We start from the raw sequence: 68745 nt of genomic DNA on the forward strand, positions 1-68745 counted from the left end.
CTTAAATACACTCCTAGACACATGACAATTGTGATGAATCACACAAACAAGCCTGCACTTGGAGGAAACTCTTAATAGACTGAAGGGTGTTTGTACCATGTAAAAAATATCTTATATTTAACGTGAAAATCCCAGTTGTGCTAAAATGAAATGTCTTATATATGACCTTTAAAACATATCAATGTGGTCAAAGCAGCTTTTAGATATGTTTCTGTCCGACAACTCTGCCACTGAGCTCATTGGAATTTCCGAGTCTTTAATCGTGCATCCTTGTTTGTATTAATGGTCGTACGTGACGGAAAATTCCCCATTTTCTAAGCATAACGTGTCACTAAATTCTCCAGAAATGAGAGAAGTCCGCCCTTCCTGCCTTTGCTCGTTCTGCTTTTTCAAGGATGTATCGCAACTAAAATTCACGCCTCTGATCATCATCCATTGTGATGTCACAAAGGGCTGGTGAAGACCCTCATTCAGCCATCAGTTCCGACTTCCGTAAACCCCAAAAAGTAAAAGAAAAGAAGAGTATTTCTGTGATGAGGGAAAAACAGTCAACATGAGATTTCTCTGAACTCTGTGTCCTGTGCTGTCTTTTGGCTGACAGCTGAACTGTAGATCACAGAGATAATCTTCAAATGAAGACGACTTATCGGTAATCGCATTTAATCCCCTCCTCAGTAAAATAACCCTGGGAGTGCACACATGTGTGTCAATGTTTCAACCGCGAGTGCACGTGCTCGTTAAAGAGCGGTCCATATTTTGCATGGTGAAAACTTTCTTCTTCTTTTTTTTTCTTTCTATTGCATGCATGCGTGCATGCATGCGTCTGTTTTTTTGCAAGGGGGAATCGGTGCATTTGTGCATTCCTGGACCTCCGCAGCCATGAATAATAAGCTTTTCTCTGACGTGCCCCACGGATGAACTTAACAATCAGCATCGTTTGACTGCTTTGCTCTTGACGCGGCTGCCAGTCAGCGTCAATGATTGGATGAAACCAGAGCTCTTGCCCTCGGAGCGTTTCTATCTCTCTCACTCCCTCCCTCTGGATGCTGCTCAACCCTGGACAGGTAAATCTGTTTCACATGACTTTGTAAATCCAACACTTTCTGCAAAGATTTTTGTTATCTATCTATCCATCTATCTATCTATCTATCTAAATATATATTACCTGTCCAATTAAAAGCATTTTCATACATGCATCATAACTGCTCCAGCCTTTTTATCCAAAAAGGGAGCCGATTGGTTTATGGAATCTGTGGAAAATGAAGACCAATCAAAACGGGGCTTTACAGCTGTAGGTTGGCGAGATGGATGCGTGGGTTTCCAGAGTGGAAATCTGAGTCCAGGTGCTGTGACCTAAATGACCTGATAGATATCGTAACTGAAGAGCCTTTGAAGATACATGAGGTCATATTTCGTTACGCCGGCGGACAATTAGCAGGTTTTTTTTTTAAAAGCTCATTTTACAGGAGCTGCGGCTTCTCGATCGCGATTGTCCTGTAAATGTCCGGCGTCTGCTCATCGAGCAGCTCTCTGTTCGGCAGGACCTTATAATCTGAACCCAGGGAGATTCCCTCAGATTACCCTTTTTCAGTGTTTTGATACTCCCCAACCGGCAATTGGCAAATGGAAAATGACAGCCGGTTGCTGCCAAGCTCCAAAAGGTTAAAGGTCAAGGCTCGGCGCTCCCTGTGATGGTGTTTTGAGAGAAGACGAGTAGTCAAATGGTGACGACTCTTCTCTCCGTCTCTGTTTGTCTCCCGTCTCACTTTCAGCCGGCTGCTCTTTAATTTGCCTCTGCTGCTGCTCTTCTCCGTCTCCTCCTTCGGGCTTCATCTCAGGTCTTCTGTGTTTTCCTTCCCTGTTCCTCCGATCCTACAGAGGATCGACTTACTATCGCACGGGAGCCGACAAACTCACACACTGCAAATATGTGCAGCAGTTTAAACCAGTGGTTCTCAACTGGTGGAGTCTCAGACACACATTTTTCATTTTATCATATAGTCGAGGCCCAAATTTGTTCCACAGAAATATATTTTCTACCATTTCTGTCATGTCTAGTAAAAAAAAAAATCTAAAAAAAATTCATTAAATTATTTGAATTGGTTTACTTGATTAAATTGTGTGTCCTGCAAAATAAAGGCCCGATATTTTCCCTACAAATATATATTTTTTAACCCCTCCAACACACACACACACACACACACGAAGTGGTGACCCAATCAAAACAGCTCTGATAGTTCAAACCATTTGTTTGGATCATCCTTTTCCCACATGCACTTTCTTACTTCTTTTTCTTTTGATCTGTCTGCCTGTACAGATATCCAATTATAGGGGGAACCGCTGAGGCAAAGACGATGGGAGAACACAGGGCAGCTCGAGCCCCAAAAAAACCCCAGAGAGGAGCGTGATAAGCAGCCTCGTACAAGCTCTGATATTATCACATTCATGCCTCATTCACAACAGCAAACTGGATCCAGAAAAGGCCCCGGCTGCTGCCGAGGGTCACCTCTGGGCCTCGCCAGCCAATGAAAGCGCAGGGTTATGGGAAGCTGCAGCGTTTGGCTCTGCCGGATAGCAACTTCACTGACAGGTTCTCCTTGGAAAGGCGTTTTGTACAAATGACCGACCGCCGATACCACAGCAAAGAGCGGCGCTCGGCGACTGCGCCGTCCATCCCGGGCCAAGGACGTGCATGGCAAGAACATCATGGCCAGTGATCTGAGGCCGGAGAGAGGAGTGGAAGTCTGTGGCCTCTTTTTTCTTCTACTTCTTCTTCTTCTTCTTCTGCTCCTTCTGGATTTCACGTCGGGGAGGATGTGTGTGTCTTTGTGTGTGTGTGTGTGAGAGAGAAGTGAGTTTTGTGCCGCTGTTACAGTCAGTTGAATTGGTTTGATTACATTTTGTGATAGCAATCAGCTCCATTCGGCCGGCTGCTTTTGTCCTGTTTGATGTTGAGCATCCAGACGGAGGAGCAGCAGCGGCGGCAGCAGCAGCAGCGGCAGCGGCAGCAGCAGCAGCAGCAGCAACACAACACACGTGTTGCAAAACAGTCTGACACAGAGGAATCTGAGACGGCACCCTGGTCCAGTTGGTTCAGGTGTGGGGTGAAAAAAATAAAAGCTGCTAGCTGAGATCCACACACACACACACACACACACACACACACACACACACACACACACACACACACACACTGTTGTCTCCGTGGTCTCTCAGATAATTGGGGCAGGGCTGAGATGATTGGTTATTGCTGGAGTCTGTTGGTCTTAATGTCTCTCACTTTTTGGTGGCATGTGGTTTTCTTTGTAAGTAAACACCATTTGGAAATACTCTATCACCCTTAACGGTGTGTGTGTGTGTGTGTGTATGTGTGTGTGTGTGTGTGTGTGTGTGTGTGTGGCAGGGTGGTACCGCTCACGCATGCACACATGCGAGTGTTTGGATGCCGTGGAAACGGCTGATGTTTGCTCCTGATAGTCAGTCTCTCTCTCTCTCTCTCTCTCTCTCTCTCTCTCTCTCTCTCTCTCTCTCTCTCTCTCCCTCTCTCTGTCTGTCTTTAATTGCAGGGAAAATGGTTTTCAGATGTGACTGTGCGACTGATCACTTTGGGCCCCCGCTCGGCCCCAGTCGTGTCCTCCCCGACCACATCAAGGTGGAGGTCGGGGGTCTGATGTGGGTCGATAGCAGCCCGGGGTTGGAGGCCCTCGGTGGGGTTGAGGCGCTCCTCTCGGACGCCCTCGCCGTCACCATGGCCGTGTGATCTGCCTCCCAGGATTGTCTCTGTTGTCTGCAGATATAACTCTATTATAATTGGGCGCCGGTGACGTGGCTGTAGTTCAATGAGCTTCTCAGATTTAATTTTATAACATACTTTGATTTTAATATGGCATATAAATGATTTGAAGTCTCATTGACCTTTTTATTTTATACTTTTAACTCAGGGTCTCTTGCAGGGCAGAGTGGCTGAGAAGGGGGAAAAAATTTAGCAGGCTATATTTTCCCATACAAGTGCACATAAGTATTGGGAAATCCTCATTAAAAAAAAATCTGGACTTATATCCCATGTTGTGAAAAACCAATCAACAGTTCCCCTCCGAATAAAAACTATATGCGTGTATAATCAAACTAATGAACGCGGCTCCCCACATATTCCCAGCACCTGTGGAAGAGATGCTGTGGGCGTAGCGAAAGCCGCAGTCCAGTAATAGAGCCGCTGGGTTGCCTCGGTTTGCTTTCCTTGGATGACTCCTCAGCCCTGGGTGAGGACGCTGGCAATCCACATGGGAGAATGAAGGACTCCGTGTCATGTGTTCCAGGACTTGTGAGGGGGGGAAAGAGAGAGGGAGAGAGGGAGAAAAAAAGGGCAGCGATAGAGAGGACGTTTGGGGTGCAATGCCGCCCCCTGCTGTTGGGAAAGAGTACTGCATGGAATGGAAGCGAAAACCAAATCATGGGTGATTTGTGTCCACAGGGTGTGTGGGCTCATCAGGCCTCTTCCATGATCACGTGGTCACTTTGATTGCAGGGTTGGATGGACTGGGGCACCTTGAGGCCGACTGGATCCCGTGAGCAGTGAGCGCCTCTTGAGATCCGGCCTCTTGAGTCGTGCTGGAGGGACAAGCGAGCTCATCCTCATCCTCAAGGACTCTCTTGGCAGAGGACGTGCGGCGTCAGGTGACACCCGCACACTTATTACAATCACCAAGGAGAGCATTTTGACCGTTTGATGAGCCGCACTATCGTTTTTCATCGCAACCGTCAGAGGATTTCGTCTTGTGACTGAAGAGAGTCTGTGTGTGTGTGTGTCTGTTTATCTCTACATTTTTCCCTCTGATGTGTACATTGGATGGAGAGACAAAAGAGGGGTGAGGGAGGGAGGGAGGGGAAATGAGATTGCGAGCGGTTGATAGAAAAGAATCAGCCAGCTGGCCTGCAGCCTCAGAACCAGAACCCTGCCCCCTGATCTCTGGCTCGGAGAAAACACAACAGCCGGAGGCTGCGGGGAGGCCGAGGAGGCTCTTGTTTGCGTTGAGGCTCGCGGGGAAGCCGTGTGTGGCTGCACTCGGAGTGGATGTTATCGCAGGAGCTCTGCCTCCGTCCCCGTTTAGCATTCCACCGAGGCGCTAATGGTTTTCCAGCTCAAGCAGCAAACTAGAACGACAACCATCGATCGGACAGCGGGGCAGCGCCCTGCGGTTTTACTCGCTGTTGCCTCTAGAGGAGCGATGTGGTAGTTATTAGACTGACGGAGCGCTTAAGCCCGTGACTTCAAACATTCTCCGTATTAATTTCATCCGTTGCCGTTCTCACATTTTGCGCCTGCGTGCGGAAAACAGCTCCCCTCCGTCTGTATTCTGTGCAGACGTTTGAGGAAAGCAGGAGAGATTACGCGTCCTCTGCCCCGTGGGTAGGCTAAACCCAAAGACAAAAAAACATCTTGAAACATCTGCTACCCATATTTGGTGGACCTTCCAAGAGCAGCAATCCGAGGTCACTCTATAAGGTCATCATCGCTTCAATCTCTGTCTCCCTGCAAGCCTCTCTATCTCCCTCTCTCTCCCTCTCTCTCTCCCTCTCTGGCAGACTCTCCGTCGTCCTCCTGCTGCCTTTCAGTAGCTCCCAGTGAGCATCAAAGCCTCGACACTCTGGTCCCACGGAGCAGGAATCTCCCCACTGTGCAAACAGCGCCGCACTCCTCCCCGACCGCGGAGCAGATTCAAACTTGCGTGTGAACCTTTGCATCTTCGCTGGCCCCCATTAGAAGCAGAGGGAAATGAGGTGTGTGTGTGCCGAGAGGGGTTTTTCCTGCTTGGGGATCTATTGGTGGAAAGAAGCGTCGAGGAGGCAGTGATCAGCGACGGATCATGAGATAAATGGGACAAGACAGGAAGCAGAGGAGGGGAACTGCAAGTCTGACCAGTCACAGGAAGCCCTGTAAGACACACATTATAATCATTTTTAAAATCTTTTGTGTGTCTGTCTAATCACTGGCAGACCTGTGAACACAATCTGTTCAACATAATTTGACCGGTTCATAATGTTTTCATTTGAACTGAATTCTCACATCTGGAACTTTGCTCACTCATTTTCTTTGCTCAGTGTGAGTGGCTGCAGCGCCTTGCAGCATGAATCCACTCACTGTAGGGCTTCTTCTGGCCAGACAAGAGCGCTGCATAGTGGTTAACACCGGTACTGCTCAATGCTTCCACCCACACGTCTCACCGCCATAGACCCTGAGCCTGTCTTAAAAAGACTTAAACCCTGAATGAAATTCTCTGAGTCTGTTGACACTTTTAAAATATGTCCAGAATTTTGAATGAATTGAGTCATGAAACCTGAAGAGTTGACATATGACTCCAATTGTAGTACTGTCAGGTCATTGCAATTTTTTCTCCAGGATGAGAAGTAAAAATTATTTTATTTTTTTTAAATTAGGTTTGCAACAGTACAGCTGTACAGAAAAATATGATTTTTTTTTTTTGCATCCAAGTGTTTATCTTCCATGTGTGTCATCCTTGCTTGCCTTTGTCAGATAAGAGCATCAAAGCTCATCATCATCATCATCATCATCATCATCACCACCCCTTGTTCTTATTATAGCAGTGAACTGCAACAGTCGAGGTCAGAACTGCGGTCTGCGTCCACGTGTAGAGAAGAACTGGCAACCACTCGTTACGTGTGTGTGTGCGTGTGTGTGTGTGTGTGTGTGTGTGTGGGTGCGCGCGTGTCTGTTTGCAAGGGAGATCACAGCCTTTGATCACTGGCTGTGTTTGATTGCATTAATGCTGCATTTAATCCTTGTTTTGATATCTCTCTGTCTCTCTTTTGTCTTTTGTTACATAATTCAACAGGAAGCAGCAGGTGGAGCTTTAACACCGGATGCTGCTTTCATGTCGTTACATGTGTTGAGACACATGTAACGCGTGTGTGTGTGTGTGCGCGCGCGCGTGTGTGTGCCCCGCCTATTATGCTGCATCTGATAGTCGCACTAAACCTGAATATTGAATTGGTTGGAGTTTGTTGCAATGTTAACCCAAAGGTTTCTTTTTGAGTAGGAAAAAAATAGTAACTTAGTTAAAGCAAAAAAACAAACAAATAATCTAAATGGGGAAAAAGCCAAATTAATAATAAGATCTAATGTCATTTTGATCTTCCTCTGTTTAATGATGCTTTAACATACCTCGCTGTTGAACCCCCCCCCCCACACCACCACCACCACCCCTACCCCCCACATTAAAGTTCCTAAAAAGATAAAGCTTAAAATTCCAGCTTTTGTATTTGAAAATTTCAGTCCAATCACATTGAATGATTGTTGTGGAATTTGTAAGAGGTGAAGCCGAATCTTCCAAACTTGCCATCGCTCGACCTGTTTGTTTCTGACCAACATCCAGCAGCAATAATGCCCTCCCCCACCCTCTCCCCTGCAGGTCGCAGGATGGGAAAATATGTGAATATCTCATCAGTGAAGCGAGCAGCTGCAGACGAGGAGGAGAAGCAACCCTTTCACATGTCACAGTGACCCACCTGCTTGTCTGTCCCTCTGTCTCTCTGTCTGTCTGTCTGTGTGCGTCTGGATGATCCCACCTGCTTCTGGGCAGATTGGACTCTGTCCTCACCTGCCTGTGTCAGCCGCGCTAATCCACCTCTGCCACTCTGACAGACACGGCTGCGATAAGGCACGACACCCTATCCCTCGCTGTTTGATCCACACACACACACACACACACACACACACACAGACAGACTGATGTCTTCAAAAAGATGGATGCAGACTGTTTTTAAAAAGTTAGTTAGTTTTAGTTTTAATCCTGCTGGAGCTCCATGTTGTGGCTCTCTGGTTTAATAGTCACACACGGTGGCACAGTGCTATGACACAATTGGATTTTTCCACTTGGGGGAGTAAACACAGGGGTGGTGCTATCAGGCACTATTGCTAAGGGCCTAAACCTGAAAATGCCCCTCCACCGCCTTAGAAATAAATATTTTGTTCAAAGTAGATTCTGGCTAATTATGCTATGACACTTTATATATATTTTTTTAATGCATTGTGATTGTGCTCGATTCATTTTTGCGATTTATTTTGTAAGGCAACGTGCAACAAACGATTTAAATACTCGAAATGTCTGCGGTATGTTGATGTTGAGTGGTGTCCAGCGCCACCTGTCTCCCTGCTGACTCCCTCCGGCTCTCTGGCAGACCTGGGCCCAGCTGTCAGTACGGACAATATTAGACTGAGGTCTGGGAGAGCTTCACTCCTCTTCTCGTCTGTCACCCTGCAGTGATATCTGTCTCCCCACAGTTTCACCCGAGCTAATTAAATGTTAGGATGAGAGAGGACGCGTGCTGAAAGACGGCGACCATCACCAGCTTGTTTTTGATGACAAAAAAAAAAAAAAAAAAAAAAATCATATATATGTGACCGATGTGGGATACATGTGTGAGAGCGATGTGACCGCCCTCCACTGGACGACTTGGAAATCAGTTTGCAAAAGTCGTGATCAGATGTTGCATTTAAAAAAATAAAAATAAAAAAAATACTCGTTGTCTTCCTTTTCAGTAAGAACAGAATTGTGTTTAGTTTTAACACTGAATAATATACAATTCTAATTATGTTGCTAAACGAATAATAGAATAGAAAAGAACAATATTGTTTTTAAAATTTACCAAAATGCGTGTAAAAAAAACAAACAAGAGTTGGAAAGCCTGCTGTTACGCTTAAGTGCCACTGGGGGGCAACCTGAACACTTCTAATAGAATGAAAGTTCGAAACATTTTCTGTCCCCACCAACCCTTTAACTTCCTGTCTGCCCTGATTTGTGGGCTACCACCAGCAATACTAGCTAAAAGTTGGTGGCTGACTATCAGCTTACCTGGAGGTAATTTGAGATGGTTCCAGTTGATGTAACTATGGTTTATTTCATGACTTGATTATGATTCATTACTTGCTAAATTATATGACACACAACAAAGGAGCAGTCTAAGTCAGGAAATCTGCCATTACTTTGCCTTGATATCAAAGCACCTATCAGTCAGCCTGCAGTCTGGTTGCAATGCAGCGAAGTCTGGTGCTTAATGTCTAATACAGAGAGATTATCCTCCCACCACATCCTGTTCAATTTGTGATTAAAGAGTCTCTTTTGATCCTTGCCAGGTATTAGGTGTTGAATCAACAGTTCAGCCTCATTTTCACTCTAGTTTGCAACGTTTGGTACATCATTGAGTTTTGTCTCAGTATGAATCTAACATTAAGGTGTGTGTGTGTGTGTGTGTGTGTGTGTGTGTGTGTGTGTGTATTTAAAACAGGGCTGCAGTTATTTATTTCACAGTCTTATGCAGTTCCTTTGAATAGCCAAAGCCATTTCCAAGACTTGACTGTCTTTGAGAGCTATTTGTGCCTGTTTCCATTCTTGGCCCTTGTCATGTAACCCACTGGAGATGAGCCCGGTCTGACGCCTTAATTGGATCACTTATGCACTTCCCTGAGACACGCATTGCATTGTGACCTACTGTGTGAGATCACAGACGTAAAGGCAAGTTTCTTGAATGGCTCCATTCATAAACAGGGCAACTGAAAAGTGCTGTTGCATGAAATCTGCATCCACTCCCCAGTGTATTGGGATTGCATAAACAACTATTTTTAGTGACATTATTTTTAATTTGATAAAATATGAGCGGCAACGACCCAGCAGCCATCCTGCCCTCTGAGGCCACCTTTTGGTCTTGTCCTTTGGCAAACATGGAGGAGGTCCAACAAAGCATCATTTTCAGCAGGAGGCGACGTACCTTAACGCTTCTCCCCTTGTCGCACTCAAACTGTAAAATCAGATCCCATGTAGCTGTTTTTTTTTATATATATTTTTCCATTGAGTTCATGAACCAAGACTCATCAGTCTATGATCTTCTGCTCTATGTATATCACAGTTTGTGTCTAATTTGTTTTGGGCAACATGATTCAACATGATTGTATTGTTGAAACATTTCTATTGCTTTCTATTCTATTCTATTACACATGTCATAACCTTTTGATGGGTGGGAAAGATGATTGCCGGTGATTTCATTGTGATTGTTGTGATTGTGAGACTGTGTTGTTTTATGAGACGTTGCTCAGCAATCAGTGCAGAGCTGCACAGACCTAAAATTGCACCACACAAAAATTGCCTCCCACCCACCAACGCCAACGACACTTATCGGAGTGATTGGGTCATTGATCGCCTCTCTGATTGGCTGCCTGGCCTGTCGGTCACGACGTGCTACGGCTGCTCCGTTCATTCCCACGACTGACGCATGCGGGGCGACTTAATCTGCGCTTCGGCTGCAGCCACAGGATTGTGTCGCAGCGTCTCCCTGCTGAGGCGCCGAACGCTGCTCGACCCACCGGCTGGAATACAGACAGCAGCTCTCCTCCTCCCTGAAGCGAACCCCGCGGAGTCATTTAACGCGTCAATGGGGCTCCAATCGTCGTCGTGACTGCTTCCCCCACCGCCTCTTCATCACGCACTGCACCGACCGCGTCCACGTTTGCAGCATCCTCAGCACCGCGGCTCCTCTCCTGCGCAGACATGGGCACCGTCCTCTCCATATCGCCGGCGTCTAAGAAGGCATCCATCATGGACGCGGAGGCGGCGGTGGACGCCGCCAAGACGGACAAGAGCCTGAAGAAGCACTCCATGTTCGTGTCGCTGTCGTGGAAGAAGCTGGTGGCCAGCTCGGCCAAGAAGAGCGCCAAGAAAGTCACGCCGAACGTGCTGGCGGTGCCGTCCGGCCAGGTGGCGCAGCTCAACAGCGAGAACATCAGGAAGACGCACCAGACGGAGGAGAGGAAGCCCAAAGTGCCCATCCCGGTGCCGGTGCCCACGGTGCCCGGTACGCACAACGGCGAGCCGGCCGGCCAGAAGGCGCGGCTCGGCTCGGTCCAGAAGCAGCCGAGCAGCCTGTCCCTGGTGTCCCCCAGGCGGATCGTCATCCAGGCTTCCACCGGGGAGCTGCTGCGCTGCCTGGGTGACTTCATGTGCCGCAGGTGCTTCAAGCTGAAGGAGCTCAACAGCGGCGAGGTGATCCTGTGGTTCCGCAACATCGACCGGACGCTGTTGCTGCAGGGCTGGCAGGACCAGGGCTTCATCACGCCGGCCAACGTGGTCTTCGTCTACCTGCTGTGCCAGGACACGGTGGCGGAGAGCATCGACAGCGTGGCCGAGCTGCAGGGCACCTTCCAGACGTGTCTCTACCTCTCCTACAGCTACATGGGCAACGAGATCTCCTACCCGCTCAAGCCCTTCATGATCGACGCCAACAAGGACGTTTTCTGGGAGACGTCGCTGCGGATCATCAATAGGATGAGTGACAAAATGCTGCAGCTCAACGCGGACCCGCACTTCTTCACCGAGGTCTTCCAGGAGCTGAAAAACCAGCGGGACAGCGCCGAATCGAACCTGGACCGCTGAGATTTGACCGGGCAGCGTTGCTTCAACTTTTAATTTTTAAAGAGAGAAAAAATAATAATGAAGGAGGCAATGTTGAGCAAAGTCACACGCGGGGGTGATTGTGGACGTTGAGGGACACATCCCACGTCTGGGGCTGAATATCTCCCCAATGATGTTACCAGTTTAGGCTCCAGCGTAGTAGAAGAATTCATGAAAAAAAGAATATGCATGTCAAAGGTTTATTGTCCCCTTTTGTCTTGTCCCCCCAACCTCCTTTGTGGCACGAGGACAGCGAGGACAAGCTGCGTGGTACAAATCATGTTTGTTCTAACGGCACAACCAAACCGCTGCAGCGATGTATTTATTTCTATTTAAGAAGAAAACAATGCAGGCTTGTGCGTTCAGTCTTTTTCCTTTTCTCATTTCAACCACGACTCCAACCATCGATGACTCAAACGTTGTTTTTCAGCCTTCGTCCATTCTCCATTAGCCCACTGGCTCTAATTGAGGGCGATGACGTGGCCAGAAATAGGTATCCTGCGGAGGAGTGGAGAGGTGGAGCTGTCCGAGGTGCTGACCTGAGCCTCCATCTCTGCTCCTGTTCCCTGGATCCCAGCTATTTCCAGCCCCCTCCCCGCCTCCAGCAGGGCCATGGGAGGCTTAAGGGGAGCGCAGTCGGCCTAGAATATACCTGCGAGGCTTAAGCCTCGTAAGTAGAGGTGGACAGCGTATCGCCGCTTTAAACCCCTGCTCCGTTAAGCTGCCCGAGACGTGCAACAGATAGGGTGAGAGGCGTGTTTGTTTCCCTCAGAGGGGAAGGTAGATGTGGGGGGTGGGGGTGGGGGGTGTTTCCTATCTGTAGATTGCTGGGATGCTGCGGGAAAAGACATCTCTGCAAATATGATCCGTCCTCTTTTTGCGTACATGTGTGTGTGTGTTTGTGTTAAAGCACTGATTCTCATCACATGAGCCACTTTTCATTTCCATTGCTTTTTATTTATTTTGATTTTGTTTGCATTTGTTCCTTCCAGCCTGATTGCATGTAGGGACAAAGGTGTGAGCTGGCTCGAGATGAGAATCAGGGCACGGGGCCAAGGGAGAGTCGATCCGCCTATAGAATGTATAGACTGCACTAAGTGAGCCCAATGCAGCAGGAGCAACAACACGATTGCTTTCTGAGCGACTGCATCGGCCGACGTTAACGACAGACTGAATGGAATGTATAAAGAGATTGTTTATAAAGCTTTTATGTGCCAACTATTCTGTACTATTGGCCTACAAAAAAATGAAAAGATTCTGCGGTTTACATGTACATATCCTGCATTTGGAATTTGCTCTTTTGTGTGTCTCTGCCTGTTTTTGGAGGCGGCGAGCTGAGAAACAGAAAACAAGGGTAAACGTCTTAAATCGTGCTCTGTAAATGTTGCCGAGGTTAAATACGCTTTCAGAGCCTTCGACGCCTGGACGTCGGCTCCTTCAACGTATACGTTTTTCTCCAAACCGAAAGGGATGGAAGCTATAACTGTTTGCACGAGGCGTCGCAGTTTTTATAAGCTCAAAGTGATTAGAACACACCAGCCAGCAGCTCTTCTTTTCTTTTCTTTTCTTTTCTTTTCTTTTCTTTTCTTTTCTTCTCTTCTGTTCTTTTCTTTGCTCGGTGTTACGCTCCTCGGCAAAGTGAATTTGTGACGTTGCGTTGTCAAGCCGTCGGGTGGAATGTTGCGCTGCTATTTTGCACAGCTGAGAACAAATCTTGATGTTTTGCACAGTGGTATAACATGGCAGTCACGTACCAGTGTTTACTTTTAGCCACTGGACTGTTGGTCATTTACATTTGTGGGGGAGAAAAAAAAAATGGGAGAAGCAAAGGTCTCCCTCTCCGGTGATGCTGTATGATTTAGACCTTTTGTACAGTTCAATTTCTCCTGTACGTCTGCTATGGAAAGTGATATTTAGATGTGTGTTGTCAGTGGTGCCGTGCCACAGCTGCATACACTCTCTCGACATAGTAGTAGTTGTTTATGGTGATGAAATAAATCCAAATTTGTGTAGAATCCCTTTGCTCTTGTCTCTTTTCTTCTTCTCCTCTTCCCATGCAGCACTTGATCTCGAGCCAAACCTAAGTAATAACCGTCCTCATATGCAAGCGTGCGTGGCTTGCTTGTGCAAATCTTGCGGTTGTGCCGAAGCGGTAATTAACTTGGACAGCCTCTTATCTACTCACACCGCTCACTAAGCCTTTGATTTGTATGGGAACCCTTGGGACATGGTTACGCAACAGAAATAAATCCATAACAAATATGCTTACTGGAACGATGCGGCCCGTTGACACGGGGCTCATGAGAGTTCATTGGTGAGCGTGACACCCGATTTTATTCTCAGCAGACTAAACTTTGACTTTTTTTCTTTCTTTTTTTGTGGTCTGTCAACTGAAACATACAGCCTCTGGGGAAACAAAGGGCTCCTCTGACCCAACAGACACCTCAAAGAATATTTTTCTAGTGCCTCTGATAAACTTTTTGTGGCACGCTGAGGTGCGGCACAGCAAAGTGGCACATACACAGGATATTTCAGGCACCCTGTCTGCGTGTCCTGGGTGTTTTAATCAGGGCTGCGTCGTGAAACTGGAGCACCGCAAAGCAAAGGGCAACGTCAACAGTGAAGGAAATGAAGGCAAATTTTACGTCGTCGTCTGTTGACAGTAGAACGACATCACTGGTAAAAATTCTTTGTACAAAATATTTTTTTTTTTTCCATATTCATGGTAGGAACGTGAGGTTCCATATAAGTTTTTTTTTTTTTTGTGAGCGAGGGACGCAGTGATAATGTGCAGCCTGTGAGAGAGGAGCTGCATTGATAAGGGTTTTCCTCTTTCGCTTTTTCTTTTTTTTATGAATAAGCCACATGAGCTGGAGGCTCGCTTCATGTGATTGGCTAGAATCTGCTGCAGTCTCAGAACTGTCTGTGGCACCCCGTGTGTTTGTGTGTGCACTGGTGCACGCGCGGGTGTGTGCATGTGCGCACTTGTGTGTGTGTGTGTGCGTGTGTGTGTGTGTGTGTGTGTGTGTGTGTGTGTCTTATGGGGATATTCGATGCCTATTTTCGGAAGAAAGGATGAAGAAGCACACAAAAAAGCCTGACAGAAAGGGAACAGTGCAGAGGAAGTGGGGAAGAGGCAGAGAATGAAAAAAAGGTTTTGGGGGAGTGGCTGGTCTCCCTCCTTCAAACGCTGCCTCACGTCAGCCTGGTGGGAATAGCATCAAGGACAAAAGCCGCTTTCTATATTTTGTCTCACTAATGTGGGGACAATCAAAACGATGCACTCATCTATTTGAATTTCCATTGCCTCTTTATCATAAGAGGCCATAATTTGCCTGAATTTGCGGGCAGAAAATCAGCTTGTCAAGTAGGCACCTAGGAAACAAAGGGGGCAACAGATGTCTGGAGGTCTTTCCGCCTTTCCCTCAGAGTTTGCACAGGTTGACTTTGACGTGGCAGAATCCTGCAGCAGCGTTATGTAACGGCCTGCCAGTGTATTGCTGCGAGACGTCTCTGTGTTATTAAGATTCAGCTCGGGTCTCCTAGCATTTCTGTCTACCAGCCCCGGCTCTCAGCATTCTTCTCTGCTGTGTCTCTATAGTAACGGGGGAAGGTAAGTGAATGAGAGCCGCACAAAGTGAGCTGTGCGTGGGCCGGACTGCTGCACAACAACCACGTTGGAGCGCGCCGCTGTGTGCATTAGACAACACTCTGCGCCTTCCGAGGGGTCTGTTTGTGCAGCACGTCCCCACTCCGTCCGGATGCGCAATCTTTTTTTGTGAGACGTCTGCTTTTGTTCTGCGTGGTGCTTTTTCTTTTTTTGTTGTCGTATTTCTGATCTTACCAGCGGTTATGAAACAGAGATGAAGCAAAACATTTTGTTCTGTTCAATTCCGAAAAAACAGAACTTCAATCAACACAAGAACTAAGAACTAAGTCAAATGTTGCCATACCAAAACAACAACTATAAAGCAACTTTAAAACAAGAACACAATCTGCTGGTGATGACATGCTAATGCTGTGTGTGAATTTCATCCAATATCAAGGTAGTTGCTTTTTTAAATAGAACATAGCCAGTGTTCCCATTTGTGTACAAAAACATTCAAGAGCGTGGCTATGGTCAGACCCTAACCCTGCCCTCTTTGTACATTGACTGTTGTTTACTGTTACGTAACTCTGTAAAATAATTCACCTAAAATGTCCTCCTGTCAAAATGTGTCACAAGACACTTTGGGTTTTGCTGGTAAAAGCCGCTGCGCTCTCATCTTTCACATTAAATCCTGCTTGTCATCCGTCAAAGAGGCTCTCCCAATTGATTTTCCACCCTAAACATATCACATTAATCAGAAAATCAAAAAAGAGAGAAAAGAGGCAAATAAATGGCTGACTGGAAAGACATCAGGAGTTCTCTTCTTTCCAAATGAAACATATGGCCACCGCTCAGATTTCATCTCATCTTGTGCACGATGCTGGATTTCATGTCCTCCTCTGACACGTTCTTCAGCACCGAAATGCAGTAAGCTGCATAAATTAATCTAGCCACATTAAATCCCTCGGCCAATCAAAGGGGGAATGAAGAAAGACTCAATTCTCTGATGACATCCTGCTCATGATACCAGAGTTTCTTATTACATAATACTCTGCAACTTCCCGAAGAAACTTTTGCTCGGTATGCAATTTCTCCCTCTTTGTGAGATGTCAGATGTCTTATGAAAGACTCCCAGCACGTCTTGCTGCAGGACTGACACAGTGTCCGTGTCTGTTGTGGAGGTAATAATTGTCAAAGTTCATACATGCGTCGTCTCCAGTGTCTCCCCCAAAGAAGGATTCTCCCCCGAGCACTTCACCTGAATGGAAAAAAGACAAATGTAGACCAAGGGAGTAAACACACCATGGGGGCTTATGTCTATTTTGCAGTCCTGTGGCTACATAACCAACCTGTTTAATCTCTTTAACTAGATTACTCCAGCCAGGAGCTGCATTAAGAGCCACTTGGTCATTAACACACGACAGTGGAGCTCGACACAGCTGAGAAGAAATATGTATTTAAATATATATGCATATGTACATATATATATATAATACATATATATATATATATAGGGAGATAGATAGATAGATAGATAGATAGATAGATAGATAGATGGATGGATAGATAGATAGATAGATAGATAGATAGATAGATAGATGGATGGATAGATGAGTGAGTCATCGTGAGTCATCGCCGTGTCTTGTTGCAAACCATGTTACACAATAGAACTACGTGCATTCTGTGTTTATTTGACACTTTTTTATATGTTTGAATCTCACTTGTTACACAATATGCAAAGAAGGCCGTGCTAATTCCTTCGTTCACCAGACACCTACACGCCCGCTGATTGTTGGTTTCTCACCCTTTTGTTTTCCCACCACGCCACAGGAATTTGCATGATTATTCATCCATTTGGTTATGTAACATCCCAAATCCCAGCATGGATTCTAATTTCGGCACCATTTTCTAAATTGACACATGAACACGACAGCAGCGAGGCGTTAGCTGATCATTTTTGTTTTTTTGTTTGTTTTTTTATCTGAGACTCTTGAAAACAAAACATCAAACACACTTTCATATGAACATCATGAAGCAGGTGCATCCTTAAAACTGTGCCACAGGGCTCAGTTTTAGGACCCTTGTTATTTTCAATGTGTATTACAAAACAACAAAAACAAGCTTTCTTTTAAATCACATGTTGCATATCTCCCAAAGAAGCTGAGGTCTCTTTCAGGATTCATTTGTAGAAATAAATCTTGTTCTGGTTGATTTTATGCATTCTGAATGGACATGTGCCCTGTGAAAATGTATTTTTGTGTTTTTGTTTTTATATCATTGTACATTCTGTGATGACTGTTGTAATAGGGGAATCATTGGAAAAGAGAGCTCGCCATCAAATGGTCCTACCTGAATAAAGGGACAAAACAATTTCTCCAAATCAACGTCCACACAGCCGAGCCTGTCGTACCGACAGAAGACAAGCACAAGTCTTGACATCGACTTGTCGTTCACCAACACATTCCACTTGTACCTCTCTCCTCTGCTACCTTTTGCCGCGCCTGCCCCTCCTCCCGCTCATTCACAAGTCTATTTCAGTGCCCCGTAGGTGTGCCGTTTTAATTTAGATGAGTCTTCATTACCACGCTCTCCAGCTGGAGGAATGACTCACTGGCTGCATCGAGTCCCAGAGCACACGGGAGCTCACTCCGCTGCCTGAATCCAGGCTCTACCAATGCACAGTCTTTAATGTCTGTCAAATTGTCAGTTTCAGTAAAAGGAAGTATGGTCATGATTCACAATCAAAAGAACTTGGTTCATTGTCGTGATACTGAGGGCTTTTCTCCTGTGAATCAAGCCCACTTGCAATTGAAATACAAATTGACCCTCAAATTGATTTCTGATTGCAACAAAGTCGATTATTTGCAATTGAATCAATAGGGACTATTTAGTGACCAATCACAAAACCTGCATGCAAGCACGCCAAGGGCCTATTAACAACCTGTGCAGAGCCGCTCTAAGCACAACATTGTGGCAAATAATTCTCGGCATCGGACACTCAAACTCAAATTCTGATCATCCGAGCTCCAGGTGCAGTGCAGAACATCAAACTTCAGGCCTCTGACCTCCCTAACCACCCTAATTGGTCTAAAACTAAATTGGACAACCTTGAGTTTTGTCTTGTGACGTTCCCGAACAAGCTCCAGTTTCCTCGTGATTCCGTCTTATATTGTTACTTATGTCTTGGCAGAGGAATCTGTACGTCAGAGCTACGTTATCTGATTAAATGAACAGAAATGAATTTGCAAATGGCTCTTTTTCAGGTCAAAAAAAGGAAAAATATCTTCCTAGCACTCCAGAAATCAAGGCCGACAATGAGGTCTGAGCACCAACCAGCTAAATTTGTCCCTCGCCAGTTGGTGGTTGCCCGTTGAGGACATGGAAGTGGTTCCGGTCTGCACGACAACTTGATGGGAACATCACTTCCAAGAAAAAAGAGAGTGCTTGGAAATGTGAAAAGTTATTTGTGCATCAGTGTCCCTGACTGTGTGCCATGATTAGATTGCACTCACACACTGATTGAATTGCCAAGAAACTGTGGGAATAAGAATGGCAATGTGAAAATGTGCAATCTGTGCAGAATATCTGCTCCGTTTAGAGGGAGCAGCGACTCGTGTTAACATTCAAACAGAACCGAGTCGTCTTTATTATATACGCCATAAAGACCAGTCAGTTATGACACATTTCGCATGTTTCTGCTACGCTTGTCATAGGCGGCAGCTCTTCATTCACACTGACACGGTAATGACACCGCACTGCCGTCTCATCCACTCAATTAACCCACATTCGCATCACTGGCCTCAATTGAGAATACACAGAGGACCATCTCATTTTCAATGTCCTCAAGAACATCTTTTCAAATCGCTCTCTGAGTAACCACCTTCACCGCTGCACCTGCGTCCCTCACAACGACGAGCAGCAAACATCAAATCGTGGGCAGAAAAAGTGGCTGCAGTACGAGCCTGATCAGAATCGTGGGAGGGAATCACTTGCTGGGAACCTGACTCAGACTCTCGGCCGCTTTGGTGTCAAAACACATCTGTCACTTTCAGGAGGCACCAAAGTGATCACATCAGAACTGCCCTGCAGGCTTCAGCAGGATCGTCCATCCATCCATCCATCCATTCATCCAACCATCCATCCATCCATCCATCCATCCATCCAACCATTCGTCCATCCAAACATCTTCTGCCAGTGCTTCTAATGACCAAGGCGTTGCAGGAGTGCCGCATCGTCTCCCCGCTATCTTGGGAAGGAAGGTGGGATTACAGCCGGCACTGCGACACAAACAACCGTCCAGGCTCGGACCCACGGAAGACTTAGGGTCGCCAATTAATCTAATGTGCACGTCTTTAGACTGTGGGTGAAAGCCGGAGCATCTTGACGGAAGAGAAGCCCACAGGGGGAACATGTAGAAAGACGTGGCAATGGGAGTCGAAGCCATGATGAAAGCCAGATGACGGTGCGAATCCCTGCACCACCACCACCGGGTCAGGGTGGTGGTGGGTTAGGGTTCCCAGTAGAACGGACTCAGAGCAAAAGAACGGGAGGAACGTTGCTGTCAGGCTCCAGACTCCTCAGTCAGTCTCATTCTTCAAAGTCCCACTGATCCTCATGTTGAGTCTACAGTGTCTCCTCACGTATCCCACTGCAGTCACCCTCTACTTTCAGCTACGGCAACTCTTCCATGCTCACGACGACAACTGTTTCGCACAAACAACCCTTACGGCACAACTTGCTTGGATTCTAGCAACAACAACAAAAAAAACAACAATTGTGAATGGATCCACCCACGCTAATTATTCTCCGTCAATGACTTGAGCAGAAGTTGGGTTTTATAACAACGTCCTCGACACTTAACACTTGTAATCATATTTTTGTTTGTCTCCGCGCCCCCACTCACTTCCTCATCCTCCAGGTTTTCTCTATCACTCCTTCAGTCTTCCACACTTGGTGTGTTAATCCTGTTCCTTGCAAGAAAGGAAAAAAAACACGCCCACCTAGTATGTTACGCAAGAATGAGTGAGAGAGAGAGAGAGCGAGCGAGTGAGAGAGTGGAGGGGTTGCTGCTTAGCTGCAACAATAGGCACGGCAGATTAGTTGCATGGCACTTGGCAAAGGGGATGCTGATGACTACAACGCTGTGAAAGTGACTCAAACCCCACAGAGTTCACACAGTTATCAGAGGGAGGCTAGAAGGAGGCTGAAGGCCAGGAGCAGTGATGCACAGCCTCTGCCTCCCCTCCAGCCACTCACAGGGCTGCTGGACTCGCCCATTGATATGCTGGACACACACACAGAGAGACACAGAGACACACACACACACACACACACACACAAGTGCATCTTGAGCTGAAGGAGGGAGTCGCTCTGGCTAGAGGAGGACTTACAGATCAACGATAGCTGCTAAAAAAGACACAATCCTTTATTACACAGTCGTAAGGGATTTCATTTCCTCATAGAATTACAATTAGTTCTAAATAAATTCAGGAGTGGGGCGGTTATTGAAAACATCATTGTTTTTACCTCATCAGAAAAATGATTAAAAAGGCCATTTCAGGCCAGGTTGTTATTTTTGTCAGGATGAAATCAGGCTAAAGGAAAAATAGTCCCTGACTGTCCATCCATTCGTGCGACGATGCTTTGACCAGACGCACTTAAAGTCAAGAAAATGACTCCTGAGGTTAAGCTGTTGTTTGTGGAGGCCCCTGCATTAAAGGCAGAGCATCAACATCACCTGGTTACGTAAACAGAGAGATGGCGTTGGAAGAGTTATGCTGCCCCCACGTGGCTAGGGGGGTTTCTGCAGTGTGCAGTTACTTCACTGGGGGGACGGAGGGGGTGGGGGGAGCTGGACATGGGGTGACTTGACTGACCTGGTTCTTTAATAGCGCAAGGACAACGATCATCTAGTCTCGTGTTTGGCCAGCCAAAGTGCGACTGTGTGGCTATGTAGCTGGTCTGTGCAGAAAATAAAACTAGGACGAGTGCTGAGGTGCCAGATGAGAGAAGTAGTCTAGGTTCTTTATTTGCCATGTGTGCATAAACCGGACATTCCAGGCACATTGGAAATCTTAAGAATATAAGAGATTTATAGAATTTATAATAATAACCCCCGTGACCCTGAATAGGAATAAGCGGGTATTGAAGATGAATGAATGAATGAATGAATGAATAATAATAATAATAATAATAATAATAATAATAATAATAATAATAATAACAATAATAATAATAATAATAATAATAATAATAATAATAATAATGATAATAATAATAATAATAATAATAATAATAATAATAATAATAATAATAATAAAAACAATAATAATAATAATAATAATAATAATAATAATAATAATAATAATTCATAAGGAATAAGGAATAGATAATATAATAAATGTAAGGGATATACAACATAAATGGCCTTAAATCTTTTTTTTCCCATTACATCAATGCAACGTGCGTGCAATTTTTAAATAGATATAATTGTGGAACTGCTTGTGTGTGTTTGCATCAGGAGATATTGCACTCATTGTATTGTCACTGTATTGTCTGCATTCAGTTCAAATCTCCATGATACTTCATCATACTTATCTAAATGTGTGTACATAACGCAATGACTGATATGATAGATAGATAGATAGATAGATAGATAGATAGATAGATAGATAGACTTTATTGATCCCTTTGGTATGACTCCCTCAGGGAAATTAAGACTTCCAGCAGCAGTAGCATCACACACAGATGGAAAAAGAAATTTAAGCACACAGATTTAAAAAAAAAAAAAAAAGCAAACAATATGAATATGACATGACAAGACTACCGACTATTTTCAAGCCTTGTTTTTCAGTGTTGGGTGTGGCTTCATTCACACCCACCTGAAGGCCATCAGGTCTGCACAGCTGCTGCCTGTCTGCTCATTCACGCTGCCTCCTGCCTGCAGTATAAAAGGCCTTCTCATTCTGCTGCCGGCTTCTACATGTTTAATCCCCCCCCCCCGCGTGTGGCAATTTGTCAGGAGATTCTTCATTATTGCCGCATTTCTTTTGGTTTTTTCCTCTTGGTCTCTTTGTGCTCAAGTTGCAGCTCTGCCTGCGTGTGCGGCTGTTGTCGGTCTTTATAATAATAAGAACTTCTTATTAAGAGAACTGACTGCAACACTGAAAGCTTTTCAAGACAAATGCAGCACATGGAAGCTTGTCCATCACAAGCCTGTTGTGTTTGATCTTCTGACTCACTAGTTTGTGTTTTGGTATAGGGTTTTTTTTTTTAATTATTATTATTTTAAGAAATTGCCGTCATTTGCCTGCTTTAACCAGTGTCAGTGTCATCAGGCGTTGAGGGAATTATCTATTTGTGCTTGCACACATGGGGATAGTGGTGGATCGTCGAGTCTTACAATCACAGATGCCAATTCCCCATGCAAAATAAATCAAAACAACCGATTGAATCACAAACAGAACATCCATTGAATATTTTTCTTCATTTCATTCTATTGCTTCCGAACCCCGATTTGCATGCAAGAAGAAATGGATAACATGTCGAAGAGTTTTCCTGTTTGAAATGTTAATTTATCAATGTGTATTTTCCACATAACATTTTAAGTTGACAAAATATCTTTTATAATATCAAATTGATGACCTTTATTTTTTATTTTTCTAATATAAATGAAGCAAACGGTTACATGGATATTATATCATCACACACTACTGCTGGAACTGGAAACATTGGCATCCACACGATTACAAAAAAACAAAAGCTAGACTGACCATTTGGTTTATTCATTCCAATCCATTCAACTTTTTTTATTGGTTCAGTTTCAGTTGTTACAGTATGAAGCTGTGTGAACGAACGCTGTGTAATTCACTCCAAGTGACTAAAAAGCAGCGATTTAGCCTGAGCATGTTTTTTTCTTTTTCTAAAATACAATATTTACAATTGATTAATTCACAGTTTCTGTCACTATTCACGTCACACAAATCAAAGCCCCCTTAGACTGCGGTCTAGAAATACAAGGGAGGTCGGCCTACAAGCCCTCCTGGAGGAGACGCTGCTTTCATCCACAACCCAGGCCGACGAGTTTTTATTTTTATTATTTTTCATTATTATTATTTTTACGTTGCTTTCTTTAAACAAACAAAAAAAAATACTCATTGAAACCAAAGGATGGCGCCAGTGCTCCAATAATGGCACATTATTTGATCACAAATAGGTAGAATTAAGCCACAGAGACAAATAAATCATGGTACATTTGAACAATAAACAAACAAAATTACTTAAGAGAATGACAGGCCCTCACAGAACGGTGTCATCGATTTGACTGTGAGTGTAAATGTATATGTTTTAAGAGAAATCCGTCTCCAGTCAACTCTGGTTTTAAATTTCCTAATTTTTTTTTTGGTGGGGGGGGGGCTTCAAATTCTAAAACATAACGGTGATTAAAACGTTGCCTTGTTGAATTTGAGGCCGCAGTTTCTGCAGCGTCGGCGTCATGTTTCACCCCCAATATTATATGTTTCCTCCCCGCTCGCTCCAATTCGAACCGGCAATTTCACCCTTTCGCGTCCTGGTCGCCTCTCGTCTCGTCTCGTCTCGTCTACAAAGTGCATCTTTCTCAACACCTTTCTCGCCGTCGCCGTCGAGAGTCAGTTGTAGTGGCTGCTGCTGATGTTGCCCAGGCCGTTGATGTTGTTGACGCAGCTGATGTGCGACGGCGACATGGTGCCGAAGGGCCCCGGCGGCTGCAGGTTGTGGCTGTGGTACAGCGCCGTGGGAGAGGAGCCGGGCCAGTAAGAGAAGCCCGAGGGCCCCACGCCGGGGGCCATGAGGTTCAGTTTGGAGATCCCGGAGAACGGGATGGGCGAGAAGTTTCCCTGGAACTTGTAGATGGCCTGCTCGGTGGTGGACGGCTGGCACACCTGCGCCAGGCCGTGGAAGTCGAACTTGTAGGCGTAGCGCTTGCCGTGCACCTTGGTCATGATGTTCTTGTCGTAGTAGTAGCGCAGCGCTCGGCTCAGCTTGTCGTAGTTCATGTTGGGCTTGCTCTTGCGCTCCCCCCAGCGCCGGGCCACCTCGTCCGGGTCGATGAGCTTGAACTCGCCGTTGGTTCCCTCCCAGGCGATGCACGACATGTTGGCGCTGTCGGAGAGCAGCTCGAGGAGGAACTGCCACAGCTGGATCTGCCCGCTGCCTGCAGGCGTGACGATGAGCAGTGAATAGAGAGTGCAAGGGTCTGATCAGCAGGAAAATAATCACCCATCGCTGAACCGCCGTTGTGTTGGTGACACGGTGGAGAGTTGATGCTTATTAAAGTGTGCATGCATGTTTTTATCAATTTATTGTGGTCAATTGATTGTTTTGACCATATCTGCTATGTAAATGATTGGAAAATAAAAAAAGGTTCTTTATATAAGAATATAGCCTTTTTATTTCAACTTACGATATTAGATACCTCATAATAAAATTACATAATAAAATGTTTGATAGGCACAAAAAAAAATGATTTTTTTTTTGTGTGTGTGTGCTTGCCTGTTCATTTATTTCTGGATCACTCCTCGTATTTATGGGTCCATATTTGCTCCATAAATATTCCGCACATTCAGTTGTTTTTAGCGCTATTTGTATTTATTTTTTTTTATTTTTTTTTACCGTGTCCGGACTGCTGAGCTGATGATGTGCATGAGACGGTCCATCTAAGGCTAAATGACTGAATGTTTTTCTTTGAGCTGTTCGCGACCACATCTGTTCTATTTACAATTATTTCTTTTTGTTTTTTATATATTTAAATCCGGTTTTAAAAATGAGTATTAATCCATTTGCAATTCAGTCGTATTTATGCGCATATGATCATAAAAATGTGTTCAAATGACATGATTGCAAAGTGAGATTGATGGAATTGTTTTTTGCAGCGCTGGATGCTTCAAAAACAGGCAGTTTAAATTGATTACGATGATGGATTAACTCCTGTTGTATTTAAAAAAGAAAAAAAATACAATATGTTAAATGTAAAAAAAAAATAAATAAAAAAAAGAAGAAGTTTCCCCTTGCTTTAAATTATTCACGTGAAAATTTTCTCTGCATCCAGTCTTTTAACAAACAGGCCAAGTTATAAAATATATTGGGTATTTTATAACATGTCTGATGAATAAAAAAACATTTTTTTCCCCCGTTCCTTTCTTACCTTTTTGCACTCCTGTGTTAATCGGACCCCAGGTTGTTCCTTTGCTTTCTTTCAACAGATTTTCTGTTGGATCTGAAATCAAAACAGAGAAATATCAACCATCAGCTGCTTCTTCCCATCCCTTTAAATGCGCAAATACCACATGGGTTATTCACTGAATAATGGAAATGAAACCAAGGGACCTGGTATCCCAAGTCTAGAATTCACTAAATACGTTTTTTCCTCCGAGTTTTTCTAACAAAATATCGTTAATAATGCAGATACGTTTCAAATGATCGTTTTAGAAAGAGCCAGTTTGTTGAGAAAGAGCCAAAAAAAAAAAAAGAGCCAAGTTGAGAGGAAAAAGAAGATTATGGAGAAAAAAAAATTGTCCCAGTTTAATTGTGACGGAGAAAGAAAGATTATCGATTTGCAGTGGAATCGACAGGTGATGCTGTGAAAAACCAGCCGCTCGAACTCAAATAAAAAAAAATATTGGGTAAAAACGCGATAAATAGAGGGCCGAATCTCAGCAGAGGTTAGAAATTGATTAAAAATCCTAATTGCGTCCTCGTCCAGTCCCGGTCTGGTGGAAGAAGCGCTCAGTCTCCGCGGTCTCCTCTCCCCGCAGAAGCCAGGAAACGCGTCCAGGAAAAAGGATTTCCGATTTCCGACAAAAGAGCAGACGGGCTTTCAGATTGAAAAGGCTGAACAATGCTGTGGCCCCGGAGCCGAGCGCAGCCGCGCCGCCGCGCGACGCCCTGGCCACGCTCCGTGCGCAATTATAAGAAAAATATAGCGCCGTATTTCCTAATTCCCGCAACGGGAGCGGATGACGAACCTGAGAGATACATGTTGAACATGAGGTGTCCTCCGCAGTCCTGTCTCATTGTGTTCAGTTGTTCAGAAAGGGTTGGATTTCATTTCGTTGGTGGCGGAGGAAAAGATTTTTATTAAACTTTATCTCATAACTGTGATCTGGAATAAATGCGGGTGGACAGATTGAAGTTTCCAGGCAACTGTCACTGGCCCCCATCTCTGAGACAATATTCAGACAGCAATTTCCCCTGGTGCATTGCTTTAATTAAAAGAGCAATTTACCTCTGTCAGCCCGCCTGGCGCCCACAATAAAAGGAGGCCGATAGAAAATCGGCCCTTATCAATCCGCCATCACAGTTTAATAAAGTTTCCGCGTTAAGATCTGAGTTTCTATGGTGAATTGGAGTGTTTGACATGGAAACCAGTTCAGACCCTCCTCACTTTTCCGCCTCTTTACCTCCTGGTAAACAGCAAAGGCCTATTTCATGTCGGGAAAAGAATATTTACCTTGCACCGCCGCTTCGGTGCACACGGGAAAACAAGAACATTTTATTCTCCCTCCCCTTCTGTTGGTGGGTTATACAGCCTCAATCTGAACCTAATGGATGTACAACTCCTAAAAAAGCAACCAAAGCTTCATGCTCCCCCCTCCAAACACACACATTTTTATGTTTTATATTCATTTTTCATGTCTTCTTTTCAGGTTGCATCGCAGTTTTCAGGCTGCGTTTGACTGTAGATGTATTTAAGAGACGCAGCATCTTTTGTATAATTAGCCACAGACATTCTCATCTTTGATTATGCTCATTTTACAGCACAGAGTTTGATACGAGCTCGCTGCTGGTTGTCCAACTGTTTGGGCGAGCAACAGAGTCAATAAATATGAAATTTAGGTCCAAAGTAACAACTCGGTGTCAACGCACATTAGTGAGTTTTCAGGAAACCTGGACTGGATGCAGGTTTGATGAATCAGATGTGGACAATATGTTGCTCCGTGTGGCTGGTGCCTCCTCTGACACATCAATAAAGCCATAAGGCTGTGATTTATTATCTGTCCACTGGGTTAACTTTGTACAGATGATCTGGCCGAGGCATCCGCGTGGAGGTTGTGTGACCTCTCAAAGTGTTGCTGGCCTTGATATGAACAGAAGAAGCCAATCGAAGCTGAACCAAATACTGGCCACCTTCACTCCTGTCCATTCAAATGACTTCTCGCTGAGACAGATGCAGATATTCCAGTTCTTCTCTTCGCTCTCGCCTTATTACCCCTATTACCCCCTTTTATCCCTATTACTTGGCTGGCATGATTTATTTTTTTAATGAGATGTGATGAGATTGGATTGAAGGTGACACCGAGGACGTTACATCCGTCATCTGATGATCCTTTAATTTGCATTTGGTGATAAAAACCTGCCACGAAAAACAGCAATGAATTTAGGTCATGAGGAAAGACGTCAATGTTCACATCCATCATTTTCACATGGAGACTTGCTTGCAACCTCCCAAGGCCTCTGGAAACAGTCTGGGCCTGAATCGCATCAGGAGTGCAGCATGGCACCATCGTGGCTTTTTTTTATGAGCACATCCAATGAAGAACTGCACCTGTGTGAGGGTCGCCGTGCCTCAGAACGCCGACCCTTGCTGTCGGCTGAGCTGATGGCGAGCCTGCTAATAATAATTCATCATCAAATTCAGTGTTTGTTCCATTGTGTCACCTGACTGAAGTCAAACAAGCACAAAGCAAACACACTGCAGAGGAAAACAGAAGGACGGATCAATGGCTGAGTGGCTGTATGCTTAGCGTCGTCAATCATTTTAACTGTTTAACTGCAACTTTGAAATCATATTTTGTGGCACCAAAGGTGCTGAAGGCACTGTTGGCCAGTTGCACTAATAACATATGACAGGAAGTGATTATAAGTTCATTATTTTTCTGCAAACCTGCAGTGAGATTAAAAAAAACACAATGACTCCCCCTGAAGAAGTGCTTGATTTTCCATTCTTCCTCCTGGTGCTATCCACTCCCTCCACTCCCCCAGGTGTGTAAGTTGTGTCTCCGGCGTCCCAGACTTGCTTTAGCTGCCTGTGTCCATGTACGAGTCGCAGGCAACTTAAAACAAGCCTGGGAAGCGAGAGGGTGGGCCGGTCGGGATCTGTGGTCAGAGGCCAGCACGAGGTCACAGGGGAGAAAGAATTCCACTGGAAATAAAAGGAAACATTCAAGAAGACAGTGTGGACATGAAAGGACATTTCTCTTTATATCAAAACATTTTGTTACAAGATTGTTAAAACTTTTTAAGAAGGAGCAAAAATGGAAGTGCACCACGTTAAGTGATGACAATTCTTCATCAAATCTATTTACAAATGCAAACATTTAAGACTGTGTCTAATAATCTACAGTTGTTTAAATCCAAGCCCCATAGTGACGTATTCAATAAACAAGACAAACTCAATAAACGTCTGATGTAATTTCCAGCGTCATTTAATCCCAGGGTTTCCAGTTGACAGCCGTTGGTTTTGTTATTGTCGTCAAGAATATAAATTCAAAGTCCCTCCTTGCCGTCTTAACTTACCTGCACGATCTGACCTGCGCAGCCGAACCAGCTCGTAGCTCACAACTACCACGGTACTAAAGTCCTGGGAGAGCTGCGGTGCAGCAGCTTTAACCCTCGCCTGCAGCGGAATGTGTATTTGAGAAAGGTGTGTGTGTGTGTGTGGTTACACATTTATTAAAGGATCCTGGTTTCTTGGGTGTGGGACTGTGAGCCGGTGCAGGCTTTGGGTGTGTGACACGGAATCAAACGTCCTGTTGTGTGTGTGTGTGTGTGTGTGTGTGTGTGTGTGTGTGTGCGTGTGCGTGTGTGCGCACATGCACGCAGGTAAACATACTCCAGGAACCTGGTGTGTGTGAGTCTAGGATAAACAAAGTTGGTGTCTCATTAGAATGAACCAACAATTGCTGCTCATCGTTTGATTCACTGACTCACTAACTAAAACTTGTGAATTTGCTCATTTCTGAATGACTGTGATGACATGACAGTCACGGCAACCTGTGGCACAAACACTGCATCTCAGCGGCAGCATATTTGTGATGTGTTGATGCTCGATGGATTTAAATATCATCATAGATTATAGTCATTGTTAATAAAGGTTATAGACAGGAGTTTTTAGACTAATTATTGCATGAGAAACATGCAAATATGAGCAAATGCTGAGCCACCAGTCTTTGGGGGCCCCGCTGGCACCTTGAGTGACCTTGCATGGAAAGACGTTTACAGTGTTCCTCAAATGAAACTGACTGATTTACAGCTTGTCACTTCATGGCCTGTGTCGTTCTGCTCCACCACAAATCACAAATGCTCTCCGTCCTTCTGTCTAAACTGAAATTAAAATACGTGGCTAAGGTGAACAGACCTCAATCACACGTCTGGCTTTTTTGTTCCTGTTGCTGGTTTACAGTTGTGTTTTCCTTTGTTTTTCTTTTCTCAACTTTTTTTTCTGGTTCCTGCGTGAACGCCTCCCTGTTCAGACCTGTTCAGCGTGACAGTTAAGGCAGTTGTTGTTTTGTTTTGTTTTGTTTTGTTTTTTTAATTTTTGTTTTGTTTGATTTTGCAATGATTCTGGTGAATCGTAAACTGTGGATTTACTGTTTGCTCAGGGAAAGTGCGATTTTAAGGGGCAGACCTTGGAGCTTGGAACTGTGACATCAGCAAGAGTCTGTTGGCCAGTCCTGCTCCGCCTCCAAGATCAATCCAGAAAGTGTGAAACTCATCACACAGGTTCAATATGCGGGAATTCTTCTTGCACACATTCAATTTAAGAAACCCACATGTGTCGATGCAACAATTGTAATGATTTAGGTTTCAAGTCTATTTTGCAGAATCAAGCAGAATTTAACCCCCCCCCCCCCACCACCACCACCACCACCCCCACCTCCAACCCCCAACCATTCTGTTTTAGTTGATTAAGCGCTGATCGTTATCACGCACAAATTCATTGGAGCTGCCAGAGATAAGAGATGTTCCGTTCTCTTTCCGACTTATCAGTCGGGCTTTGCAGCTGCGGTCGTGGCTGCAACAGCAGAAGAATTGAAGTCGAGAACAAATGCAAAGCATCCTGGTGCACGCAGTGGTTTATTGCAAATGGGAATGCAGTCCAACACGTACAATGATAGACATCCTGGGATAGGATAGAAACTATAACTATAACTAACTATACTTGTAGTTTCTCCAGTTCAATATTTTATATTTCTATATTTTTTGTGGCTTTTTATAAGGGTGATCCAGTCATTTTATGACTGGAATGAATAGGAACGCCAAACAAACAGCCTCTAGGTTTGAAGAAAAGCCTTTATTTCCTATAACAAGAACATGCTTTGGCCTGGTTAGGGAAGCAGGTACTAAGATATCCATACATGCAAGAGCCACAGAGTGATAGAAAGAGTTTGTCTCGTCTACTGTTCTGTGACAGCGGTCTGTCCGGCGAGGGTGCGTGGGTGGGGTGAGGTCGGGTGGGATTTAAAGGTGGTGGGGGCGGGGGTGGGGTAGGGGCGAGGCGGGGTCACTTTGGTTTACTCTCTCCGTTCCGCTGGGCGTGGGTCCAGACAGGCTGCGAGCCAAGGCTTAGTGCTGGATCCTACGGATGGACTGCACCTGGTTGGTGTGAGCCTGGGTGCTGAACTCGTTGTAGTTTCTGTACTCGCCTTGGTGTCTGTCTCTCTCCAGGATGTACTGGTAACCACGGTAACCGGGGAACTGGTAGGCCACCCAGCTGCAGGGGAAGAGAGAGGGAGAAATGAGGGAGAGATGAGACAAAACCCCCAAAAAATACGGTGAATAAAGAAGTTCTGGGACATGGCTGGAAAGTCGAGAGACATCTCAACTTTGCATAAAGCTGACTTTAAAATGCTCCTCATTGCCACCTTTCATTCTAGAAGTGGGATGTAAAAGTAACCAAAGACATCATCCAATCAGAAGCAGGGAGAAGGAACTCACGCTCCGGAGTTGACTTTGATGGAGGGAACCTCCTTGCTGCACCAGCCCATGGCCTGTAGGGAGGGGTAGTCGTCGCACACCTCGAACTTACGGCCCTGGAAGTCCTCGCACTCGTACAGGGTCACCTTGCTGTCGCTGTGGTTCTGCGGGAGTGAGAGTGTTGCAAGTTACCCTCGCTGGCTGGATGTCCGGCAGCGTGAGAGGAGAGAGAGCGAGAGAGAGCGAGAGAGAGAGAGAGCGAGAGAGAGAGAGACAACTTACAGCGCACTTGATGGGTCTGAAGGACAGCAGGTGCTCGGTTCTGTAGCTGCTGTTTCCGCTCCAGGCCTCGTAGCGGGGGTAGTCGCCCTTCTCCAGGATGAACTGCTGTCCCTGGAACTCTGGGTACTCATAACCCACCCAGCTAGAGGGAGAAGAGGAGGAGGAGGAGGAAGAGGAAGAAGAAGAAGAGGATGAGTCACGGCTGCTGCCTTTGACAAACTGCTGTGGAACTGCAACAGTGTGCAGGCGACACAGAGAATGGCCTGGGGCAATAACAGCAGGCTGTGCCTTTTGTCACTGGAGGCACAAAACAAACATTAGAAGCCGCTGCTGCTCCTGCACCGCTGCCGCTGCCGCTGCCGCCCACCGCCGTTTATCTGATCGCCAGTCAGTCAGCCGGCCTCTCTGGCTCGGGGCCGGCAGCTGCACGCAGCCACCTCATCTCGCAACAGGGTTACACTTGGACGCATGCACACACTCTCACACACACACACACACACACACACACATACACACCCCCAGATGCACATGGCGCATGTCAAGTAGAAATTCAATAACACTGTAGACTGGTTTTCCTTTTTTTTTGGTGTTGCTGTTTTTCTGCCTTCTTTTTTAAAAAACAAAATTGATTGCAGCTGTTTGGCTTGTGTGTGTGTGTGTGTGTGTGTGTGTGTGTGTGTGTGTGTGTGTGTGTGTGTGTGTACACGTGTGCATGTGTGCGTGTTTTAGTTTTAATCAGATGGTGTTGATGAAAGCACATTAAAAAGATAAAATCAGATTTGCATTGAATTGAGACTAAATAAATACGACTGCATCTGATATTATGGGTGCAAAATTGCTTTTCGGGTATTCAGCAGTGTGCATTTGTGGAATGTTTGTGGAAAGATTAGAGCAAAACTGTGCAGACTCGTAATGTTTGGATTCATTGAGTCATGATCTCGTAAAGATCAGGATGATAATAGTTCTAATAATGATGATAAAAAGCAAAGCATGGGGTTGGACAGTGCTGCCAACAAAAGTTACAAAAAGAAAAAATTCTGATGTTGTGGAAAGCGCCACAGAGAGAAGGTGGCCGGTTCAGGGAGCTAGAAGAGGACAAAGGACGTGGACTTACGGGCCGTTCTCCACCTTGATGGAACGGATCTTGTTGAAGCCCCTCTCCATGATGTTCTGGCACTCCAGCATGAACTCACAGCGCTTCCCCTGGAAGTTCTCCTCCTCCCACACGGTGATCTTGAACTGGCCCATCTGCTCCATCTGTTGAGTGTTCATGGCTGCTACTTCTCCCGTGGGGCTTTACAATCTGGAATGATGGGAAAAATGGAAAAGACAGCAGAGAGTTGATGGCTGCGATCAGAGGGGAATCACTGACATACCTCCAACTCTAAAGTCTGGGGATTATTATTGTTTCGAAAACCTTTTTTGCAAAGGTTTTGTTTCATTTTGACAGCATTGAATCAAATCACTTTCAATTTTATTCCAAAGCTTTTTTTTTTCCACCCAATTTTGAAAGCGTTGTATCTTTTGTGCCCTTATTTTCATCCGTTACTTCACCCCACATTCGGACCTGGTTCTGCTGTCGACAATTTCTTCTAATGAAAACAACAGACTTGCCAAATCAACCTTCAAAACCCGTCGGGACGGCTACACTGAGAATGAAATGAATAAATATGTCAGTGGGTCAAACACGGGCCCACTGTTGCAGCATCTTCTTGCCAGTTTGTCCCAAATTAAAGGGCGGCTGGGGTGCGAATTGGCGGGGCTTCCAATGATTTTACTTATTATTATTATTTTTTTTTAGATAAATGAATTTAAGGGTGGACCCCATCCAGTCCTGTTCCGACAAACAGCACGAGCAGCAGCAGCAGCAGCAGCGGCGGGAGCAGCGCATCACCGTCGCCTGTTTGCAGGTTCTTAGCCGAGCCCCCCGAGGCGGCGCGCTGAGATACTTACAGAGAGCACTGAGGTGGGACAGATCCAGTATAACCAATGTTGGGGAGCAGACCCTCGCCGGCGTTTTTATAGGGCCGAGCCCCCTGGCCGTGCGCCACTTCCCTTTTGCACCGACAGCCTTGCACACTCAGCAGCTGAGCCGGCCGGCTGAAAGGGCAGCATTAGCCTGGTGCTTTGTGGAGGCTCCACGGCGTCATTGTCCTCAGAGCCCCAAAATGACTTAGTCATCAATACGGTGGCCGCGGTCAGAGGCAGCCTGACCCGGGCCCACACAATGGAGAGGCACTGACACAACATTTCGATTGGTGTGGCTGCATAATAGTCACATTCTGGGAGTTGATCCCCCCCCACCCCACCCTCCTCTCTCTCTCTCTCTCTCTCTCTCCCAAACACACACTCTCTCTCTCTCTCTCTCTCTCTCCCTCTCCTCCATTCCTGTGCCTCAGTGCTGGAGCTGAATCAGAGGTGGAGACGCTGGTGTAGGCCAAGACTGTGATGTGACACCTTGAAAACGCTGTCATCCTCACATCCTCACACCTTTTAAGAGGCCTGGGAGGAAAGATTGCATGGAGAATTTCTGCTCAAACAGCTGGCGTTCAATATCTCTGATCGTGAAGATTGTGGACAGGGATGAACTGTATTTACTGTACTGCGGGGTAACTGACCAGTAGGTGGCAGATCTCACTCCATCCTATAATATGCCACTGTGATCTGGTCAGATAGCCTTTGTAGAAAAGAGTAAAGTAGTCTTCTTCTTTTATTTTTTTTCCACTGACACAAATAAAGAACTTGGGCCTTGTTAAAACAGTAGCATTACAGGACACTAAAGAATCGAGAGGGTCTTTCACACAAACCAACACAAAAGTGTTCAACATTACAATGCAATACGACGTACAAACAGTGTTTGAATTTTCATGTAAATGACTGGCCCATTTCAAATGTTAATAATAATCCTAATGTTGCAAAAACACCACACAGGCTATAAGCAGCTGAAACATGATCATTTGGGACACAGCACTATTGGGTATCATTTATCATATAGTCTATCTCATTATAAAGTTACTGTGAATCGGAAAACGTTGAAATTAACTGCGTGCCTTTTTTTTACATTAAAGTGTAAGACGGTTAAACTGGAAAGGCAAACGACATTGTATGTCGTAATTCAACAACAGAATTTTACAGTCAACGTTGCCATTTGTCCGCACTGTCTGGCTGTGTCCCTGGGCCCCGCCCTGTCACTGTCCTCTGCCTGTGGGCAATCTCTTCCCCGCTTCATTTGTGCCATCTTGTGGCAGAGGCGTTTATTACAACGGCTGTACTCGAGCCGGCCCGACTGGCGGAGGCAGCAGGTGAGGGCCAGGTGAGGGAGGACGGCCTTGTATCAGCGCAGATGCCTCGTGTTTACTCTCCTTTGTGTAGCCTTTTGTGTTGCTTTTCTGGCAACAACGCCAAACCACTGGGCTGGATGACAGTGGCTCAATAGGAACTATAGACAGTCACCAGGCATGCCACTCTCATTCATTTTAAGTATTTGGGGTGTTTGTTTTTTGTTTGTTTGGTTTTTTTTCCGATCCCTTTTCGAGAGCTTTATTTTTCATCTCAGTCTCGGATGACTGATTGTCCCTGATAGTCTACTTTCCTCTGGAAAACAGCATATTTAACGCTGTTTAATAGCCTCTGCGGAAAACTGGCGCTTTGATATTCCTTCAGCATGTTGGGATGGGAACAAAAACCTGGCCGGTGAGGGTGTTCTCACTCACCGTAATGCTCATTATGACATCACAAAGGGCTAAATTTTAGAACAGAAATGTGACAAGCAAGCACCTGTCTTGTTTTGGGGAGTTCACTGACACATCATTATTGTTGGAAACAGTGAATTTTTGAACATTGTGAGGCCTTTAACTCCATCTCACGGGCAGGTTTCACACAGTGGCCGCGTTGCAGGTCCGATAAGATCCATAAGATAAGCACAAGCAGCTCATTTCCCAGTGAAATACAGTTGGGGAGGGTGATTTGCATGTGTCAGGGACACACACAGTCCAGCAGGGGGCCAGTTCACCTCTCCCCTTTATCACAGTAACACAAAGCATCAAACCCTCCTGACCTGTGCCGAAGTTTTCTTTATATCTTGTGACAGGATGGAATTTTGTTTCAGAATAAACCTTATGAGGAGATTTCACGACGAGCTCTCCCAGTGGGCGGCAGGTCAATGAATCAGAACATGGCGAGTGTTGGTGAACACGTTTGTACAAATGTAAAAGTGATGACTGAGCAGCATTTAAAGAAATGCTGTGTGTAGAATAAATCTTTAGCATTTACTCCTACCAACACAAGAGTGACGTTTACAAACCGACTCATTAACCAAAAGTGAAAAGTTTGTTTTTTAAAAAAAAACAAAAAACAAAAAAAGCAGTCAAATAAAAACAAATGAATATTTCAGAACAATGTATTTGGGCCAGGAACACTGGGAGAGTGTGTGTCTTCTTTGTGGGTCAGCGTGAGTAGGTGGTATTTGAATAGTCAGCGAATGCAGCTGCACATGCACACACACACACACACACACACACACACACACACACACACACGCTTGTTTGCATGCACCCAGGCACAGGCATGGACAGGTGTCTCCTGTATGCAGCCACACTGACACACATGAACACACACAGATTGCGCTGAATAAATGCCCTCCTTCAGGTGGAAGGTTTCTGTGGAAACTAATCCAGGTAGGGAGGATGCGAGCTGGACATCTGCTCCCCTCCTCCACCCTCCCCCTCCTCCTCACCCCTCCTCCTAAATCCACCTCCGCGGTCTCTGCGACGTGGACAAACAAGCAGCTGCGAGTCGACAAAAGCGGAGAAAAGCGCTGTGGAAATGAGGATTCTCCCTCTTGTTTTTTGTGTGTCTTAATTATCACAAGTGATGTGGACAAGTGAGAAAAAGAAAAGTTGATGACAGACATGGACACGCCCATCCTCAAGTTTTTGCCACAAGGCCATCCAAGCTGACAGAAATTACACCTCAAACTAAAAAAGCTTACTATCATCATCATCATCATCATCATCATCATCTTCATCTTCATCTTTATTCTTTATCATCGCCGGTACCTAAGTCTTAAAGTCTCCCATCATTCTGTGGTGACGTGCTGTTCCTCATTGAGCTGCAACCATTGTTAACAGGGGCGGGACTTGGCCTCGGGCATTTGCATGACTCTTCATTAATGTTAACTGTCAGGGAAAAGAGCACACATCCTACAGGCAGTGCGCACACACACACACACACACACACACACACACACACACACACACACACACACACACACAATGGCCTTTGGGAAGCACCATTTGCAGATAGCAGCAAACTGTTGGATAACCTCCTCCGCAAATGTGATTAATGCTGCTGATGCACAGATGCAAACGGTTTGTGCTAATGGGAACGGCGATAAAACAGGACCAGCAGGACTCCTGGAGGATGGAGAGGCCCGGACTGGTGGCTGTGGGTTTGTCGAGTGGATGCTGAGCAATATAACAGATCATGAACGTCGTCCTCCTCCCCCCTTATAATCTTCAAAGGACGAACCTTTTTTTTTTTTATTATTATTATTAACATGAACTTTCCCATCATGCAATAAAAGTTGTAGACTCTCCTGATTTGTTTGCTTTAACGCTGGTGCCAGGGCTATAAGACAGAGATCAAAGATCATGACTGACGAGCACCCAGCGCTGTGACACAAACATCACTTTTATCTCGTTTGTCTTTCAGAATTTAGAGCAACTGGACGAGAAACATCTTGTCGCCTGTTCTAGTGCTTTAAATGATCCAGAAAATATTAATGCCATGCACATGAGAGTCTGATGAAACGTTGCCCAACAGTTGTGGTGATTATTTATTTATCAATGTGAGCCGAAGCACCAAAAGTGTCAGGGTTGGTAAAACAGCTCATGCTGTGCGTTCTTCTAAATGCGTTAAACAGACGTTTTGCTGCACACGGACCAAACAATCTCCACTCAGAATTTGAACATTGACATTGAGGTCTTCCACAAACGAAGGTATGAGTGCATGTTAATGTCTCCTGGAGCTGGTGGGCAGGGCAGAGCAGCAGCAGCTGCAGCAGCAACAGTCACTGGAGCAACCAGGATACTGAGGAGTGTAAGCTTTCAGTTCATCAGGCTTTAAACAAATATTGACAAGAGCTTCAAACGCAAGTGAAAAAAAGACGGCAAGTAAATTTTTTAAATGATGGCTCTTTTAAACCATGACACCAGTATAAAACACCGTTTAACCTTGTTGTGTGTTTTGGTGATAATAGAGAAAATCAAAAGCGAATGTGAATGTTTAAAAAACGTATGAAATGGACCTAAAATATAAAAATCTATTCAGATTTTTCCAAATGATTTTTTTTGCAAAGGGACTGCATTATTGGAGGGGAGGATTTCTGAGATTTCTGAGATTATTCATGCATTTATTTTTTGTTTTAAAAAGTTTTTTTTTTTTTTTTTTGACTACATTTTGGCTCCCGTTCATCAGTTTGGATGTAGTGCTGAAGGAAAGTGAGGCTGCAGCAGTTGAGTCAACATTTTATTTGATATCTTTCTCCATCAGAGAGCTGGATGAAAACACACACACACACACACACACACACACACACACAGTTCAGATAATGCACGGCTGATGAAGGGCAAAACACAGTTTGGAACATGGGAACAAAATCACGTCACACAGTTGAAAGAAAGATAACAAAAAACAAAAGCGGAGGGCTGGATGCTGCAGATGACAGATGGCCCTCATATCAGATGTCTGCCAGCAGTTAATGTTTAGTTAATGGTTAACACAACCTCCCATCATGGTCACATCTCCTCTCTGCGGTGCTTGAACGCAGCCCCGGGGTCGTGACGTCCGAGGTGGACAGTCATAAATGGCACCCGAGTGGAAAATGAGCACCGCCGTCATCAGTGTGCCGATGGGAAAACAGTTACCGCTGAGGCACCCGAGAGGGGGAAATATGTTAATATCATCAAGCGCGTCGCAGTCATTGAGTGTATGGATTGGGAACGGAGGACGTGCGCAAGTGGCCAATTGGAGCGAACCAGAGTTGGAACCATGTGGAGACTTTTACCAGGAGTCACTGTGGAGTCTGGTCGGCTGCATTGTCTCTGATCCGGGAAGAGAACTTGTGTGACTGTGAACGCGCAAACATACGGTGTGATGTGAAACGGTGGAACTCATCGTTTGATGTCTTACAGCAAAAACACAAAGGAAAGAAGGGGGGAAAAAAATGGAGTCATGTTTTTTTTTTTCTGAACCATCGTGACCTCATCCCGCTTGACTTTTTGTCACGCAAATCCGCCAGCTGTTGCCGCAACTCGCGGCTTCCCTTGGTTCCAACGGACGCCTATTCACTGGAAAATGAACACATCTTCAAAAGAGGCAAATGAGTCAACGCACCACTGTTGCTTTGCTTGGGATCTTTTTTTTTTTTTTTTTTTTTTTCGATCTCCAGGCCGTCCCAGGGTGTTTGTTTTTTTCTTTAGACTCTACTGCCAGCTGTATGCAAATAAAGCTGCCTATTCAGTTAAACGCCCAGCACACCTGGTGTTTCAGTTCCTGACACTGTGAGAGACAGGAATCTACCAGTCTGGATGTTACTCTTACCCCTTGGAAAACATTTTCCTCCCTTTTGCACCAACTCAACTCTCTTCTTATCCTAAAAAAAAAACAAACAGTCTGAAGCCACTTATCATCGATAAAAACCCTCTGGAAAAAAAGGCGGCGAACTCTGCTGTCTCCGTCCCCCGGTTGCCAACCCGTAGCCTGCGTAACGCGAGCCGAACGAACAAAACTTCATCGTCAGGTATTGTGCGTGAGGCTCAACGTGAAGCAAGCACGGAGGTCGGGGGGGTGGGGTGAAGGAGAGCGTGAGGCCGACAGAGGCCGTCTCCGCCGGCGACTTGACCTCTGGGGGAGAGATTTGGAGGTGGGAGACAGACGTTAGAAGAGCAGGAACAAGGGAAAAAAACACACACACACACACACACACAACCAAAACCCCAAGTAATCAAGATGAGAACTTGCAAAAAGCAGAAGGCGGAAACCGACAGAAGGTCCTCCTACCTGGGAAGGTGGCAGCGGACGGCAGGCGGCTCTGGTGCGACAAGATGTGTACCGTCGCTGACAGGTATACACCTTATATACCTGCACGGTCTCATCCTATCTCTCTCTCTCTCTCTCTCTCTCTCTCTCTCTCTCTCTCTCTCTGTGCTTCACCCCACCCCTCCCAGCTCACTCCACCCACTCAGGGATGAAAACGACTGAGTGGATCCTCAGGGCGCGCACAGACACCTGTTACACGGTGCGTTGGGCTGATCCAATATTGACATAAAGAGGAGGGGGGTGGGGGGCAGAGTGGGTGGGGGTGTAGGTGTGACTGTTCCTGTGACACACACACACACACACACACACCAACCCCTGTCCTTCCATCCACAGCAACCTTCCTATTCCTCTTCCCACTCTGCACCCGGCAACGTGTCTGACCTTTGTGCCTTTGCTGATCCGAGCGAGTGGTGGTGGTGGGGGGATGGGGTGGGTGGGTGGGGGGGGGGCTTCATTCACGGCGGCTGCCTGCTACCAAATTTTTATCGCATTCAGCTACCCGTCGAGAAGACGCATTTCCATAATCATGTGACTTGCAAATGACTGCAGGGCCGCCCGCGCACCTCGTCCGACAACTTTTGGTGGAGAGAGCGAGGGAAGGCGCTGTGGGGGAGGCGTTGTGGGGGAGGCCTGCGGGCGTCGATGTTCAACGGCGGCTGTGAGAACAGAGGGCAGACCGACTGTAAGCTCATCAAACAAGCGCGCTCAAAAGCGGAAATTACAGGAGCAACATTCTGCGTTTTTGTTGCTCCAGTGGCTGTGACGCTTCGCTCCACCGGCCTCGTTGGCTTCCAGGCTACATTTCATTTTTGAAGCTGAAATGTGAGTGTACAAGAAAAATATGGCAACGCATATTTTTCTTTTCATCTTATTTTTCCAAGGAGATCAGATTCCAAACGACTCCCATCCCCCTTTTCCTGGTTTTCAACATCTTCTTTCAGTCTTTTTCTTTCTTTTTAAACACCTGACAAAATAACCTGGGGACATCATCCTGGTATTATTCAGCGAGACGCAGGACTTCTGGGTGATACTGCTAGAGGACAAGTAGGGCTAAGATGTAAATGGGGGAGCTTCTCACGGGCGATTAGGAAACCAATACAATTGTTTCACAGTTTCTTTCTTTCGTTTTGAACTGCAGATACAAGACACAATAACAGCAAAAATGTTTTGCCACTCATGGTTTATTGAATACTTGACATTTCATTCCAGAAAATCGCAAAAAAAAAACACACAGTTGCTATTTTGATCAGAGATGGAAAGGTCAAACACCAGCGAGACGTTTCTCACTCCAGCTCGGCCACCAAGAACCACTTGTAGCAAAGCAGTTGTCACGGTAGCAGGACAGTGTTGACAAGTTTAAACCACCATCTCCCCCAGAAGGCAGCTGTCAAAACTGAAGGCTAAACCAAACTTGTTCATCACACCTCCAGATGGCGGATAAACTCGGCGACGGTCGGCTCCTTGGACGATCCGCACGGCTAGAATCACCGTCTCCCTCAATGACTGGGACTGATTCAGACTGTATGGACGGCAGACAGAAGACGTACGGACTGAGACGGAAACGAGTCGAGGAAGGTGAGCGTGCGACGCGCTGATCGTCCAGCCGCTGGAAAAGTGTCCGAGAAGTCACAATAAAACAAAATGCTCAGAGCATCGCAACAGGTCGGCAGGGCAAAGTCTGAACAAGGAGTCGCAGTTTATAATCCTCTGAGACATCAGTTGCATATAAAAAGCAAAAAACGAAGACATGCCCTCATTTAGGACCAAAATATTAAACTCAAACTAAAATATCCCAGCCATGCGGTTCTGATTCTTCTTGTTCTAGTGGAGAGAAAGAAAAAAAAAAAAGCATCAGCTCCGAAAAACAAAGTTGTGGTCTTAACATGGACTGACGCACAGCGTTCCGCCTGAAAACTGGGGCAACTTGTTGGTTTAGATCATCACTGATATATGTGACCTCTTAAACTGTTGGACATGAGAGGAGCAGAAAACCCTGAAGAAAAACCTGGACCAAAATCTGAATAAGATAAACAGAGACGATGATTTTCACATCATCATTATTATTATTATTTTTTTTTTTAAACCCAAAACAAGTTCATGTTCCAACTCCTATTGTCTCCCAGTGAGGAACGTGGACAAACAACTTGCTTGTGCGCATTGAAAGGTGGCAGTGTTGCGTTAAAGCCCGAGCGTAGAACCTGCAGAACCTCCTCTAACTGAGTTTAACTGAGCTTCCTTTGCGATGCGACGCCTCTACTGGTCACGCGGGCCCAGTCTCTTGGTGTAAGCCTCCCAGCCCGACGTCCTGTACGACTCGGCTGCGCTCAGCTTGTCGGGGGCCGCCAGGATTCCCCGGCCCACGATGATGACATCAGAGCCCCTGTTGCGGAGGACGTCCTCCGGTGTGGTGTACTGCTGGCCGAGCACATCTCCTGTTGATGCAGAGGAAGGAGGCAGCGTGAGGAGAAGCAGGGGCAGGGGAGGGAAAGGCAAAATTCTATGTAGCACAGTGCCACCCAGTGGTGAAAACAATGAATGAACGCAAGAGTGCAGCGCAAAGCATTTCGACTGCCAAGTATCAATAAAAATCTCGGTGATTTAATGATGTAGCTTCTATTTTTTTTAATTATACCAAATATTTTTTTAATTAAATTAGAATTTGTCTCAAAAGCCAACATGTGGATTCAAAAAATGTCCAACTTAACTCTAAAAATGACTTATCTACTTGCATATTGTAGACACAGTGAGTCAATGACTTTGCATTAACATTCATATTAGTCATCTTTCAAGCCTTTCTCGAAAAACCAACCACCCACACACACACACACACACATACACACAGTCTCATGTACCTCCTGCCTGCATCTGCACCCCCGGAGTCATGTGGATGAACTCTGGCCTGCTGCTAACCTTAGAGCCACAGATAAAACCCATCACAAAGTCTGACTGCTGCTCGGCCATCTGCAACTGCAAGTGGAGAAATAAAAACACACACACACACACACACACGAGAGATTAACGTCCGCAACCTCAGAGGCTCCAAAACAACAAGGAACAGAAGTGAAGCGCGTGCTCACTGTGGCTTTCGTGTATTCGCCGGTAGCCAGGGAGCCTTTGGAGCTCATCTGAGCGATGAGCAAGCAGCCACGGCCCAGAGGCTTCCCCACGGCACTCAGACCCTGCACCACACCAGGACCCGGCACCGCGTGGGCGTTGACTATGTGGGACCAGGAAGAGATCCGGAACAGACCGCCTGGGGCAGAGGGAACGCGGGTGTGAGGTCAGGCAGCATTGCACAAAAAAAACAAAAACAACTTTTAGCAGCAAAGGGTTCAGTGTTTGTACCTTCATACTGGTGCTTCACTGTGTTTCCAATGTCTGCGAACTTGCGATCTTCAAAGATGAGGAATCTGTGCTGCTCAGCCAGCGCCTGCAGTTTCTGGCTGAAGGCCTCTGTGAAGTCCTGTCGGCAGAGACACGGCAGCGTTAGATCCACGGCCGGGGCGATATTCTTCCTCCTCCTCCTCTTCCTCAGCCTCCTCCTTCTGGGAGACGTCTTCGGCTTTCAGGCCAAACCTCCAGAATGTCCACGTGGGTCTTCAGCAGGCAAATGCTCGGTCCTAAGGAGTCGGCCAGCTGTAGGAGCTCCTCGCTGCTGGTCACGTCGGCCGACAGACAGAGGTTAGACTGCTTCTTCTCCATGATGTTCAGCAGCTGGGCAGCCAGTGGGTGAATGTCTGCAGCAAAGAGTTTTGAAAATTCTCTCAAACAGTGGCTCAGCTAGTGGAGTCTCAGGACCCACATTTGTTTCCTTGAAATAAAAACTATCAAGCCTAGTAAATAAATTATAGAATTAAATATGTGATGTCCTGCAAAATAAATGCCCGGCATTTTCACTATGAATCTATATATTTTAAAATCCCTTTTTAAAAAAGGAAACAAGGGAGGAAACTGCCCACAAAGCCACGACCCAATCAAAACTAACTTTTGGGACCCACTAGTTGAGAAACGCTGCTTCAAAATCATCTGCAAGGACCAAGAGTCCAAATTCTGGTTCTTTGAATGAGACCTTTACAAACAACCGCGCACGTAGACTTCAATGTGACCAAAAGCAACTTCACCTAAATATTAACAATAAGAGAAGACGAGACTACACACTGGGTAACTTGGCTCTCTCTGCGTAGCTCAGCTCCGCCTTCTGCTCCACGCACAACTTCTTGGTGGCGGGAACGCTGTTGCCGTTCTCCTCCTTGCCGCTGGAAGAGTTACCAAAGGTCAAAACACGTCTCGGACGACCGCGGGCTTCCCATTCTCGTCCACTTTAGTCAAAGCACCTGAAGGTGTTGTTGGCCAGGATGAACGTGCGCACGTTCTGGGCCATCTGCTTGTCGATGCGCTCGGACGCCAGCAGCACGTTGAGCAGGTTGAAGAGGGAGAAGATGGGATGGAGGCGGATCCCTTTGGAAGCCAACATCTCCACGGCGCCTTGCTCTCTGTCCATCACCACCACGGCGTCGGTGACCTTTAACCCACACCACAGGGATACATTTACCAATAGACAACCGTGACTGGCGCTGGGATTCATCACCTTGGTCCTAACGCATCGCTCTTCTTGCGCTCGCTACCTTCAGGCCCTGTTGGCTGAGAACTTCGGCCGTCTCCAGGATGCTGCTGCCGCTGGTCACCGTGTCCTCGATGATCAGGCACGTGTCCCCCTCGCGAAACTTGCCCTCCACCAGGCGCTTGGTTCCTAGCAGGGTGACAGAAGTCAGTCTGCACGCACAGTGAGAAGCACCGCTGTGCTACCCGTACCTGAAAAGTCTTTATCCGGCCACTCACCATAGTCTTTGGCCTCCTTCCTCCTGATGAGCATTGGCAGGCCGTGCTGGGAGCAGATGATGGTGGCCAGGGGCAGGGCTGTGTAAGGGACGCCGCACACCGTGTCGAACTGCAGCTCCTCACTTTCCACACGCTCGTAGAGAAGACTGGACACCTGGGGTCGGGTCGGGGGGAGGGGGAGGGGGGGGGGGCACAGACACTTTGCAATATCCACTGTGATAACTTTTAGGGGGCTCAACATGTCATTGTCACTCAGAACTGAAACAAAGTATTGAGCATCTGCGTCAGACCGGTGTTCATTATTTAGTATCGCTTTATTTTGGAGGGGCAGGAGCGTTATTACGATTAACTATTGCAGATGACTGACAGGGTGGAGTAGTAGAGCTGTGTACATAATAATAACACAAATATCTCCTTTAGGACGATGTACCGAGTCCGGGAGGGATTCATGCTGATTATTATAATGTATTTACATGTGTTAAATAGATGTGAACGGTGAAACGCTACTTTGAGGCTCCAGATAGAGATAAGAAAAGGAAAAAAAATCAAACAGCCAGGCGAAGCATTTCTGACTTCCTGCGAAACGGGAAACGGGCTCGTTTCACACTCGCCAGAGCAACGTCCTTTTCAACTTGCACACGCTTCTTAGCGCGATATTCATTATTTCCCGCTTCCCGTTCGGCGGCTCGACACGTGTCCGCTACCTGGTTCATGAGGTCCGGGTAGGACACCAGCACTCGCAGGTCGATGTAGATGGGCGTCATCATGCCGCTCTTCAGCTTGTACTCGCCGAACTTGACCGCGTCCACATCGTGGAGCTTCAGGATGACCCTGTCCTTGTTGCTGGTCGACATTGCTTCCCCCGCTGCCTAGGTTAATGTTGGAGTTATTTTCCAACTTACAACCCACGCGACTCCTTAGCTGCTTAGGGGCGGGACAAAGCGCGGCGCTTCCTCATTGGGTTTTTCAAAATAAAAGCTTTTGTTGAAATAACCTAAAGGCGGACCAGCCAGCGAGTCTCGTCAAAGCAACGATAATTTATATAATATTAGAGAAGAAGAAAAAAAAAACACCAATCATAACTAAGATCCAGTGATCTCCGTAATTTCATTGAGCATTTTTCAAAAATAAAATAAGTCTGAAGAGTCAAGCACATATTGTAGGAGCCGTGAGTGCCTAATGTCTACATTTCTTTGACACCTGGGCATGGGCGTGTGTGTGAGTGTGTGCGCACCACGACTCTATTTAATGCAATTCACCTGTGCGTCTCGAGGGTTGATGTGGTGGGGTGAGCGTCGGAGGCGACATTTTCTGTTGACCGCTTTGCTTGACTTATGATCACTTTGTGTTTCCGGTGTTTGTTTGTTTATTGGAGCTCGTATTAATAGTAATAAATTAGATACAAATAACATCGAAGCGAGACTGGATTCATTTTCTGCACGCGCGTCAGCAATCTACTCCTTCGTTTAGCCCACCGCGGCTATTTTGTTTTTGATCGCCAGTTAGCCGCAATACATACAAAAGAGCGTGATCATTTCTTTGAAGAACGTGGGGCAAACAGGAAATACTTTCGCGACCATAAGTACTTTCGTTTTCCGGTATTTTCAAAATAAAAGAACGGGTTACGTTGACGTAAAAAAAGAAAAAAAAGAAAAAGAATTGAGATTTAGACAGTAACATAAAAGTAGAATTGACACAACCGAATGCATGTTTTTTGTTCGTTTGTTTATTAAAAAGATTCAGTCCACAGTAGTTCAGGTTTTGGCACCAACAATATAAAAACAAGTTAATCAAAAAATAAAGTGTACACCCCAAAGAAGCATTAAACAAAATGCCTAAATAAAAAGGGATAAATAAAAGAAGAAAAAAAAACACAACATATATCTGTAATAACGTATTTCACTCACAACTTTGATGTCAATCTAACTTTTGGTCAGTCAGCATTGCTGTATAGATTTTGAAGGCACCATACTTTATGCACTTTTAAAAATCCAACACTACAGGTCACAGAAAGAAAACCAACATGAGGACCACAAGGCATGGCCACATTAGTGATAGTAACCCAAGAGTAGCAATGTTCCTCTTTTCCAGATTGATTTATTAGACACCCGTGTTCGACACCGCATTATCATGGCCTTGACCGCAACCTTTGCACTGCATGCCATTTCATGGTAGAATACTGTACTTTTTTCAATTCCTTTGGAACATTCTCTTCACCTGGCCCTGCAAAATGAACCTTTTGTTTTTATCTTACCATGATTTCAACAAAAAGAAGATGGAATGAGTTGAAAGTGATGAACTGAAATATTAAAGAAGCAGTAAAACTTATTATAAGCATCTACTGTGTGCGTGTGCGTGTGTGTGTGTGTGTGTGTGTGTGTGTGTGTGTGTGTGTGTGTGTGTGTGTGTGTGTGTGTGTGTGTGTGCGTGCAGACGTGCGTCTGTGCATTTTGATGTGCATATCTGCTGCATGTTTGCCGTTGACAGGAGTTTGTGAAAAGCAGCAGGACTTGGATTCATGTTCTGAGACTTAAAGGAGGCGAACCAACATAGTCAAAAAAAAATTGAGATCTTTTACAATGGCGCAAAGCTTGGGATAGTATCGTTGAATCATTGAGGCACTTCATTTGGACAAGGGTAAAAACCTTGAAGGCACAGAATGTCCTTTTTTCAGGAATGCAGAGTGGGGCTTCCAGAGGTCTCACTTCTTCAACCTCTTTCTTTTTTGCTCACGCCTTTCTTGTCTAATCTGAGTTGTTCACAAAGTCGGCAAGCAGCTCCGGCCTCAAACATTCAATCGGACATTGGATGTTCTGGAAGAAGAGGAGGAACAGGGTTACATGACGATAAAGGAGCATTTTATTATGCCAAACATCATACATGTTTGTAGACGGCCACATTTCATTTCACTTTATTTCTACACAGCATTTATCTGCAGCTTTAATTATCACATCCTGCGTTTCTTTTGCTGTACAAAATCAATGGTATAATAAGGTACTGACCAGTTTACGAAGAGCATTTTCTCTGTACCGGTCGAAGGCGTCTGAATGTGCAGGCTGGAGAAGGTCGGCTTCCAGGTCAGTCTGCACACCAGGTCGCCTGCAGTTCTCACAGCGCCAGCCCTGAGAGGGACGGGTGGCGAGATTAGTCAGCACAAACCATGAAGTATTAGCACTTATGTTTTTTGCAAGTACAATCACATTCTCACACACCTGCTGCCCTCCATGGCAGGTACAGGTGCAGATGGCACCCAGGTATTCCTTCTGCCACTGGTTTCCAACCTGGTACATTTTGCCATCGTCGTAACATGTCGACTCATCTGGGAGAGAAAATTGGAGAACCGACTCATCAGTACTTTCTTTCCCCTTCCAATTTACTCCCAGAGAACATGACAACAGGCATGAACAAACAAGTGCCGTTCAATGTGTGAGGCTTTTCACTTACGGGGTTCACACTTGAACTCTCCCTTCCCGTTGCCCAGGCAGGTGCAGCTCATCATGTGACCGTTCTCAGCATGGCGATCCCACTTCTCGCCGACGCGGTGGTTGTTGCCGTTGTCGTGACACCACTCTGTGGAGGATTCAAGGGAGCAGCAGGTGCGTGAGTCAGAAGAAGAAGCAGGAAGCAGTTGGGGAACGTGGCCGTGTCGCCGCATTCTTTTACAGAGTGGTCAAACACGACTGTGATCATTTGCTCGCAGTGCTCAACTTACGAAGCGTCGACAAAACTGAATTTCAGACACACCTTCACGTTAATTCGCTAATACAAATCTACACTAAGTCAGAGTCATTCTCTCACTTCACTGCACCTGAAACATTTTGCACTTTTTCCCGGTGGGATCACACACACAGTGAGATGACTGTTAATGGATAGCAGATGACCTCAGTTTGTGGTATTGCCATGTTAGCCAGAAGGACAATACAACTAACTGGGAAAACAATGCTGTTAGCTTAGCGTAGCTGCTGTCGGCCCTCCTAATGTGTTGTTTTTGCTAAAGTTTATAGAAAAGTAACATGGGCAGGATGCTCACAGATGATATTACCACATATAAATAACATCTGACACACAGAGGCTGCCCATGCCTGGCGCTGCACATAGAACACTTCTATGGCTTTCATGATGAACTACAGAATACTTTACATTGTTACTTTTTTAAAACTATGTTTTCCTCTTGAGCAAATCACATAGAATTTAATTCCATGGTGTGTGTTTGCAAAGCATGCAGGGTTAATGAGCCACTCACTGGATGAATCACACCTAAAGTGGCCGCTGCCCAGACCCATACAGCGGCACCACAGCTTGAAGCCCGTCTCAGACATGCGCTCCCACTCAGCGCCCACCTCGTGGTAGGTTTGTGTGAACGTGTCGTAGCACGCATCCCGGTTGGCGGTAATGGGTATGTCGCCTGGAACTGCAGGAGGAGGGCAGAAAGAAAACATGTGTTTAAAACAGAGACGACTGATGTTATCCTGACTCTGGCGCTCTGGCACAACAGAGGCTGATATTATGTGTTTCAGACGTCTTGAATCTCATAGACAAATGTTGGCTGAGGTTGGATTTTTACGGTGGCATCTGAGAAACAACAAAGCATTTACCAGCGTTGCCAACGGTTACAACTTCCTCCAGAACTTTCTCTTTCGCCCCGCCGGACATGGCTTCCACCAAGACATTATATGAAGCTCCAGATGTCAGTCCAATCAGCGTGGCGCTGTTGGAGGTGCCGGGTAGACGCATCTGTTGGAAGAAGGAGAGAAGGTTTATCAGTCATGCCTCCGTCTGCAGCGTACTGATTGTGTGTGTGAGAGTGCGTTTGTACCTGGAAGCCCCTTTCCTCCGTGTGTGTGATTGGATGACAGGACACTTCGTACTCTGTGGTGTGAGGGAGGGGCTGCCAGGAGATGGTTGTGATCGTCTGTGCCTCTTGGGGCAGCTCGGTTTCGTTGTCGGGAAAACCGAAAGCGAGACCGGGCAGAGGGCCGTCGCTCACCTGCAGGGTTCAAACCAAAGGTACAATAAATAACCTTATTCCATAACTGATGAACAGCCTCTTACTTTGTCTGGAGCCAAACACCATTTAGCCCAAACGCACCTTGACCAGGGGCACTCTGTTTCCATCAGGGCCGGCTACAGGGATGTAGACCAGAGGCTCCCTCAGTGTTGGTCTCTGGCCTTCTTTGGGTCCACCATAGGGGCCATTCAGACCGTTGTTTGGGCCGAGGTTCTGGTACTCGGTGTAGATGTGCTGGCCCTGCTGGCCTGGCTGGTTCTGGCCACTAGTGCCAGCCAAGTGGACGTGGTTGGTGTTGAAACTGGACATGAAGATTAAAGTGGAAATATTTAAAGTGCCAATGAGGAAAAGCACAGAAAGTAACAAAGATATACAAGCTTCCTGATAATTGTATTCATATGTTCTGATCACAGACGATCTTACATTTTGTCATTGAAGGTCTCTGGGACGTCCAAGATATCAGTGTTGGGTCGGTGGGGAACAGGGAGCTGTGGCAACAGCTGATGGTCTGTAGCTGGCTCTGCACATAGAATGAACATGCAGGTTTAGATAAATGTATGTTCACCTTCAAAAAAAAACAACATTCAGTTCATTCAATTAGTTTCCACTATACTACTTAATTCACACAAAACATCTTTTAAATCTCTGTGTGAAGGAGTAATCCAAAAAGAAACAGCAGAGGGCAGTACAGGTATATGTTTTAGATACTGCGCTATTCTGTTAGCAAGTGATGTAACTTCAATAAAATATCCATCTCATTGTAACAGTCCTGGGCTGTCTCATCATGAGAGAGGTCACATACGTGTTCTGGCTTTGCCCACTAGGGGCGTGCTTCTCAGAGCGTTCTGCAGGGCCACAATCTTGATGACGTACTCTGTGCCTGCCTTCAGACCTGTGAACACACAGGCACACACACACACACACACACACAACATATTAGAGACACATTTGCCATCAGAGAGCTGCTGCTCAGTTTCCTTTAGTCGGTCGCCACACCAACCATGAACGATGGCATAGGTCTGCGCTGCACTGGGCCTGGGGAGGAGTTCTCGTGGGAGACCACCAGCTTCCTCGTAGGTGACGTAGTATCCAGTGACCCCTGGGCTGCGTGAGGGCTCCCAGGTGAAGGAGATGCTGTCCGGGTTCAGGGAGGTGAAGTGGATGTTGGTGGGTGGGATGACCACCGGTTTGGCTGTGACATGAACAAAAGAAAGTAAACAAAAAGAAAAAGAAAAAAAGACAACAACAAATACTTACAATATTTATAATATTTCTTAGATAATTATAAATTGATGCTGACCAGTGGAGGCAGTGAGTGTGAAAGGTGCACTCCGCCCATTTCCCTTCAGTGTGTAGATGTTGATCTTGTAATTGGTGCCTGGCTCCAGCCCTGTAGTGAAGAACAGAGTCACGGCACAGTGAGATGCGGTGTCTAAACGCGACAAAACACAGTGACACTTGAACGCACCACTTTTCCCCCCTAGCGAACTCTTATTTCTGCGCACCTGTGATGGCATAGGAGCGCAAGCTGGGCTCAATGTTCCTCTGAATGGGTACGAAGCCTGCGGGAAGAGAGGTGGGCGTGGCCTCGATCAGGAAGCCGGAGATGAGCTCGGTCTTGGAGCGCCACGTCAGGGTGATGGCGGAGTCGTTCACGTCGGAAATGCGAACGCGGCGAGGCGGGCTGATGTCTGGGGTTGGATGAGAGCCTGAGGTCAGGTGTCTGCTGCACGACTGCATGCAAATAAACAGAAATCCAATTTCCCCCCAAAGACTCACTCTCCACTGTCGTGATCTCCTCGTGGACTGGCCGGCTGGTCAGAGAGTTTCTCAAAGCGTAAAGATTGACTTCATACGTAGTTGCAACCTGAGTGAGACCATGAAAGGGAGGAGAGAGAAAAGAAAAGTCTTTGATCACGCTGAGCTGTGTCAGCAAGAGAGAGTTGTGGTGTTACGGCTGCGGTCGAAGTCAAACAAGGTCGTGCAAGTTGTTGCATGTGCACCTACCAGGAATGAAAGCGCCTGCATATTTCTGAGCTACAGTAAGATTTGATCGGCGGGATCAGCAAATACGAGCGCGCTTTTGAAACAGCAAGGTTTGTAAACGGATTTATTCTATTAATTCAATCACAGTGTTGTTGGAGCCCAATGCAAACTGTATTGCATAGGAAGAAAGCTCTTGTCTGAGGCGGTCACGGGTCTCAGCTCACCATGAGTCCAGAGATGTGTGCCTGCGTGGCGTCGGGGGCCAAGTTCATCTCCTTAGTGGGGCCACTCTTGTCTTTGGGATTCACCACCACGCGGTAGCCGGTGAGGCCCTTCAGACCAGTCAGCCTGTTCTCCAGTGTAGGGACGTCCCAGCGCATGGTGAAGGAAGTGGGGCCAACCTGGGAGAACTGGAGGTTGGTGGGCGGCGAGATGGCTGAACAGCAGAATGGGGGGGGGGAGAAACAGAGGAGAGGACTTAGAAATATGGACTGGAGTCCATCAAAAATGATTTGAGTTGTGATCAACTCCAGTCGTTACCTGTTGCTTGGGTTCCAACCAGCGGGGTGCTGGCCGTATCGTCATGCAGAGCGATGACCTTCACCGTGTACTCGGTGCCCGGCTGCAGATCGTAGATGGTGGTGGACTCGGCGTCCCCCCTGGGGGCCGGGAGCAGCTCCCGTTCACCCTCCTCGGAGCTGGAGTACAGGACCCGGTAGGACGTGACGATTCCCTCGGGACTGTCCCAGCTGATCCTCAGGGAGGTGGACTCGATGTCAGAGAAGCCGAGGTCTTTGGGGTGGTCCACATCTGGATGGAGGTGGTGGGGTTGGGGGGTGTCAGGAGGTCTGGTTTGGAAAAGTTTTTCACGCAAAAAGTCTGGACACTTACTTGTTAAAGCGTTGACCACCACGGGGGAGCTCTCTCCATCCTGACCCAAAGCGTACACACTCAGAATGTACTCGGCTGTGGGCATCAGTCCTGAGAACGTGATCTCAGTCTGGTCTGGAAACAAGAAGGGAATGCAAAACGTGAGACAAATCAGCCTCCTGCGCCAAAGTCGAGTTTCAAACACTGAGCTCGGGCACAAAACGTCGTACCTGGAGCCACCACCTCAGTGAAGGATGGCCCCTGTCCGTTCCTGGGGACCCCGGTCACTCTGTATCCCTTGATGGGTCCCTGGGCGGGGCTCCACCTCACCGTCACACTGTTGTCCTTCACATCCATCACCTCCATTTCAGAGGGAGAGTTGACGCCTGAGAGAGAGGAAAAGGAAGAGGTGGGAAAGAAAAGTGGTGAGCGGAAACAAAAAACAGTCGACTTCAGTTTTCTTCTTCTTCGTGGAGGTGCGAGTCACCTGTCCTGTGTGTGACGTAGATGGGGGTGCTGGATGCCGGGCTGTCTCCTCTCCCAGTCACGGCGTACACAGTGATCATGTAGTCAGTTCCGGGCTTCAGGTTGTTGATGGTGGCGGTGGACTGAGAGCCGGGGACGGTGAACTCTTTAGGATTACTGTGGCCTCCTGGGGGGGAAACCAGTCACGAGGTTTTGAAGGTTAGAGAGGCACAATTATCTTTTGACATGAGGAAGAAAACAAAGCCACTCCATGAGCTCACCCGTCTCCCCGTGAGTGATCCTGTAGTAGCGCACGGTGACGGGTGGTGCGTCCCAGCGCACGGTGATGCTGGTGGGCGTGGAGTCCAGAACTTCCAGGTCTGTGGGAGCGTCGGAGACTGGAGACAGAAAAAAAGATACATCAAACAACACGAAAGAGTCAAATCGAAATGAATCTCGGGAGAAAACTTTGGATTCCGTACTGGTCTTCTGTTTCCCGCTGAGCGGCAGGCTCTCCTCGCCGCCACTCACAGCGTAGATGGAGACCAGGTACTCGGTGTCGGCCGTCAGGCCCGTCAGGGTGAAGTGGCTCCTGGACGGCGGCAGCCTCTCGTCCTTTGTCCTGCCGCCGCTGACCATCTGGTGGCGTACGCGGTAGCCGCTGATTTTGCTCTGAGGGGCGAGCCAGTGGACGGTGAAGGAGTTGGTGAAGATCTCGGAGAAGCGCAGGGCGACGGGGGAATCCAGAGCTGGGAGGCGACACGGTCGAGGGATTTTGAGTCGAGTCGTCGGTGGATAGCGGGGCGGTGCCCGGTGTTGCACGCGTGTTGAGACTGACCTGTTTTCTGGGAGCCAACCACAGGGGAGCTCTCTCGCTGCTCGTGAACGCACACCACGCTCACCAGATACTCGGTGTGGGGCAGCAGGTCTACACAGAGGACAGGAGTTAAAATGTAGCAAGTTGTGTGTCTTTGTGTGGTTTTCTTTACGTTCTTTGTTTGCTCTGACTTACGCCTGAGTACCACTTTGTTGCTGCCGTCAGTCACGCCGGTTTCTGTGATGTCATCCTCGTCGTCAATGGGATGGTACCTGCGGAAACATCAAAGCATTGATTCTCTTGGCTATAGTTTCAAAATTGTTTTCGCACTTCATGGTTAGAGTGGCACCCTGCTGGCCTTGCATAGGACTACAAAACTTGGGAGCTGGGCAGGCAACCACAGTTACATAGTCCAAAACCTGCCTGTTGCTTTCAAGCTTCTTTTTTTTGTACCTGACGAGGAACCTGTCAACGTTGGCAGTGTTGGGGACGTTAGGCGACGACCAGGAGACCTCAATGCTGTCCGAGCCGACCTCACTGAAGCGCAGGTCAGACGGAGCAGGAACAGCTGGTGCAAGGAGAGATCATCACATTGTTATTAGCTCGTTTACAACTTTTTGTTGCTGTTCCAATAGAATGGTAGAGATGGAGGCAACGTTGAGAGGGAAGAATAAAGTCAAGCCTGTAATGACTGAGAGGGATGTGCTTAATTCATGCCTGTGTTTCTGTGTGTGAATCCATGTGTAAAGTTTTACAGCCTCTTAAAAGTGAAATAAAAGTGTTTGCAGCGAGTAGCAAAATGAGCTGCACAATGATGAAATAACAACAGCACTTCAACTGAAACCAGATGGTCCATGCGTATGAGCACACACACAGGGACACACACACACAGGGACACACACACACAGGGACACACACACACACACACACACACACACACACACACACAAACTGACAACGCAGTATGCAGGGAAATTACAGCAGCTCCATAAAAAAGCTAAGCAGCCATGGTTTGGGGTTAAGAGGAGCCTTATCATGTAAAATAAATCAGTCATTACGCTGTAATTTGCGGCTCCCTTGCTGGCAACAAAGCTGAATCTACCTACGACTGTGTCTATAGACACACTGCTTTGATTTATTCACAAGGCAGTGGGCCTCAACAACACATGTAGGTCCATAAATCTATCAAGCGAGGGCGACCATTCTTCGGTTTTTCCCCCCTGGTCTTACATGTCTGCTGAGTGAAGGTGGTGGGTTCGCTCTCGCCGTTGTCCGTCACCGTGATCACGCTGATGTCGTAGTCGATGCCGGGCTCCAGGCCGTACACGGTGTACTGGCCGGACGTCGGCTGGACAAAGTCCTCGAAGATGGGGACGCTCTCACCGGCCGCCGTGACGGTGATCCTGTAGCCCGTGATGGCGGTGGTGTTGAAGGGCGACCAGCTGAGGCTGATGCTGGTGTCACTCACATCCTGGAAGGTGACGTCGCTCACCTGCGGCACTTCTGCGGAAGGGAACGGGTGGTGGGGGAGGGGAGAGGGAAAAAAGAGAGGAAAAAACACCAAAACAAACAAAAGGGAAAAAGGATGTGGGGTGGGGGTGGGGGGTTGGAATTAAGAGTTGGAAGGAAGAGAATGACAGGAAGTGTGGTTAGAGTGAGCGGGAGAGCGGCCGTACTTCCAGCAGGGCGAGATGCTCAACATATCGGACCGATGGAAGAGCTGATGCAAAGGCTGCTTCGCCTGGTGTATATATTTCACTGCGTAGTAATGTGGTTTATCAATGAAGTGTCATTGATTACTCGCCATATACACCTGGGCAGACCAGCGCATGAGCTTTGCCGAAGAAAATTCCAGATTTGTTTTAGCCACAACCCATCTAGTACATGTTAATTGTTAAAAAGCAAATAAATAAATAAATCTCATCCCAATGTGATCACATCTGGCACAATGCATCGGCCAGAAAAATATCAAAAATATCACTTTTGCCGATGACACTGTGCTCTACATGATGGTGAATCTCCTCCTCCTCCTCGTCCCCAACGAGGCGCCACGTGCCCTCACCTGGCGTGACAGTGGTGTACACGGGAGTGCTCTCCATGTCGTCCTTCACGGTGACAACACTGACGTTGTACTCCACCCCTGGGACCAGGTTGTCCAGGGTGCAGGAGTTCTGGCCGGCCTCCACAAACTCCTCCACGCTGTTGCCCGACTGGCCATCGGTGGGAGTGCACGTCACCTTGTAGCCGGTGATATCTTAGAAGGTAAAAGTTTGCGAGTGTTTAAAATGAGCGTTTTTTTTTTTTTTTTTTTCACACACAACTTGGTACGCAGGAGCGTGTGTGTACCGGGTGCACTGGCCCCGTTCCACTGGACGACCAGCTCTCCAGTTCCGGGGTTGGACTCGAGGTTGAGATCAGTCGGAGGGGACAGAGCTGAGGGTGAGAATGCATATTGGCATTTTAGAAGCCTCGAAAACCAAAAAGACAGACAGATCAGCGGATAATTTAAAATTTTGAAATCATTTGTTTTAAAAAGAAGGAGAAAAATATAGATTCCTACGTGTCACGACGCGGTGTGTGATGGGTGTTCCTTGCTCATGGCCGTTCACCACGGGTTGGACACTGTAGGTGTACTCCACTCCTGGAGTCAGGCCGGAGATGTAAATACTGCCAGACTCGGAGGTCACGTCTCTCGGGGCCTCTCCACCCTCACTGGGTCGCACAGTCAACTGAAAGATAAGCGAAGAGTTAAGGCGTCAGTGGGGAGGAGAAGACACGGACCGAGGCCACAGGACATAAAGGTTAATGTTTTCCCAAGAAAGAAGACGCCAGAAGAAACATTCTCATCTCGCTAACATATCTGAACCGTGTCATGTGTACACACAGTCTCCCACGTGTCTGCGGTTACTGTGTTATCTAACCTCGGCCTGCAAAAATAACTGTATGTTTCGATGAGGGAAAGGGAAACCATTGCCCTATAAGTATAGACGGTAAAATGCAAATAACCGAGGTTGTTAATTTGGAAAAGGGCAAACTTGCTCGATTGCTGCCCGCTTTTTTTCCCCACTACCCAGAAGCGACAGCGGTTAGCACGAGCTGCTGCCACCGCCTTTCACGAGCATTTCTAACTTGTCAAGAACCTGACCACACAATCCATTAGCGAAGAATGTTCAACATTATAAACTACATTTTCTCACACACAAACCAAACCGACGCCACAACAACGTTATGGCCTGGTTAAAATGTAGCTAGGTAGCGGATATGAATCAAACCTTGTGGTGATGTGACAAACGTATACACACATATGTGTACATTGGGACACATCCAGAGTTCCACTTGGTTCCGATGTTAATAAGTTTACGTCAACAGTTTTAGGGTAGTTTTGCTGCATCTTATGCTGGTTTATGATGTGCAGCATAAAGGATTGCTCAGCTACTCAAACAGGAGTTTCATGATCAGTGTGTGGAATGGAAAGTAGAGAAACGTCTGTCCTGACCCATGTTTAGACAAGTTTTGTTCTGTTACCCTCCTCTGTGATCAGTTTCTTCCCTCCTCTGTTCCTCCAACATTTGCTTCCCAACATTTCACCCAAGCTTACATGCATCCAGTGTGGCAAACAAAATCTGCACAATTGCTCCTCTTCGGATTTATTTTTTTTTATAAAGTAAATTTTTACGCTGGCTCCTTTGTGCAATGGAAAAAGGAAGGGTTCGGCCCTTTGAGGAAGTGCACCTTGTATCCAATATGAGAAACTGGAGACCAGGAGATGATGATGGAGGTGTCGGTCACATCGGTGCTGAAATGAGGAGCGTTGCCCATCGGCGAGTCTGCAAAAACACGTATGTTTCAGTCAAAAAGCGAACCGCACACGTCATTCAAGATTAATTCTAACACCAACACAGGACCTCAGCTATAGGAGATGCCCCCCCCATCCCAAGTTTGCCTTGTACACTTACTGGTGATGAACTTGGACGTCTCCCCTTCGCTCAGCGTGTTCTCCTGCTCTGCGTGCAGTGTAGCAGAGTACTCGGTGTCGGGCGTCAGGTTGAGCAGCGTGTACTCGGTGAGGCGGGCGGGCAGGCGCAGCTGCTTGGGGTTGGAGCCCTCGACGGTGAGGAAGAGTCGGTAGCCGGTGACTTTGGACCGCGGCGCGAACCACGACATGACGGCGCTGTCCTCGGTGATGTTGCTGAAGTGGATGTCTGTCGGAGCGTCGGGCTCTGCGTGCGAGAGACGTCAGAAGCCGTCAGTCACGTCCAAAGAAAAGTCACACTTCCTTTTTTAACGTCCACCGCACTCACTTGTTGTCTGCTCTCCGATGAGCGGTAAGCTCTCCACTCCGTTGAGGATGGTGTAGACGCTGAAGCGGTACAGTGTTCCGGGCTCCAGGTGCAACACTTCGATGTAGGAGTTCTGACTGACCGGCAGGGTCATCTCCCTCTGAGGGGAGCCCGCATCATCCAGGGGGACCGCGATCACCCGGAAACCTGACACCTCACCACCTGGGCTGGTCCAGGTCAGGACAATCTTTGTGTCCATCACCTTGAAGAACTGCAGGTCTGTGGGCGAGTCCACTTCCTCTGCAAGAAAGGAAGAAAAAAAAAAATACAAGCTTAGCGCTGAAATTCTTTGTTGTTGCCATCTCCTCCTGATAAGGCTGCCACGACCGGAGAGACAATGACGCTAATCTCTTTAGCATCAGTTAGCTCACAGTCACCTGTATTTCTTCTTTATCTTTTACTGGGGCTTTTAAGTGCAGCTAGCAGCAGCTGCTTCCTGTCCTTTTATTTATGTTCACCCTTAGAAGGGAGGCGACTGCTGATGGAATCCAAAGAATGACCGATAACGCCTCGTGTTGGAGCTCGACAAGATGGATGAACGAGATTTCAGTAGTGAAACTTTAACCGTCGAACTTGCAAGGTTAGAAATTACAATATGTCTTTGGAAAAACTGAGAAACTGTGAGCTTATGAAGAGAGACAGCCAGTTATTTTAATTCAAAACCAGATAAGTCAGTTTTGGATCATCATTGTGCAACACGTGGCAACAATAATATCCACTATACTTGGTGACATGTGCCATTAATTAGAGTTTTTCCTACTTCCTCATTTAAACTTTATTGCATTTTAATGATTTCGTGACATTTGACATGAACTGTGCACTCCTGACAAGTGTCTTATCTAATTCTGCTGTGTGTGAGATAACTTTTAGAACTCAGTCCAGGGCGTAATCATGTGCATCTGCCTAGCAGGAGGCTCTTTTCTGTCCAAAGATGACAACATGCAAGCATCAAAGTCATAAATCTTTCATTCGCCACATCAACTGTAAACACACACACACACACACACACACACACACACACACACACACACACACACACACACACAAACACACACACACACACTCGCACCGCACTCACGCCACATCTGCTCGACTCGACCCACAGCATGTTCAACCTGGAAGACTGGAAAGTTTTTCAAAAATAAAAAAAGCACAGCAGCTGTGAACTCAGTGACTTAACACACCCCAAAGTCCAGAAACTTCACTGAACAGACTTCAGGATGACTTTCAGGGACACCTAATCACTGCTTTTGAATGAAAATGTGTGCCGTCCGCAGCTTGGACATGGACACAGAATTTGCTGATTGAGTGTTTATCTTGCAAACACTGAAGACCAGCTATTTGTCCACAGACAGCCGTGATTTCAGCCGTGAAAGTCACTTTTCTTCACACTAAACGAGTTGCTATTGTCATGGCATTTCTTAGACAGAAGGCTTTTATCTATATTTCCCTTCGACAGACAAACAATAACACAGACTGTTTCATCTGCGACCGGGGACGTCAGTAAACTAAGCCACACCCACTCCCGGCCGGTCAGATCTTTGTCCGGTGGGCAAATGTGTCGTTCTGATTCTGACCACATCTGAAGGCTGTCTGGCTCGGGGGGGCATTGCTTCCGGATCTGACAGTAGGTGGCGCCATGCACCTCCAACCCTGAAACCTCACACCTGCTGCTCACAGCTCTGGTCCCCTCGTCTGGTTAACTCAGCACAGGTGGAAAGTGTTTGGCTCTCACCAGGAAGTGCGTCCCCGCTGGTGTTGACCTGGATGAAGATGGGCTCGCTCTCCAGGCTGTCCTCCACCGCGTAAATGCTGATGTTGTACAACTTCCCGGGTCGGAGGTCGCTCAGAGTAACAGATGTGGCCGTGTCGGGCAGGGTCAGCTCCGTGCTCTCGCCCTCCACTGACGGGGTGTAGACCACACGGTAGCCTGAGAGAGCAGAACAGCGGATTTAGAAACAATGGGTTTTTGTGGGGTTGTTTTGTTGTTCTCGTTTTAAAAACCAGCACTGTGGTCTCAGCCTACCAGTGATGGGGGCCAGTGGTTTTTCCCAGCTGACCACGATGGAAGTTTCTCCCACATCTTCCACCTCATGGTCAGAAGGAGCGTCGGGCGCTGGAGGAGGGAGGAACGTTTAGAAAGACGGTCGATCAGACCAGAGAATATCAGAGGAGAGAGACGGAGGAGAGAGACGGAGGACAGAGACGACTCACTGGTGGTCTGCGAGGTCGTGAGGATGAGGTTGTCCTCCCCGGCGTCCGTCACCTCGTACACGTTGACGGTGTATTTTCTTCCCGGCAGGAGCTCGTTGATGTTGACTGAGGTAGTGGTGCGGGGCAGATCTGTAAAGGAGAGAAATATTTTTCACCATTAGGGCGACCAGTTAAAGAAATATTGGCCCCTGGGAATTAAATTCTACATATATGGTCCCATGTTACACTTGTTTTGGGGTTTTTATTCTTCATCTATAAACCCAGTCGCTCAGCCTTTAAAAAAAAACGATATAGCTTTCTGCAAAAAACGCTTTCACGTTTGAATAAACATGGTGTACAAAAACCACCGGCTGAATGAAATGGGACCTTTTCAACTCGTGTGTTTGTGTTTCTGCTCTCACCCAACACGATGGGCTGCCCGGTGGTCTGGCCCTGCTCAATGAGCTCGTACTCCACTCTGAAGCCGGACACGGTGTCCGAGGCCGAGACCCAGGAGATGACGAAGCTGCTGGAGGTGATCTCAGTCACCGACTCGGAGGTGTCGATCATGAGTGGAGGAGGCGTGGTCTCGCCATGGGACGTAGCCACTGCAGAAGGAGAAGAAAGGAGGATGAGGGAGAGTTGGCTTCCTGATGACTCAGGACTCCTCAGGTTCGGACCCCGGTTGAAAAGGTTCAACGTCCTGGACTCACGTGATCCGTAATTGGTGGTGAAATCGAAGCGAGTGACCTCTTGGCGTCCGAACCGCAGCACGCTGATCAGCTGACCCTCGTACGTGATGCCGGGCTTCAGGCCCGAGATGGTGTAGGAGTTCAGATGGCCAGGGATGTTTACCTCTCGCCAGAAGCTTTGAGAGTTTTTCTGTAAAATAGGGGAATAAGAAATGCGTTTAGAGAAACGTTTGCAGGTTGAAGAGTCATGACGTCTTTTCTCAGATTTAAATGCAGTCGTGAACTGACCACTCGCCACTTCAGGATGTACTGGGTGATGTGGGCCGACTGCGGTGCGTTCCACTGAATGGGATGAGAGTTGGGCTGGTTTCCTGACTCTGTGATGAGCACCTGGACAGGACGGTGGCCTCCTGGAAGATAAAAACAAGGAAAAAAATTAACGGGAGAGAACAGGTGAGGGGGAGTCACGACTGTAGACTATAAATATCAGGTCGGGAGAGTGTCAAATATCGCTGGGAATTTTTGACTTTGACGTGCAGTCATCAGTCGACCTTAGCTGCACACTTTTTTTTTAAGCTGGTTGCTTTATGTAACCTGGCTAACACTGAGAGTTTAGTCTTGTGAACGGGACCCAGACAGGCTGAGTAAAAAGTAGCACGACCGTGCGAGATTCCAGCTCCAGATTCGACGGTGAAAAGGCAGAAAAGCTTTTTCCTCTGCGCCGTTCTCTGTTGTCTGAACTCTCTGCGTCTCTGATACTCTCCAACATATTCCATTGAGTCAGACAGATTATGGACTCGCGGACTGACAGTTCCTCCAACTAAATTATCTCCCTTTAATTTCCTGGACCCTTCATGTCTGATCCCTGCAACAACGACGTCACACTTTTTTAAACATTGGAAACGTAAAGGACGGAAAGATCTTTTATCAAATCAAATATTGAAATTATTGATATTATTCCGGATGCAGTCTACGGAGATGACAGGACTAAACTGTCTAAGTCTCATTGAACAACCTCAACAAATAGTCTAGTTTTTAGAGAAATGGAGAAAACTATGATGCCAAATGATCCTGAAGATTCCTGATCCTGGAAGTCAGTTTGACGGCTTCACCGACTGGTTCTTGTTCCTCTGTTTGACCAGAGTTCTGTCGGCTACCCCACGTCTACACATGTTTGCTGGAGGACTCTTTACAGTAAAAAAAATAACCCACACTTGAGGAACTGATAAACACCAAACACGGGCCTTAATGGCAAGCTGAACGCTGCCGCTGCCAATTAGGTGCCTGACAGAGAGCAGGAATGACATCAGCAGAGGCTCTAATTGGCAGGACCTCCGTAGGAACGGGGCGAGGATGACAACCGAGTCGTCTGCAACGCAAACAGAAGCCATGTGGCGAGCAGACTCCCCTGCCGCACCCACTGGAGCTGCGCTAAAGGAAAAAAAACAAACAAAAAAACTGGCGGCCTCCATAAGGAACTGAGGTTTTCCTAACGACCCCCCCCCCCCCCACCACCCCGAAGTCGCCGACCTGTAATCAAAGTTTCTCAGCAAGTGGCTCGGTTAACCAGAAGTCGCAGGCCGATACGGGGAACCTCAAAAACAATCTGGGACCTATTACAGGCTGCGAGGGACCCGCTGGCGGAGGAGGGTGTCGGGGTGGGGGTGAAGGGGGGGAGGGGGGAGGGGGGTTACCCGGGATCAGATGTTGGACGGGAACGAAAACGAATGCACGCTTACTGCGGGTGTGCTCGCGCTCACACGCACACTGCGGCAAACTTCCCCATGCTTTGCACAGCCAGACACAACATTGGTGCTTAAGGCAAACAGAGGCCAGCGCGCTGAGGCGATAAGGACGGCGGCGTTCAGAGTCATCCTCAGAGGAAGAAATGCCCCCTGGAAGATTAAACTACACCAGAGATAAAAAAAAAAAAAAAAAAAAAAAAACAGACGGCAGAAAAGAAAACAATCTCTTTGGGAAGATCTTATCAACACAGGGCCGAGTCTGCAACTTCTTATAAATCTCAGAGGAAAAAAAATCCCTCTCAAAGCTTTTTTACCTTTTATGGTGTTTGACTCAGTGAGCCAATGGACTCAGAGTCTGGATTTGTCTCCTGCTGCCCTTAAAATCTCTTTTGCATGTTGCATTTACTGAGTCCAGGAGTGTGCGTGCACACACACACACACACACACACACACACACACACACACACACACACACACACACACACACACACAGGGAGCGAGTTCACAGCTGGTTGCCATTACAGCCACTTACGGTGCAATAGTGGCCTACATTTTGTGTCTCCCATCAACTCACTTCACACACGCAGCCAAAAGTTCGAATGTTCCTTTGCGTAATCATCAGCGGAGCAACAGTTTCTCACATCCAACGAGCTCTGGACGTGACTCGGCGCGGCGCAGCGCTGGCACCTTCGCACAATGCAGCCGTCGATTGAAAATAAAAACATTTTTTTTTGCTTCTAAAACACAGCACGACGGGACACAAACATCAATCAACTGCGTACGTGGTCACTGGAGGGAAAACGCAAGAAGACAAAAAAGAAAATCCAGGAACCGTTCACAGTTTAACATTACAGTTGCCGCGTTCAATTTTGACGAAATTGCCAACTGGGCAGCGCAATGCGGTCGGCTGTAATGACAGGAGGGACAGAAAGCCAGCAGAGCAGGCTGTAAATCCACTGTGGGGACACTAGACAACACAATGAGGAGGTTTTTTTGGAGTAAATTTGTTTTGCACCATCTCTCAGTGCCACAATCTCTGGCGTCTAGCAGCTTCTGCGACGGGACGATGTCGGAGTCGATGGAGCCCACACAGCTCAACCCTGACAGGCCGTTAGAAAAGGTGCAGCAGCGGCTGTGAGCGCACGCCGTGGGGGGGGTGGGGAGGCGCTTGTGTACCAACACAAATGCGGCGTGGCGCTTAGTACAGCTGTGGCAACAGCACAGAGGGTGGGGTGGGTGGGGGGGGGGGTGTACCACATGCCAGCAGGAACAAAGGCTGAGAGTGGCGGCGCTGGCGGGGGATCTGTAAAAGAGGAAATCACACCCGGCGCCTCCCCCACGCCCTCACCCCCCACAGCCCCCTACACCCCAAGCCCACCTACCCCACCTACCCCCCTCCCAGCCTCGTCTGCTTCACATCAAAGTCAAGGGCCTTATTTCCACGGTGGCTTGAGCAAACACTTTAAGCAAACCCGAGCTGCCGTTTGAGCCTTTTGTCCGCTCATTAGGCTGCAATACACAGACGCCTCCTCGCGTTCTAATCCAGCAAACACTCCACAGTGACACCCAACTGACCTGGAATCCCCTGGGTTTATCTCTCGACCCCCTCCGCAAAAAACCCAAGTGGACGTGTGGAGCAACGACTGGGAGGGTGACTGGAAAAACCCACACCGATCTTTTTTTAGCCAGTTAGCTCCAGCTGGAGGCTTCCTGTTGGCGCTAAAGCAATGTCAAGCACGAATCACGGTGCATCAAACACTTCCAGTTGCAAGTGGAAAAAGTTTGACAGCAATGTTCTCCAGTGGTGGAAGCCTGTATTGACAATGCAAAAAATCCCACCCAGTCCCGACTGAAGCACAGCCACCGCATAATCTGTGCTAACGTCACTAGCATCAGCATCAGCAAGCAAGGCTCGCGGTCACTTCCTGTCTTTTTTCTCTGTTTTGTCTCAGCTAAAACAAAGACTACACTCTCATTTGGTTCCCTGATCCACAGAAAGTTCAATGGACGGACAAGTGAGATTTCGGAACTGAAATTTTAGCAATCCAATGAACTTTGAGGAGGATTTGATGGGTTTCAGTGGGCCCAAAGTGGATTTTTACCATTTTCTAAAAAAAAAACAAAAAAAACATACGTGAACTACAAGTCAACTTGTAGTTAACTGAACGAGGTGGACTGTTTGCGTGCGTGGTGTGAAATGCTCCAACGTACCAGGGTAGGACTGCTGCGGCTCACAGCTCAGCTCCCCGATGCCGTTTCCGTAGCAATAGCACTTGTACATGATGCCGTGGATGACTTTGTCCCAGGACTCTCCGATCTGATAGAAGGCTCTGGTCTCCGGCTCCTGGCACTGGTCTGGGAGCACAGTCGCCAACACAACAATCATTTCAAATTTCAACCGCTAACAATAAGGAAGTTGCCCCCCCCTCTCAAATATTCAACGCACGTCCGGTGTCTGCCCGTCTCGTGAATAGTCATATTTCTAGATTAAAGCACGGGGCCCGGCAGGAGGGGCACACCCTCGTGAATGAACAGAGGAATCCAGACAAACTGAGGAACTGTGCTTAGAGTCCTGACGCTTTCCTTTCCCATATCTTTCATAGCTGCGATCCCAAAACATGTTCATGAGCGAGAAATCATGGCAAATAATCCCAGTTAATTCATAAACTGGTTAAGTTTAACCAGTTTATGAATTGTCAAATATATCTGGGCAACACGGGTCTGTGTACCAAGAAAACAAAAAAAAATGTATATATTTTTCGTCCCTTTTTAGAGGGGCTGCAAACTGACCAATGGCGTCGCACTTCCAGCGGCCACGCCCCTGTCCGTAGCAGGTGCAGTTCATCGTGTAGCCTTCGTCGTGCCGTTTGGTGAAGGTCTGGTTCACCTCGTAGGTCAGGCCGTCCACAATGCACTGATCTGTGGAGGAGACAGAAGCACACACAGGTGAAGAGCAGGCCGAGAGTGTGTGTGTGTGTGTGTGTGTGTGTGTGTGTGTGTGAGAGACTGAGTGAATGTGTGTGTCTGGCACAACTGAAACCCAATAACATGCAGGTGTGCCGGCTGGTGTTGAGCCTTTGCCGGATGAGTGATGGCGGCGCACGCGACCTCTGACCTCCTCGCTCAGACATTTTAAACATTGCTCTCTCAATTTCCTCCGTGCACGTTATTGACACAGCATGCTGTGTGTCAGTGCTGTGAAAACACACACACACACACACACACACCTTTCAGCTGGGAGTAGGCCATGCAGCTCCACTCTCCCCGGCCGTTGCCCACGCAGGTGCAGCGCATCATGTGACCCAGGACGTCGTGGCGTTTGTCCCACTGGTCTCCCACTCGGTACATCACGCCCTCGCTGGTGGTGCACACCTCCTCGTGAGCTGCAGCCAAGAGCAAGAGTCTGGTGAGAAACCCACTAAGTTCTGGCAAAAACACCGGTGGAAAACCTTTGGCTGCGGGTTGTTTGTGAAATGAAATGACTCGTTCTGCACGTTCTATAAAGACACGGCGGTAGAGCAAAGACTTTGACTTTATACAATTACAAGATGGGGCAGCGCAGCAGACGGGCGACCACCAGCCGACACCTGCGACCACAGGAAGGATTTTTCCACGACTGAGAGCCAGAAACAGCTGTGTAGTGTCCTTCTCCGCATGAATGGCTGTGTGTGTGCGTGTGTGTGTTCCCCATGTGTTCTCTGTCAGTTTTTTAATTAGACGAGACAGTAAAAAAAAGTTCTGAAGCCAAGCGAAACGGGCTGACGCCAACACCTGTGGTGGGCGGCGGTTTGTGCTTGGATGCATGTGGCAAAGTGCGTTTAAAAAAGAAGAAAAACTCATTTGGGATACCGGCAACACACCCTGTCTGCTGTTCCAGCATGCATTTTAAATTCAAGGGATTTTTTTAATACATAAATTAGCTGAGTTTCTCATGTGGGTAGAGTTAGTGTGACTTGAAGGGCATTTTTAATATTCTACTGGAGGAAAATGTGTCTCATTAGAGCTCCAAATGCAAGAAAATCTCATGTGAAACTGTCTAAATAATTTAAAAACACAAAGTTTTAGTGACATCTATTGTCTTTTTTTAAAAAGTAGGGCTAATTGAGTCTCTTTGGCAGCGACGTCAGGCTGCAAGAGGAGCCTGAGTCGGACGCCTGGACCATCAGCCTGTTCAGCGGCTGGTACAGGTGCAGAGGAGGATTCTCCAGACTTTTAAAAGGAAAGAAAAGCTCTTTAAACTCCTCCTCCATTAACGTCTCAAGCAGCCGTGTTTGTTTTGGGAACCGCTGTCAAGTCATTAATGTCAATATCACAGAGCCCCGGCTGCTCGGACCGCTGGCCTGAGTTAGAAGTCTGACAAGCAGCACTGACACCGGGCCAAAGGGCACGGGTGCCTTCTTAGAAAAAAAAAAGAATTGCTTTTAAACCTCGGCAGTTTATTTATTGTAGCGTGACGGCGAGCAGATGGCTTCCAGAGATTTAAAAAAAGGAGTACGAGGATATAAATTCTGAAATAAACATAAATAAATATCGGAGTCACTCTGAAGTCTGCACACACGGCAGAGGAGCTTCGTGAAGTGCAGTGTGAAACCTGAGTGTCTTTAAGTGTCAGCATCCATTTTCTTCTACTTTAAAACACATTTTTTTCAGGAAAAAAAGATAAGACGCCAAACTCTTATCTGCGATTCAAGGTTGAAGCCCGAGAGCCAACAAATAATTCCTGTAGATGTGTATCAGCTGTGCGTTAAAGCCGTCGGCAGTCATGCACACGATTTTTCATGCAACACCTCCTCCAGGGTCAGAGCTGCTCGCCCTCCCCGCCCCTCCCTCCTCCTCTCAGGCATTTCTCACATTAACCGTCGGGTTACAGACGCACTAAACCCCAGTAATTCCTGCTATAAATCTCCACAGTTATGCAGGTTGGACGCCTGCCGTATTTACCGCCGACTTCGCGTGAAATCCCTGAGCAGGTCTGCATTTGTTTTTAAACCAGAGCGAAACTATTATCATGAGTGCATCTACTTTAGTCAGTGACCCGAGGCCTCGTCTCAGCGGCCTCTTTCAAGGCTCTCCAGAGGACTGTGACTTTGGCCACGCCGTAAACAAATCAAATAAAAGGGTTCTAAGATCTGTAAATGAGACGTTGATCTTCTCAGTTGTAACGTCACTCTGATAAGAGCTTCCGTGCTAATTAAATACGCTTCAAGTCTTTTTCATGCGTGGAAAACAAAAGGTTTCTTCTCCACCTGGATGCAGACTGGGTGGAGATACAAACACTACTGGGAGGTTGGCGGGGTGGGGGTGGGCGGTGGTGGAATGGTGGAGGGGTGGTTAATTGTCAGAGAGTGGCCGCATTAATCAAGTTAGAGGCAGCCGCTGCCGGGAGTTTCTGCAGACCAGCCAATTAAGTCCAACCAGTCCCGCCGAAAAAAGTGGATTGAAAGATTTTGCAGATTTCTTTGAACATCTGTGTGATTGGCTTGTGTGGATTAGAAACGTCGACGGAGTCGCTTGGAGGGATGGGAACACGGAAATTTAATTAAAATGAAATGAAAATTGAAGCAAGTTTTTAACAGGTTCTTTTTTTTTTCTTCTCTTTTTCTTTTTTTTTTTTTTTAAACAGCTGACTCACCGGCCATGGGACAGAAGCCGAACCGCTGCTCGCCATCGTAGTCTGTGGTGGTTCCGCACCACTTCATGCCGTCTCTGCGACCCTCCGCCGTGCAGTCGGTGTAGTTCCTGCCGTTGTACAGGAAGGGGAACTGGCACAGGGCATTGTTGGAGTTACCGCCTCGAGTGGCCACGATGGCTGTGAAAGAAAGAAAGAAAGACAAAAGAAAGAAAGAAAGCAAACAACGGAGGAAAAGGGAAGATTTCAACGTTTGTTCATTTTTTTTAACATTCCCTCAAGCTCTGAACATCGTCTCTGCTAACTAGCCTTCTTTGGCGTCATATCTAACTGGACTTTACCATTCTTCTCTGTGCAGAAGGAATATTTCTGGTCCGTCTCATAGTCGGAGGAGGTGGAGCACCACAGCTGGCCGTCGGTGCGGTTGGCGGAGGTGCAGGAGTGGTAGGTCTTCCCCTTGTAGACGAAGGGAAACACGCAGGCCTGACCGTCAGAGTTTCCGCCGTAGACCGGAGCCGGTCCGTCTGCGAGAGGCAAACGTGGCGTCGTTAACAAAAACGGACGCTGCGCTTTGAGCGTAAAGAAACACAGTTTCCTCTTGCAGTGGGGACAGTGTGGGAAAGGCTTCTCACCCCACTTCTCACAGCTGACCCCGCTGCCCAGGCAGGTGCAGATCATCTGCGTGGCTCCTTGGCTCTTCATCCAGCGCTGGCCGACAAAGTAGCTGAGGCCGGCGTCGGTCCGGCAGGGGCCCTCCTGGTGAGACTCGGGTCGGGC

General features: G+C 47.0%; 5 protein-coding genes and 1 long non-coding RNA gene across 6 annotated transcripts in view; 1 reads left to right on the forward strand and 5 right to left on the reverse strand.

The window, feature by feature from the left end:
- Window positions 1–10256: 10256 nt before the first annotated feature.
- Window positions 10257–13474, forward strand: cdk5r2b (cyclin dependent kinase 5, regulatory subunit 2b (p39)). The gene has a single exon (XM_076040183.1). The coding sequence runs from the start codon at window positions 10560–10562 to the stop codon at window positions 11439–11441; it is 882 nt and encodes a 293-aa protein (XP_075896298.1). The 5' UTR covers window positions 10257–10559; the 3' UTR covers window positions 11442–13474.
- A 9682-nt stretch (window positions 13475–23156) lies between these two features.
- Window positions 23157–28465, reverse strand: fev (FEV transcription factor, ETS family member). Its single transcript, XM_076040078.1, has 3 exons — window positions 26052–28465; window positions 25232–25303; window positions 23157–24241 (listed from the first exon to the last, which is right to left on the reverse strand). Exons 1-3 carry the CDS (start codon window positions 26098–26100, stop codon window positions 23697–23699), a joined length of 666 nt encoding a protein of 221 aa, XP_075896193.1. The 5' UTR covers window positions 26101–28465; the 3' UTR covers window positions 23157–23696.
- Window positions 28466–30360: 1895 nt separating this feature from the next.
- Window positions 30361–33392, reverse strand: LOC142897469 (beta-crystallin A2-like). The gene is made up of 5 exons (XM_076039839.1): window positions 33238–33392; window positions 32399–32587; window positions 31285–31426; window positions 31024–31166; window positions 30361–30799 (listed from the first exon to the last, which is right to left on the reverse strand). The coding sequence occupies exons 2-5, from the start codon at window positions 32554–32556 to the stop codon at window positions 30652–30654; spliced, it is 591 nt and encodes a 196-aa protein (XP_075895954.1). The 5' UTR covers window positions 32557–32587; window positions 33238–33392; the 3' UTR covers window positions 30361–30651.
- Window positions 33393–38748: 5356 nt separating this feature from the next.
- On the reverse strand, window positions 38749–39447 carry LOC142897643 (uncharacterized). The gene is made up of 2 exons (XR_012928473.1): window positions 39346–39447; window positions 38749–39189 (listed from the first exon to the last, which is right to left on the reverse strand). It is a non-coding gene; the product is annotated as an uncharacterized LOC142897643 (long non-coding RNA).
- A 1102-nt stretch (window positions 39448–40549) lies between these two features.
- Window positions 40550–45167, reverse strand: umps (uridine monophosphate synthetase). The gene is made up of 10 exons (XM_076039927.1): window positions 44928–45167; window positions 44224–44377; window positions 44010–44134; window positions 43719–43906; window positions 43543–43640; window positions 42961–43121; window positions 42730–42847; window positions 42462–42637; window positions 42237–42351; window positions 40550–41816 (listed from the first exon to the last, which is right to left on the reverse strand). The coding sequence occupies exons 1-10, from the start codon at window positions 45075–45077 to the stop codon at window positions 41638–41640; spliced, it is 1464 nt and encodes a 487-aa protein (XP_075896042.1). The 5' UTR covers window positions 45078–45167; the 3' UTR covers window positions 40550–41637.
- A 762-nt stretch (window positions 45168–45929) lies between these two features.
- Window positions 45930–68745, reverse strand: part of fn1a (fibronectin 1a) — a 26029-nt gene continuing 3213 nt past the window's right edge. Inside the window, exons 7-49 of the mRNA XM_076040088.1 lie at window positions 68601–68745; window positions 68310–68492; window positions 67972–68148; window positions 65567–65722; window positions 65130–65258; window positions 64551–64694; window positions 60883–61004; window positions 60616–60784; window positions 60325–60510; window positions 59924–60052; window positions 59736–59825; window positions 59445–59639; window positions 57671–57949; window positions 57326–57589; window positions 57102–57196; window positions 55930–56098; window positions 55716–55802; window positions 55432–55623; window positions 54600–54872; window positions 53823–53937; window positions 53565–53641; window positions 53391–53480; window positions 53035–53301; window positions 52834–52950; window positions 52575–52739; window positions 52318–52473; window positions 52109–52222; window positions 51758–52027; window positions 51442–51653; window positions 51011–51098; window positions 50737–50922; window positions 50532–50621; window positions 50232–50423; window positions 50034–50123; window positions 49655–49751; window positions 49313–49532; window positions 49040–49210; window positions 48819–48957; window positions 48467–48634; window positions 47668–47793; window positions 47436–47542; window positions 47226–47345; window positions 45930–47036 (exon numbers count right to left, since the gene is read on the reverse strand). The exon at window positions 68601–68745 is cut by the window's right edge and continues 53 nt beyond it. Of these exons, the coding sequence (XP_075896203.1) occupies window positions 46968–47036; window positions 47226–47345; window positions 47436–47542; window positions 47668–47793; window positions 48467–48634; window positions 48819–48957; window positions 49040–49210; window positions 49313–49532; window positions 49655–49751; window positions 50034–50123; window positions 50232–50423; window positions 50532–50621; window positions 50737–50922; window positions 51011–51098; window positions 51442–51653; window positions 51758–52027; window positions 52109–52222; window positions 52318–52473; window positions 52575–52739; window positions 52834–52950; window positions 53035–53301; window positions 53391–53480; window positions 53565–53641; window positions 53823–53937; window positions 54600–54872; window positions 55432–55623; window positions 55716–55802; window positions 55930–56098; window positions 57102–57196; window positions 57326–57589; window positions 57671–57949; window positions 59445–59639; window positions 59736–59825; window positions 59924–60052; window positions 60325–60510; window positions 60616–60784; window positions 60883–61004; window positions 64551–64694; window positions 65130–65258; window positions 65567–65722; window positions 67972–68148; window positions 68310–68492; window positions 68601–68745 (6630 nt within the window). The 3' untranslated portion in view covers window positions 45930–46967. The remainder of the gene's footprint in view (window positions 47037–47225; window positions 47346–47435; window positions 47543–47667; window positions 47794–48466; window positions 48635–48818; window positions 48958–49039; window positions 49211–49312; window positions 49533–49654; window positions 49752–50033; window positions 50124–50231; window positions 50424–50531; window positions 50622–50736; window positions 50923–51010; window positions 51099–51441; window positions 51654–51757; window positions 52028–52108; window positions 52223–52317; window positions 52474–52574; window positions 52740–52833; window positions 52951–53034; window positions 53302–53390; window positions 53481–53564; window positions 53642–53822; window positions 53938–54599; window positions 54873–55431; window positions 55624–55715; window positions 55803–55929; window positions 56099–57101; window positions 57197–57325; window positions 57590–57670; window positions 57950–59444; window positions 59640–59735; window positions 59826–59923; window positions 60053–60324; window positions 60511–60615; window positions 60785–60882; window positions 61005–64550; window positions 64695–65129; window positions 65259–65566; window positions 65723–67971; window positions 68149–68309; window positions 68493–68600) is intronic.

This window comes from Nelusetta ayraudi, unplaced genomic scaffold (assembly GCF_046127955.1).
Source record: "Nelusetta ayraudi isolate G7.1 ecotype Tasmania unplaced genomic scaffold, CSIRO-AGI_Nayr_v1 ptg000060l, whole genome shotgun sequence".
NCBI lineage: Eukaryota > Metazoa > Chordata > Actinopteri > Tetraodontiformes > Monacanthidae > Nelusetta > Nelusetta ayraudi.

Coding starts and splice junctions, on each gene's coding strand:
- fev (XM_076040078.1), bottom strand. CDS start 26,100: ATGAGACAGGACTGCGGAGGACACCTCATGTTCAACATGTATCTCTCA. Junction 25,304..26,051: donor GTTCAACATGTATCTCTCAG/GTTCGTCATCCG, acceptor TTTTGATTTCAG/ATCCAACAGAAAATCTGTTG. Junction 24,242..25,231: donor TAACACAGGAGTGCAAAAAG/GTAAGAAAGGAA, acceptor TCACGCCTGCAG/GCAGCGGGCAGATCCAGCTG.
- umps (XM_076039927.1), bottom strand. CDS start 45,077: ATGTCGACCAGCAACAAGGACAGGGTCATCCTGAAGCTCCACGATGTG. Junction 43,641..43,718: donor CTGGCCAACAACACCTTCAG/GTGCTTTGACTA, acceptor TAACTCTTCCAG/CGGCAAGGAGGAGAACGGCA. Junction 41,817..42,236: donor GGTGCAGATGCAGGCAGGAG/GTACATGAGACT, acceptor CTGCATCAACAG/GAGATGTGCTCGGCCAGCAG.
- cdk5r2b (XM_076040183.1), top strand. CDS start 10,560: ATGGGCACCGTCCTCTCCATATCGCCGGCGTCTAAGAAGGCATCCATC.
- LOC142897469 (XM_076039839.1), bottom strand. CDS start 32,556: ATGAACACTCAACAGATGGAGCAGATGGGCCAGTTCAAGATCACCGTG. Junction 31,427..32,398: donor ATCAAGGTGGAGAACGGCCC/GTAAGTCCACGT, acceptor TTCTCCCTCTAG/CTGGGTGGGTTATGAGTACC. Junction 30,800..31,023: donor ATCAAAGTCAACTCCGGAGC/GTGAGTTCCTTC, acceptor CTTCCCCTGCAG/CTGGGTGGCCTACCAGTTCC.